This window comes from Barbus barbus, assembly GCF_936440315.1.
Source record: "Barbus barbus genome assembly, chromosome: 34".
Classification (NCBI taxonomy): domain Eukaryota; kingdom Metazoa; phylum Chordata; class Actinopteri; order Cypriniformes; family Cyprinidae; genus Barbus; species Barbus barbus.
Window position 1 is genome coordinate 24,107,688 of NC_136762.1, and position 60,220 is coordinate 24,167,907.

The 60,220-nt window shown below is 37.9% G+C and overlaps 3 protein-coding genes and 1 pseudogene across 8 annotated transcripts; 3 read left to right on the forward strand and 1 right to left on the reverse strand.

The window, feature by feature from the left end:
- The first annotated feature begins 353 nt into the window (after window positions 1-353).
- LOC306853791 (retinol-binding protein 2-like) lies at window positions 354-3,288 on the forward strand. Its single transcript, XM_079391445.1, has 4 exons — window positions 354-519; window positions 1,609-1,787; window positions 2,604-2,705; window positions 3,137-3,288. Exons 1-4 carry the CDS (start codon window positions 447-449, stop codon window positions 3,188-3,190), a joined length of 408 nt encoding a protein of 135 aa, XP_079247571.1. The 5' UTR covers window positions 354-446; the 3' UTR covers window positions 3,191-3,288.
- Window positions 3,289-5,097: 1,809 nt separating this feature from the next.
- On the forward strand, window positions 5,098-23,989 carry LOC306854373 (heterogeneous nuclear ribonucleoprotein L-like). Of its 4 annotated transcripts, XM_079392315.1 has the most exons (15): window positions 5,098-5,215; window positions 5,686-5,804; window positions 5,898-6,135; window positions 6,225-6,310; window positions 7,278-7,374; window positions 9,882-9,954; window positions 13,212-13,244; window positions 13,968-14,036; window positions 14,264-14,520; window positions 14,606-14,727; window positions 15,171-15,372; window positions 15,459-15,516; window positions 15,681-15,785; window positions 17,709-17,765; window positions 23,388-23,988. In XM_079392315.1, exons 1-15 carry the CDS (start codon window positions 5,129-5,131, stop codon window positions 23,444-23,446), a joined length of 1,662 nt encoding a protein of 553 aa, XP_079248441.1. In that variant the 5' UTR covers window positions 5,098-5,128; the 3' UTR covers window positions 23,447-23,988. The 4 variants fall into 4 exon arrangements, with proteins under 4 accessions (XP_079248441.1, XP_079248442.1, XP_079248443.1 ...); XM_079392316.1 differs by lacking the exon at window positions 17,709-17,765 and having other exon boundaries at window positions 23,388-23,989; XM_079392317.1 differs by lacking the exons at window positions 13,212-13,244; window positions 13,968-14,036 and having other exon boundaries at window positions 5,102-5,215.
- Window positions 23,990-24,675: 686 nt separating this feature from the next.
- Window positions 24,676-33,090, forward strand: LOC306854090 (coiled-coil-helix-coiled-coil-helix domain-containing protein 2-like). 2 transcript variants are annotated; one of them, XM_079391903.1, is made up of 4 exons: window positions 24,676-24,873; window positions 25,675-25,936; window positions 27,852-28,005; window positions 29,085-29,275. In XM_079391903.1, the coding sequence occupies exons 1-4, from the start codon at window positions 24,827-24,829 to the stop codon at window positions 29,093-29,095; spliced, it is 474 nt and encodes a 157-aa protein (XP_079248029.1). In that variant the 5' UTR covers window positions 24,676-24,826; the 3' UTR covers window positions 29,096-29,275. The 2 variants fall into 2 exon arrangements, with proteins under 2 accessions (XP_079248029.1, XP_079248028.1); XM_079391902.1 differs by lacking the exon at window positions 29,085-29,275 and adding an exon at window positions 32,405-33,090 and having other exon boundaries at window positions 24,690-24,873.
- A 23,503-nt stretch (window positions 33,091-56,593) lies between these two features.
- Window positions 56,594-57,188, reverse strand: LOC306854132 (melanocortin-2 receptor accessory protein-like; annotated as a pseudogene). Its single transcript has 3 exons — window positions 57,083-57,188; window positions 56,917-57,013; window positions 56,594-56,708 (listed from the first exon to the last, which is right to left on the reverse strand). The product of its transcript is annotated as a melanocortin-2 receptor accessory protein-like (transcript).
- Window positions 57,189-60,220: the final 3,032 nt, after the last annotated feature.

Here is a 60,220-nt window from a genome sequence, read left to right on the forward strand (position 1 = left end):
ATATATAAATTAATAATAAAAAAAAATCAGTATAAGTTGTTATTGAACTTTAAATTTGGGATTGTTCCAAAGAATGCTGTAATTGCTTTAAACATTAGAAATCTAATGCACAGTTATTCTACATGTTTACTTGAAAACTGCTGATTAAAATAGTTATGAGGAAGTATAGCATTACAAAGTGTGGGATACTGCTGTCACAGCTTTAAATTGACATGACGACTGCAATATCTGCACAAATGTCTGTATCTTTCTCTCAGACCATATTAAAAGCTGTCACAAGAACATCCCATTTCTAAAGCCCACCCCTTTTTCAATGAAGATAAAGAGTCTTATCAAAAGAACTCTGTACCTACGGTTCATTTAATCCCACACACAGCTATAGAAGGCCGTGGCTCACCTTAATCTATATTGTTCTCACACACATACACACAACCTCCAGCTTCACAATGCCGGCTGATTTCAATGGAACGTGGGAGATGGTCAGCAATGACAACTTTGAGGATTACATGAAAGCTTTGGGTATGTGATTTCTATTACTGAATGCCTACTGGAGTCCTATAGTTATCAGCAGGAGCATTTACTCTCCAGAGATGCAGATCGGGTTCTTGTATCTACATTATCTTGTTCTTAGTGGACAGAGTTCACTGTAACCCTGCATAAATGATAGTACAATTGTTGCAAAATCATGGGCTAAAGAAGACAATGTAGTGCAGTGGAATAGAGTTAGACATTTCATGTCACTTTTTTGTCATATTCTGTCAATATTCATTTGAATGCATGTCCTCGCTTAATATTTGAGACTTTATATGGGTTATTATAATTAACTACAACTAATATCATAACAAAACACGCATTACCTGAAATAAACATTAACAGTAATAAAATCAAGTATAAAAACCATAAACTTGAAAATGAAAATGCAGTTGCTGCAAAATCAAAAAAAGAGGATGTCGTGCAAGATATTAGTGTTTCATGCATCGTGCATGCACTGGGGTCTAACGTGAAAAATATTCATTTTGCCACAGATTTTTATCATTGCACTTAACAGACTATTATAGCAATATGAGGAAAATAGATAAATATGGATTCCTTATTTAATAAATTATTTTAAATGAAAAAAAAACATTGATTGTTTACTTGTGCAAGAAATTAATCAATAAATGGTTGCTTTTTCAGGATCAAAGTTCATGCAAGGTCATAGTATCTTATCAGTGGCTTTGATAAAGGTGGGAGATGAGCGCACTTGAACACTTCGGCCACCTTTGTCCCAGCGTATGAATATATGTGAGGGCATTTCTGTCCGTCTGTTGCATCACAGATGAAATATGGCCCTGTTTCTACAGCGTCCAAAGCTTCCTTTCACTACTTTCATGCATTCCCAGTGGAAACTGCTGTTGCAGAAAACTTACATATTAAACCAATTTGAATGTGGGATTAACTTCTTATTTTCACCCAATCATCACTGGAAGAAATTGCCATCCAAACAGCATCTTGATCAAGTCTTGACTAATATTGACGTCGAACTGATATCAGTGAGATACCACTGAGATGCTGTACTGATTTTTCCTTTTCAAGGCTTTACTATATCATTCTTTTCCTCCCCTACAGATATTGACTTTGCCACCCGTAAGATCGCAGTGCATCTCAAACAGACTAAAGTCATTGTGCAGAACGGAGACAAATTTGAGACCAAAACACTGAGCACCTTCAGAAACTATGAGGTCGATTTCATCATCGGGGAGGAGTTTGAGGAGCACACAAAAGCCCTGGACAACAGAATGGTTAAGGTAGCTGTCCAAAATGCAACAAAGTCCAAGGTCACATGACCCCTGTGCTGTTGTTGTTTTCCCTTCTTGTTCTGACTTATCAGAAAAATATACTATAGTGGCATAGTCTTGAATCAGATGGTAATACCATGCTTGCTATACACCATTGAAGAATATTTTAGATTGATGTATTTGAGTTGCATATAAAATAAACAGCGATTTACATTTTTAATATAAACTAATCAATTTGATGCATAAATGAAGGTATAAGGTAAGTATTTCTGTAATATTACTTAAATATAAATCCAATTTATTTTAATCTCATACATGAACTAATTATTGCTTTTTCTGCATACTATAACCATGTTCATCCTTTTTAACTGAATAAATGTCATTGTTTTTACACTGAACAGATTTCTGATGACTCTAAACGATCTGAATAAATGCATTTTGAAAACATGCATCAAATAGATGAAAGCAGTTAATAATGATTCTTTAGCAGAAATCTTACTCTTGCTGGTTTCACAAATTACATGAAGTTTATTAAGTCTGTTTATATTAAATGTGCGTTATCCAAACGAGTGGAAATTTTGATTCAAATAATAAATCTTACATTTAGGCCTAAATACTGTGTATTTCAATGCATTGAATTATAAATACAGTAAATATGCTGTTTTAATGCACTTTGGCACGTTCTATATAGTTCTAATTTAACTATAATATTTGACTCTTAATGTCATAAAGGTGCAGCTCAGGGTCCCGTACATGAGTGGGGGTGTCCCATATATGAGAGTACTCATCTTTTACACTGACAAAATCCTGAAATCTTTGTTTCAGACCTTGGTGAAGTGGGATGGTGATAAACTGGTGTGTGTGCAAAAGGGAGAAAAGGAGAACCGTGGCTGGAGGCAATGGATTGAAGGAGACCTGCTTCACTTGGTAAAGAACTGCACCTGTACAACTGATTAATCAGCAAAGGGAGAAATCAATGTTTACCCTGTTGAAAAATCCAGCATATGCTGGTTTGAGTTGGTTTAAACTGGTCAAGTGCTGGTCATGAGCCGGTCCTTAGCTGGTCATGTGCTGGACCAGCTTAAACCAGCTCAAACTAGCAGACATGCTTCAAAACATACCTAACCATATGCTTAAGGCGTACGATGGTACTTTATTATATAACATGGTACTGAATTATTATAATAAAATATACCATTCTGCTGGCATACATGACACCCCAAGTTCATTATACATACCCAAATAAACATGGTGATACTGTAACTTTTTGTCACAATTTCAATTTGGCACTTTTTAAGTGAATATTAATGAATATTTTAGTGTATCCAGTTATCATGCTAATCACTCTCTCGTTTTAGGAGATCCATTGTCAGGACAAAGTTTGCCATCAAGTCTTCAAGAAGAAAAACTAATGCTCAATAAATACCAGGATATTCACACCTCTGTTTGGTGTTATGCTGTGTATAATTATTAAATCAATTTTAATAAACAGCTTCAACTAAATACACTCATTTGGTGCTCCGTGTGGGAGAATTTCAATGCAGTTTCTGATAATCTCACTGTTAATTAATAATTAATAATAACTCCCATCAAAAGGTGAATAATGCAATTTAATGATAGGTGTGTTTTATTGAGACCAGTATATCAAAGTTCATATGATTCATATCATTTGATATGATTTAGCCAGAAATGGGTGTGGATGCATTGGACTATAAGCTTAACCTTTCTCAAGCCGGAATAGATATAAAAAATAGATATTTTTCAAAGAAATAGTGATGATATATTGCCATATATTTATAGTATAGTACTGTTTTTTATGATACATTATAGTACATTATACTTCTGCTGATTGTATTAAGGCTTATAAAAGTTGTTACGGATATCATGATGAACAAATATGTGTAAGAATCATAAATGCTTGTTGATCCCAGAGCTTAATTTCTGCAATAATCCGAAAGCCGATGGTAAAAAAGAAAAACACTTTTTGTTGAGGGAACCGGGACGTTGCTGCCTTTCAGGTTGGCCTACAAAAATAAGTTATCACTGCAGCACTAACGCACTTGAACAAGCTAATTAAGGTCTTTGGGATCACTAAAAACTTCAAAACAAAACTAGTGGAGGAAGTTGGAGCCAAACAGAAGAATGCAGGCCATCCAGGAGCAGGACCGGACAGGTTTAGCTCAGATTCGGAAACTTTGACTCTTTGCTGCCCTCGACTGTCAAAAAGTGTTTTGTTCTAGCTTCTCAAATATGAAAAGAGTTTTTACATTTTACAGCCTGTAGCTACTGTAAAAGGGTCTCTAATCTATGCAGTGCAGAGATAAATGGAATTAAAACAAATAGAAAGTGTGTGAAAACAACAATGCAGGCCCACCACTGCTCATAGTGTTTTGCTCAATAATAAAACGTGACGCTCTCTGCTAGCCTCCAACACATAACCTTATCATATTACACCCTACCTATAGCAAATACACCACATTTAACTGATGTGTCACCTGTTCAGCATATTGAACATCTCATAATAAAATAAAACAAGCCAATTTAAGGGAATATATTTGTTTATGCTTGCAAAATAACATTGAAGTCATTAATATAACCTAAATGTAAATACAAGTCATTAGGGCTTCCAAAATGAACCCTTTGACTGATGAGATTTATTTTATTCAGTTCTGCCTGCTTTTGGTACTGTGTAAGTCTGTATTTGACACATAAATTATGCTTTGTAGGCTAAATGATGTAAAAATACCTTGTATACTAGATGTGTTCTTAAGCTGAAGAATAGACTTGAAGGAACATAACTAGCCTATCTTTTGGAGAATTTGTGGCTATTGTTTGAGTTCAATAAATTGATGAACAGATCACAAGTTTATGTCACTGGCCCTATTCATTTATTTGTTTGTATATTCATTTAATTTATTATCCTCCTGATGATTGTTAATATATTAAATTAACACAATGAATATTCAGTCTTTTTTTACATCTCAATCTTTTTTAAGCTTGCACATTTGTAGTTAAACTGTGAGGAAATGTTCGTAATCAATTTATTGTAATGTTAGATCACAGGAAAGTTAAGTCGTGGTGGAGACAGCAGCACATTATTATTATTATTATAATACACTAGTGCTTCGCTTCCGTATCAACGCTCTGGTAGAAGCTGAACTACTGTAGCGTCCAATCATTGGCCTCGACGTACAGCCACGCTGTTTTCATTGGTCTACAGAGGTGATTGACAGTTCTCGTCCGCCAGTAATATTCGCGGTTCTCCTCCGGAAGGCGTCGCCCCCGCCTGTCCCATTTTCTGTAGTTTTCGTCCATTTCATTTTGAAGCGCGTGAATCGTAACGGGACAACATGGCGACGCAGACGGCCCGCTACTACAGTGAAGGCGGCAGAGCAACAAAACGTCAAAAAACGGAAAACGAGGGGGGAATGGCGACCGTAAGACAACTCTTTGCTTACTCACTATCCGTTATTTTATTACAGACTTTATCTGACTTCTCTTTAGTTAGCTAGCTGGCTAACACAGCACTAGTTAGCAAACAAGCTAACCAAACAATTGAGCAACAACACACTGATGTTTCTGCACCAAAAACACACTCATGAAACCATAAAATGATTATGTAGCAAATGTTGATGTAACATATTAGTAAGAAAAGCCAGTATTTTTCACGCCACACATATATTCTGATAGAATGCTGAATGAATGGATTATGTAAACGCAGATGAATTCGTGATTAATCTCAACGAGAGGGAAAATATAATTTATGACAATGAATGTATATTTATTTATAGAACGTACTCACGAAGGACAATATACACCGCATGCACAAAGTGTGTGTTTGTTTAGATGATTTTTCTTGTTAGACTTATGCCAGTTTACTGGACTGATGTGGTGATTTATTTCATAGGAGGACTATGTTGACCCGCACAAGACCCTCCCCTCTCTCGTGGTGCATGTCCGAGGCTTAGTGGACGGAGTTTTGGAGGCCGACATCGTTGAAGCCCTGCAAGAGTTTGGAACCATCAGGTAACTTGTGCTGCATCTTTGTCGGTTGTGCCATACCGTGACCCTGCTTGTAGTGAAATGCATTGAGGATCATCTCTCTCCATCTCTCTGCAGTTATGTCGTACTCATGCCTAAGAAGCGTCAAGCCCTTGTTGAATACGAGGATATGAATGGGTCTTGCAATGCTGTTACTTATGCCAACGACAACCAGATCTACATCGCCGGACATCCTGCGTTTGTAAACTACTCTACCAGTCAGAAGATATCCAGGCCGGGTGACCCTGATGATTCCCGCAGTGTTAATAATGTCTTGCTATTGACAATCATGAACCCCATTTATCCTATTACCACGGTAATGCACACATCCACTGTGTAATATTATTGATGCTTTTTATTATACAAATGAGATTTTTTAACACTAATGTTTTTGTTGTTCTACAGGATGTTCTCTATACTATTTGCAACAACTGTGGTCCTGTTCAAAGAATCGTCATCTTTAGGAAGAATGGTGTCCAGGCCATGGTGGAATATCCTTTACTGTTTCAGACTGCAGATCAAAGCTGTTTGATAGGTTCTTCTAGCTGTAATTTGTGTTCACGAGTCATTGCGCTTTCATACTGTATGTGGACTATGAATGTTTTACATGCTTTTTAGGAAGTTTCTGTCCAAACCATTTAACTTAAAGTGGTAGTTTACCCATAAATGAAAATATTATCATTAATTACTCACCCTCATGTCGCTCCAAACCCGTAAGACCTTTGTTCATCTTCGGAACACAAATTAAGATATTTCTGATGAAATCCGAGAGCTTTCAGATCCTGCATAGACGGCAAGGGTACTACCACGATCAAGGCACAGAAAGGTAGTGAAGACCTTCTTGAAATAGTCCATGTGACATCAGGGGTTCAACCGTACTTTTACGAAGCTACGAGAATGCTTTTTGTGTTAAATGAAAACTAAAATAACTTTATTCAACAATTCCTCTCCCCCGCATCACCCTAGGGCACCATTTTGGAGAGTATCATGATGCATGCGTGTGATTTTCTTATTTTTTTTCCTGCATGTACATGTCGAATGCGTGTGGTGCAGCTGACGTCGAACACTCCTTGTATGCACATGATATGGCGCCCTATAGGGAGAGAAAAAAGTATCCTCGTAGCTTCATAAAAGTACGGTTGAACCACTGATGTCACATGGACTATTTCAATAATGTCTTTACTACCTTTCTGTGCCTTGATTGTGGTACCCTTGCTGTCTATGGAGCGTCAGAGAGCGCTCGGATTTCATCAAAAATATCTTAATTTGTGTTTTGAAGATGAACAAAGGTCTTACGGGTTTGAGGGTGACGACATGATGGTGAGTAATTAATGATAATATTTTCATTTTTGGGTGAACTAACCCTTTAAAGCATGTTGCTTACCATGAATACTTAAATAGTAACCTCTGTAGTCAGGGAACACAAGATTACCTTTGTTTTTCTTTAATTCCTCACACATTCGATTCCGTTCAGAGTGCCCAAAGGGCCAAGGCCTCACTCAATGGGGCTGATATATACTCTGGCTGTTGCACACTAAAGATCGAGTATGCCAAGGTGAGGTTCATCTAAATTTACTGGGTGATAATGCTACAATAATTCACACATTATTTTTCAGACATTTCACAATACTCTGCATGTTCTGAATGGCTTAAAAATGTGGTTTTAGAGGAAACATTTATTTTGTAGCCAGTTAGAGTTAAAATCTTGAAGCAAGAAGTACAACTGTAAAAATGCACAAATACATAATAATCAGAATGAATGAATATCTTTGTCATTGTACAAGTACAACGAAATTGAATGCAATCCTTTGGGTGCATAGTGTAATGAAAAAAATCAATAATCTAATAGATAGTGCAGGATCTGTGACACAACATTACACACAGAAGACGTCTCACATTCAACAGTCGGTTACAAGACTTATCTGTGTTATGTCACCTGTAGCGTTTTTTCCCCCTGTTGGCAAAGGAATGGACCTACTCTGCCTCTATTTGGCTTACCTTAATGTTCTTTCCCTCATCCAACCAATCTCACTCCTGAAGCCTGACACCAGACACGAGCGGCGCGACAAAATATAATAGAACCTATTCTGCTGTCATACCACGCATAAAGCGGGATTTATACTTTCGCCTGGCTCCGCTTCATGAGCCTCCGCTGACTGCGCGTGCACCTTCCCAAACGGACGAGGCTTTTATACTTGTCGCATTCGCCTTTGTACTGTTCTTTGAAACGACAGGGTCGCCCCTGGAGTAATTGTCCTCGCGTGATGAATGAGTAGAATGAACAATTTCTTCATGAACTGATGAAAATAATCTTAAACTTTTGGGTTTATTTCGCATCAAGCACAAGACAACTTTAAGCAAATAGTGTATAAAAAAAAAAAAGAAGCACCTGATGGAATTTGAACTTCACATTAAACTGCTTCTGTTTAACACAAATGCTGGCACAGACGTGCATGTTCGGCTAGAATTGCCCAGAACTTGTGCATCTTCGGAAGTGGAGCTGCGCGGAAAGTTACAAAAAATGCCGTGCACACTGCCATGCGAAAAGACGTTGCGCGAACTTCCAACACCGCGATGACGTCATATTTGGCGTAAGTAATTGGACTATGTTGGTGGTTAGATTAGCCTGTTTGTAGCTAACTAAATTAAGTTTAAGTTAAATTAAGAACTGGACGGAATGCATTTGTATCTGCTGTAAATTATGGTGTTCCAGTTTAAATGGTTATTACCGCGACAAGGCTGCTTTTTTTGGGGGGGGGGGGGGGGTTGTTTTTTGCGTGAGTCTGCTGTTGCTATGAAGATTGTAAGTTACGTTGTCGCTACGTCAGTTCGCTACCCTTTGGTAAAATGCTCCTCAGTCTCGGCCTTAACATTTTAGTTTATCACCTTTTTCACCCCTGACAAGTTTGCACCCCTGATAATAAACACACTAATGCATAATAATCAAATACTGTATTTATTGACTTATTTTTTTACACACATTTTAAAGGGGTCATGTGATGCAATTTTAAAGATCATTATTTTGTGTATTTGGTGTAACAGAATATGTTGACATGCTTTAATGTAAAAAAAAAAAAAAAACATTATTTTTCAAATACTGTACATTATTGTAGGTCCTCTATGCCCCTCCTCTCTCAAACGTGTCGTTTTCTACAAAGCCCCTCCTTCCGACAAGTGCAGTCTGCTCTGATTGGCCAACTGACAGTGCATTGTGATTGGCCGAACACCACAAGCATGCGTCGGTAATGTAACGTCCCTTACCATAATCACGAGCTTCAGCTTTCAAATTAGTTTTACCATGAGTTCAAGCCCGAAAGGGCAACAGTCGCAGACAGAGTCGAGTATTTGCAGTACACAAGCCGCGGTTGAGATTATTTCTGACGTACTGTACACGCTGTGAAGTGACCCTGTTCCCCCCACACACGCAACGCGTTACGTGCAAAAGTCCGCATTTGAACAGTCAATAGCAAATATTTGAACTAATAACAAAACTTACTTGCAGTCGCTGATTCAGAAGCGAAGCAAAGTCGCCTTTGTGCATAGCCAACCTTGTACTCTACTAGGTTCACGAAACTGTTGTCCATAAAATTCGAACATTTGGGTTGTGCTGTAAACCAATTTTAAACAATGATTCCTAAATGCATCTACTTTCGGAAGGCCAAATAAAGTGCTTTTGCTTTCGCATAGAAACACAGCGTCTCCCTGTCATGGCTGCATCGACACTACTGCGGTTACGGAAACAACGCCGCCTTTCATTTGCGTGAACATTTGGGTGGCATTATGCAAATATTACCACATCGTGACGTAGACACGTGGGGGCGTGGACGAGTCCTAACTTTTATAAAGAATCTCTTTGGGTTTGACTTTAGTCTTTGCAACTTTAGGGATCTCATCTATGCACAAACAGCTTGTAACACTCCAAAGAGAAAGGAGAACTTGAAATCGCATCATATGACCTTTTAATATGACATTTAAGTTAACACTCAATATCACCCATCCCTACTCAACTAGTAGAAAGATAATTTTTATTGAATTTATTTTATTTACTTTTTTTACTCTTAGCCAACACGCCTTAATGTGTTCAAGAATGACCAGGACACATGGGACTACACCAATCCGAACCTGAGCAGCCAAGGTACCGTTTACTCTACATCTGCTCTGACATTTGTCTGCGCCCTTACTGCCACTGTGGGGAAAATAAGTGGGTGGGATTGGGACGCAATGAATCCGCTGCTTCACCTCCCCTGTGCTGAGTGTTAGGCATACCAACGTCTACACCACGTTTTCGTGACTCTCAGAGGGGAAGGTAAAGCTGTATCAATGTGGTCTTTCTAAGGCTTCCTCAGAATGTTGTCCTGCCGATATCTCACAAGCTTCCTTTTCCAGCAAAGCCTGTCACATGCCAGTAGTGTGAGGGGCAATTGGCTTACTGGGTTAGCACCATAAAGGGCAGATTATCAGACACCTTTTACGGTTAACATGAAACTATGTTCACAACCCATTTTACTTTTCCAGGTGAAGTAATATTTAAGAAGAAGAAAAATGGAGGGGGACTTGATTTTGTCTATTGGGAATTTATTAGACTCTGAAAAAAGTTTGAAAAATAATAGGGCTTGATGATGAAAGTCTTTTTCGAGCAGTGCTATGTTGTGATATGTTGTTCTTTGGAATAACATACTTTGATAAATTGTTCACAAAACAACGAATAACGTATTAAAAGTAAATGGGGACAATTATGATTTCGTGATTTTGGCCGTGGGTATTCTTGGCTGCCAATGGTGTGCCCAAAGAAATTCCTTTTGCAAACTAATTGCAGGTTAACGACCCAATGATCTTTTGAACAAGATGTTCTTTGGTGCTCACTCCGGCCATTTGCCCCACACAAGTGCAACAACAGAACACTTAATACATCTGGACACTGGGGGACATTTCCTAGATTTCACTGGATACACAAGTGCCTCAGACTTCCACCACTGTACCAGTCATCAAACCACAACTGCCTCCTATACCTGCGAGAATATTTCTCCAGAAGGACAAACACTCATTTTACTCTCGTGAAAAACTGCAAGGCATCCTGACAAACACCTGATCATACAACATTTAGCACTCATCACCTCCTACAGAAATGACACTGCCAGCGAAGACATTGAAGGATTTGGGGTTGTCGGTGCAAGTAGTTATGGCTCCCACACCCATTCAACTTTCTCCCGTTGTTTTTTACGGGTCAAGAGCAAGACACACTCCACCTTAACCTCACTGCTAACAAGGGATGATTTTGACACGCATCCTCAAGTGACACCACAACACAATGCAAACAGACCTCTTCTCTTCATTCATGTCAAACTGCTGACGTCCACAGACAAACAGCCTTTCTGAACCTGTCTGTCTTTTCTGGGGTACGTCGTCTTTCTCTCTCGCCGTGCCGATCGTTACAACACAAACCCCGACACCTACAAATCGACATGCCTGATTCTTCACTCGTCAACAGCTGATGACACTAAACCACTCGAGACACCGAAGACACTGCAGACAACATTTCGACAAGCAGACGCACTGACATGCAGACAGCCGACACGTCAAGTTTTTTTTTACTCAGTTAAGCCCTGACATTCTGCCCCGGAGGCTGGTGTTTCAGATACGCTCTTTTCCCCCAACATGTGTCGTCCTCCTCTAGTCCTTCCCTTTCACGATTCTTCCTCTCTCTTTCTGTCAATATGTGACATTTGTTCCCTTTTTTTCCAGTCGCTTGACTACTGTAACACCTTCCGTATGATGCAGGTTGGCTTTGTGTCTCTAGTGGAAGTACCAGTCAGTCTGAATTGGGCATAAATTGCTCCAGCTTTTCAACCACCATGGGAAGACAGGCATTGAAATGAGAATACGGCGTGCGTGCTGTGGCATCAGTGGAGCATTGAAACCCATCTGAAACAAGGAAGAGTACTTGGGAAATCAGTGGAATGGACTGGTGGGGGGAAGAAATGGAAAGTTCTTAAGTGCGATATGGAGGAGGATGTCATGAAGACGCTCAACGGTGGCTAATTTACAGCATTTACTACTTGCCCCATCCTTCAACCCCCAACCCTTGCGTTTGTACTGTAAGTAACCCCAAGCTTCTGTTGTCTTGGAGTGATACGCTTAATGTTTCATGGGGGTGTTTGACCAAATGTTTGAATAACTTGATCTTTTCCTCCCCAGTTGAGTGTTGTTGTGTTTTTTTGTCTTCCTCATTGGGCTACCAATTGATGTAGTTCAGCAAGGTGCATTAAAATGTATATTCCTGGGATGGGTTGGTTGGTCTTCTGTGAGCAACATTATTATACTTGTGATCCTCAGAGATATTTTGCATTATTAGTACCCCTTTTCCACCAACAGGGCGCTAGTTCCCAACCCTAGCACCATTTTGTGTGTTTACACTAATAATAAGATGGCCCACTATGCCCAAAATATACTTGAGTTTTATGCATTCGGTAGAGTGTGCTTAGTGTTCAGTGTAAATTTCTTCTTCATAATACTGTACGTGTGTATAGCTTTTCTAACAATGCATATATTAATTTCTCATATGCGGCAATATTTTTTGCATTAAAAAGTTGCTCCACAAGGTGGCAACACTGTTTTGTAATTGCAAAATTTTTTTTAAATAGAAATGGATGAGATGGGACAACAATCTATAGCAAATGCAAGCAACAGTATACAGCTGCGTTGACAAGTACAAAGACATTTTATCGGTCGTAAATTCTGGAGAGAAATTGCACAGACAATAGACAGTGATGAAACTTTCCTGTGCGCGTGTCAGTCGCCCGTGTTTGCGCATGCTGTCAAATGTAGTATACTTTGAAATGCTGTGTTCGGCTGTACGCATGCGCTGAGCTTTCGCTTCAAAGCTGAAGTATTCTTTGGGCTTAGAATCATTGGTTGAGGGATGAGATAGTCTTTGAACCAGTTTTCAAAACGGTTAATCAGTCTGCCTAATGTAAAACAGAACTAGATCGCAAAATTATCATGTTTCTAAATTTCCAGAGCTGCCCAACTACTTAAATTTTTTTAAATATAATTAAATAACCTTTTGGCAGTTACATCAATGCTAGCTTGTGATTACACAGTCACAGAATTGCTTTAAATATAAAAGTGTATTTTCAAAAGTAGTAAGTAGTAAAAATATGAGTCCATTTTGAGACCCAGCTGAGCACGATCACCAGCACCATTTTGGTGGTAAAGGGGGTGTAGGAGAAGAGAGGCCTGCCATCACTTTCAGTTGTGTCTTTCTTTAAAAGCAACGTTAATAAAGGCTTGGTGCCCTAAGCATTTAAGATCCTAAATGGAGTAAGAAACCTGTTATGTGATTGTTCATAAATGTCCGTGAGATTGATGTTTGCACTGTGTGTACCTGAACAGGTGCAGAGGCTGATGGCAATGGGGGCAATCAAGGTGTGTGTCTGCAGTAGGCATTCTGTTCTCCTCCACCCACACACTCCCAAACATAATATGACATAATTACATTGTCACAGCAGTTTGTTCGGGGCTGGTACACCCCAAAATAAATCCTGTATGTTTATTAGTCAGCTGGCTGTGATAAACAGGTTTGTAAGTAATAATTTCATTGGTCAGTCTCACGAAACCTGTCGTAACATGACATTTCACCCTGAAATCGAAAAAATGAAATTCATTTTAAATAAAGAAAATGAACCCTGTAATTATCATTAATATATAAAAAAACCCCACCTCAGTTACAAATCTCATTACTGTAATTCAAAAAGACTCCTACGGCTGTAAATGTATCAGTATTTTTAAGTCCCATTGCAGTATTTTTATACAAACGGAAAAAATGATGTTCAGACATTGATAATGACAGTTTAAGCAGAAAATAGGCTAGATTTGTCACGAAAGTGCTACCATACAAAATTCTGTGATTTAAAAGTAAATGCAAATGTTTTTTGGGGGGGGGTGAAATGTAACTCGCATTTTCGTGAGATTCACCCTAATATTATTTGCCCTTTTTTCTGGTATCTTATGTGTCCCCTTCAATCACATTAACAAAGTCAGTTTCCTGTCCTGTCGCCTCTCAGCGAACTCATTATTTTTTTCTCTCTCTCCTCTCTTTTTGACCCGTCCCCGTTTCCTTTCTTGGCCTTCTTCCTTCCCTCGCTTCAGATATGAATGCCAACCCCAACAAGCGCCAGAGGCAGCCGGCTCTGCTGGGAGACCACCCTCCAGAGTATGGTAAGGCTTGCGGGTGCACACGCGTTAACACATTTACTTGATTTGCTCGCAAACAGGGGACTGAATGTTAAAACGACAACAAATTGGGGTGCATTTATCACAGTGGCAGCAAGATGGTGCTGTGTTGACATTAAAACTTAAACTAAAGTGAAGGGTGTGTAAAATGTTTGTTTACTCCGATCCTGCCCACAACCCCAGCGTGGTCTTTGTCATTTGTGTATTCTCAGGAGGTTATCACGGATACCAAGACGAGAGCTACAGCGGACCCTATGAAGGCCGACGGATGGGGCCGCCCATGGGAGGTCCAAGGCGTGGTGGAACCAGTCAGCGTTACGGTGGACAGTACGGCCCCCCACCTCCGCCCCCGGGTGAATATGGCGCACATGCAGACTCACCGGTGATCATGGTGTATGGCCTGGATCCCTCAAAAATAAACGCAGACAGGGTCTTCAACATCTTCTGCCTGTATGGAAATGTGGAACGGGTATGTAGAACAGCTAAAAGTAAGTTAGATACTGTGAAAATGCAAACCACTTTATCTGAAATCCACTTTTCCCCTTAAAATGTAGGTGAAATTCATGAAGAGCAAGCCTGGAGCTGCTATGGTGGAGATGGGAGACTGCTATGCTGTGGATCGTGCCATCTCACATCTCAACAACAACTTCCTGTTCAATCAGAAGCTCAATGTTTGGTACGTTCCAATTGGATGTTTTTTTTCTTTTTATTTAATTTTGCAGTAATAGCAGTCTGATTGACAAGATTATCTATTTTCTATAAAAGAATTAGAATATTTTCAGGTTATTTGAATATTTTCTGACAGTTTTGCTACATATGTTTAATCATTAAAAACAAATCAATAAAATACCTCCATTGTGTTAAAATACTTCATTTTGTCTTGTTTTCATAGATATTATATATTTTTTTAGTTTATGGTCATATACGAATTTGAGTGAATCAAAGTGTTAAAATAGTTTTGTCTTTTTACCTTATAATATTGCAGTAATAAGACTTTGAAGGGAATCAAAGTAAAATGCAATTCTTTGTCAATTATGGAATAAAATATGAATTCATATATATACATGTTACTCTATACTACAACTATTTCAACTGTTTGTTTGTATGTTTTTGTGTCAGTGTGTCTAAGCAGCAGGCCATCATGCCCGGTCAGTCCTATGAGCTGGAAGACGGGAGCAGCAGCTTCAAAGACTTTCACGGGAGCAGAAATAACCGTTTCACTTCTCCAGAGCAGGCAGCAAAGAACCGCATTCAGCACCCCAGCAACGTCCTACACTTTTTCAACGCAGCACCTGAGTCTTCACCAGATGCCTTTACCAGGGTCAGTTCACATTACAGGAAGTCAGGACCTTTTTTGTCACATGATGTTATTTGATGTGTACATTTACAACCTTCATCTGTTTTCAGGTCTGTGAAGAACTTGGGGTAAAGTGCCCTTCCAACGTCAAACTTTTTGCAGCTAAAGGTATGTGAAAATGTGCTGTCTTTTAACTGATGTGTTGTAAATAACGGCATTGAAAGCCAAACTCAGCATGAAATTATTTGAAGTGTGCCCTATTAACTGGTAATGTCATCCATACCCCTTCATTATTGTAATGTGTCCAGTGCCTCTTTTTCTTTAATGAATAGGTTCCACATCAGAGAGGAGTTCGTCAGGGCTTCTGGAGTGGGAGTCTGTTAATGACGCCATGGAAGCTCTTGCTATGATGAACCATCACCAGATGAAAAACCCCAGTAAGTGACCATGTGTTTTAGATTGTTGGCATTAATTGGTTATGTCAGGGTGTCCTACAAAATTAAACCAAAATTTTATAAATGATCAAAAATGTATGCATGTATTTCAAGATATGAGAAATTGATATCACTGTAACTCGTGTATATATATATATATATATATATATATATATATATATATATATATATATATATATATATATATATATATATATACACTCACCTAAAGGATTATTAGGAACACCATACTAATACTGTGTTTGACCCCCTTTCGCCTTCAGAACTGCCTTAATTCTACGTGGCATTGATTCAACAAGGTACTGAAAGCATTCTTTAGAAATGTTGGCCCATATTGATAGGATAGCATCTTACAGTTGATGGAGATTTGTGGGATGCACATCCACGGCACCAAGCTCCCGTTCCACCACATCCCAAAGATGCTCTATTGGGTTGAGATCTGGTGACTGTGGGGGCCATTTTAGTACAGTGCAGGGCTCCAGACAAAAAAAATCGAGTAAGGAGCCATTGGCTCCTATAAAAGAAAAACTTAGGCGCCAAATTATTTTTTTAGGTGCCACAGAATAAAAGTGGTTTAATTATTATCATTTTATTTTTCCCCCCTATTTTAACATTTCAATCATTTTGTCATGCGTTTATGTCTTATCTTTTCTAGGATTTATCAGCATTTTAATCCATCTTGTAGATGATCAGGTCGACCGGGGGACTAAGGTTCACTTAAAGTGAATTAAATGTCTTTTACAACTTGAAATATACAGTCACAAAGAATTGTTCGTTACACAGAATCTGTACCAATATCATGGACCATAAGCATCACTTGGCAACTGAGTGCAGTGCATCCTATAAATGTTGTCACGTCTTTCACACATTCAGTCTGTTTTTCTTCATTAGTAAAATGCAATTTTATAGGAGAAGTTGAATCATGTACAACACAATAAGTAAAAATATTAATATGCAACAGCGCATGAATATAGCAAAACGCTCCTCTTTATAGTTATTTTTCTAGCTGACTGATGAGTTTATGGACACTGAGTGGTTATTCTGAGGTAAATGTATTACAATGCAATGTTTACAAGCTTTATACATTTCCTCAGTTTGAAACACTGAATGAGCTTTTCCATAAAACATTTCAGTAAGTTGTACTATAGGCTTTCTTATTGCCTACCTTTTGATCATGTTCATTTCATACTATAGTAGTAAATCGAAATATATAATGGGTTCACTTGCTGCTTTAACTGAGGTGCTAAAGATCCGGACGCATACACGGACCGTGTGGACGCGGGGTACTGGTGTTTATATTATCACCTTTCAGGTCTCTCTCACTGCGTTCAGCAGACTGTGTGCGGCAGAGACGTGGACTGTTTGAAACTCTTTTCCAGTAAAACTTTGATGCGCATCGTCTTATGTAAGTTTAATACGTGAACATAACAAAAGATGTGAGCGCAAAACAATCGGGAAAAAAGTCCTTTCATGCAAATTATATATAGTCGCCAGTGGCGACCTCAGCAAAAACTTCACTCGCAAATTAATATTTTTGGTCGCAAATGCGACCATTTTAGTCGCAGTTTGGAGCCCTGCAGTGAACTCATTGTCATGTTCAAGAAACCAATTTGAAATGATTCGAGCTTTGTGACATGGTGCATTATCCTGCTGGAAGTAGCCATCAGAGGATGGGTACATGGTGGTCATAAAGGGATGGACATGGTCAGAAACAATGCTCAGGTAGGCCGTGGCATTTAAACAATGCCCAATTGGCACTAAGGGGCCTAAAGTGTGCCAAGAAAACACCCCCCACACCATTACACCACCACCACCAGCCTGCACAGTGGTAACAAGGCATGATGGATCCATGTTCTCATTCTGTTTACGCCAAATTCTGACTCTACCATCTGAATGTCTCAACAGAAATCGAGACTCATCAGACCAGGCAACATTTTTCCAGTCTTCAACCGTCCAATTTTGGTGAGCTCGTGCAAATTGTAGCCTCTTTTTCCTATTTGTAGTGGAGATGAGTGGTACCCGGTGGGGTCTTCTGCTGTTGTAGCCCATCCGCCTCAAGGTTGTGCGTGTTGTGGCTTCACAAATGCTTTGCTGCATACCTCGGTTGTAACGAGTGGTTATTTCAGTCAAAGTTGCTCTTCTATCAGCTTGAATCAGTCGGCCCATTCTCCTCTGACCTCTAGCATCAACAAGGCATTTTCGCCCACAGGACTGCCGCATACTGGATGTTTTTCCCTTTTCACACCATTCTTTGTAAACCCTAGAAATGGTTGTGCGTGAAAATCCCAGTAACTGAGCAGATTGTGAAATACTCAGACCGGCCCGTCTGGCACCAACAACCATGCCACGCTCAAAATTGCTTAACACCTTTCTTTCCCATTCTGACATTCAGTTTGGAGTTCAGGAGATTGTCTTGACCAGGACCACACCCCTATATGCATTGAAGCAACTGCCATGTGATTGGTTGATTAGATAATTGCATTAATGAGAAATTGAACAGGTGTTCCTAATAATTCTTTAGCTGAGTGTGTGTGTGTATATGTATGTATGTGTGTATGTATATATATATATATATATATATATATATATATATATATATATATATATATATATATATATATATATATATATATATATATACATACACACACACACACACATCTCAATAAATTAGAATGTCATGGAAAAGTTCATTTATTTCAGTAATTCAACTCAAATTGTGAAACTCGTTTATTAAATAAATTCAGTGCACACAGACTGAAGTAGTCTTTGGTTCTTTTAATTGTGATGATTTAGGCTCACATTTAACAAAAACCCACCAATTGCTGTGTGACTCAACAAATTAGAATATTACATAAGATCAATAAAGGATATTTTAAACATAAATGTCAGGCTTCTCAGGGGTAGACAATAAGGGAAATTAGGGCTAGTGTCTTTTGAAGTTCACTGGCCCAGGTCAACGCGTCGGGTATTGATCCCAATAATCACGAAAAAGAACAGTTTGCTTGAACAACATGAATAACATTTATTTTTCTTAAGGTAGGTTTAGTGCAAAGTGCAGCAAAACTGTGCAAAAACATGAAACAAGTGCAAATAAACCTATTGCATAGGATTCATTCTCCGTAGTCACACAGCAATTCATTATATTATGTTCATACCATAGGTTTCATACACGTTAACTTTTCTCTAACTTGTCTGCATATGTGGGCATTGATCTGCAGAGCTCACAGTAAACCTCTTTTTCTCTTTCTTGATCGTAGCCCAGCTAGGGGTGGGCGATATGGGAAAAATATCATATCATAGAAATCATATCATAGAAATATCACGATTTTATCACGATTCTTTGTCATGTTGGTTTTACAAGTTGTCTGAGCATTACAGCCAAAATAGAAAGACAAAGCCTTTCAAGGTAACAAAAAAAAAGACATTTAGACATTTAAAAAAGGCAGATATTTAGGCCAAAGTGGGCAAAGATAAAAATCTTTGTCATCATTCTATCTTTCTTATTAAAAAATAAGAACAAAGATACACATTACAAATACACATAATATACAAATAAAACAAAGTTTATTTTTAGGTAAAATAGGTGTATTTAGCAGGAGCATTCAATGAAATTGAATGAACAAATATAAAAATAAAACACTACATAGACTGATTCCTAAAGCAACTGTATTAAAGTTTTTCAGTCAAGAATAGTGAGTGATTTTTCTCTTTGCGTTTTGTTGTTTTGTTGACGTTAAATGAATAGTTCCCCCAAAACTAAATAGTCATCTGTCTGTCAATTCTGTCATAATGTTTTATTTTTATACCATCATTTACTCAAAAGTTGTTTTAAACCTGAATGCGTTTCTTTCTTCTGCTGAACATAAATGCTATTTTGAAGAAGGTGGAAAACCAAACAGTTGCTGGTCCACAGTGACTTCCATAGGATTTTTCTTTCCTACGATCAAAGTCAATGTGGACCAGCAACTGTTTGGTTAACCTCATTCGTCAAAATATCTTCTTTTGGGTTCAGCACAAGAAATTAATAGTGGTTTGGGACAACGTGAGTGAGTAAATAATGACAGAAATTAAATTTTAGGGTGAACTATCCCTTTAATGACATTCGACAGCACGTTTAGTGTCCTGTCCCTTTAAGAGCTGCACGCATCTAATATACAGGCATGCATCTGTTTCTCTCTTAACTATTTACTTTTATTTTAGAGATAACCAACTGAGTCTGTATGTAAACCTTGTGTGTTTTGACAGTATTAGCGCAAAAAATAAGTTAGTTGAGTAATCAGGCGCTGTTAGACAGGCTTTTTAGCGCGCGTGCTTCAGGTGTATGAGAACAAGCGCACGTCAGACCAGCGCGCGAATTAAACATTTAACCAGCAAGGCTTGTGTGCAAATAATGTACTTTTGCGATCGTGAATCAGTGCAGTGTCCTGTCAGAGTAACTCTACTGCTGTATGTCATGTTGTACAGTAAATAGAGACGGAGTCACCAGAACTGTATTTGACATAATGTGTGCTGTAGCACGATACTACGATATTTCTTCAAAAGCAGATCGTGGAGACATTTTTATCATCCACGATCAAAAATCGTCATATCGCACAGACGCACACCCCTAAGCCCAGCCAATTCCAGCGGTCTCGCCACTGGGGCTGAAACTTTCTCTGCCTTTTCTTTTCGTATTCCCTTTCGCTTTCCCTCAATTCCTTTTTGATTTTCTCTTCCTTGCCTTCTCTTTTTTACCCGGCGTTTGGCCGGGTGATGGGGGTTTCAGAAACATGTAGCCTAGCTTAATAGTAGCTATAGGTAGGTGCTGAGCAGCAGTGTGCAGTTTGCGCACGTAACCATGGGAGCGAGCAAGGCGGTGCAGACGGAGCGCATAAACCCGCTGCATCTGTAAGGCTGTCGGATCACGTAACGTGTTAGCGGTGGTTACCGAGACGATTTAACAGAAATCAAAACACAGAACCACAGGTAATTAATGTGAAATTAGACTTTTTTTTAATCGGCATTATTTTTACTGGCCCCACCGGGCTAGTGGTTGGAGCGATCTGGTGGCCCTGACGGTTTTAAAAGTACGTCCGGGCCACCAGGCCATTTATATTGTCGACCCCAGCTTCTGAAAAGTTTGTTCATTTCTATGCACTCAATACTTGGTAGGGGCTCCTTTTGCATGAATTACTGTCTCAATTCGGCGTGGCATGGAGATGATCAGTTTGGGGCACTGCTGAGGTGGTATGGAAGCACAGGTTGCTTTGATAGCGGCCTTCAGGTCATCTGCATTGTTGGGTCTGGTGTCTCTCATCTTCCTCTTGACAATACCACATAGATTCATGGGGTGCACATGGGGTGCAGGTCAGACGAGTTTGCTGACCAATCAAGCACAGCAACACCATGGTCATTGAACCAGCTTTTGGTACCTTTGGCGGTGTGGGCAGGTGCCAAGTCCTGCTGGAAAATGAAATCAGCATCTCCATAAAGCTTGTCAGCAGAAGGAAGCATGAAGTGCAGAAGTGCCTTGGTAGTCCTTTTCCTGAAGACGTCTGAGCGTGGTGACTCTTGATGCACTGACTCCAGCTTCAGTCCACTCCTTGTGAAGCTCTCACAAGTGTTTGAATCAGCTTTGCTTGACAGTATTCTCAAGCTTGCAGTCATCCCTGTTGCTTGTGCACCTTTTCCTACCCAAATTCTTCCTTCCAGTCAACTTTGCATTTAATATGCTTTGATACAGCACTCTGTGAACAGCCACTCCTTTCAGTTATGACCCTCTGTGACTTACCCTCTTTGTGGAGGCATCAATGTTCGTCTTCTGGACCATTGCCAAGTCAGCAGTCTTCCCCATTATTGTGGTTTCAAAGAACAAGAGATACCGGAATTTATACTGTAGGGATGGTCATATATTGAAACTCAAATGTAAATATTCTAATATTTTGAGATACTGATTTTTGACTTTCATGAGCTGTAAGTGCTAATCAACAAAATTATTTTTGAAATGTTTCACTTTCATATATTTGAGATTCATTGCATGTAAAGTTTCACTTTTTGAAATAACTTGCAAGAAAAAAATGAACTTTCACGACATTCTAATTTATTTAGATGCACGTGTGTGTGTATATATATATATATATATATATATATATATATATATATATATATATATATATATATATATATATATATATATATATATATATATATATATATATATATATATACTGTATAAGTTATTTTAATTTTGTCATTTAAAAATAAGAACAAAGAAGCAATTTACATACAATAGAACAAAGATGTTATGATATGAATTTTTAAAATGCCACAATACCGTTATGACGCTTAAACAATGTTCGGAACGCGACACCGTTTCAGTGGAGTACTTTTTCCTCTGTTGCACTGTGGTGGACACAGCTGTTTGTGATTCCACAGAAAATCGTGCAGTGTATGATGGTCACAGACTATGATTATTTTAGCTTCAGACTTGTTTGATAACATGTTTGATATTTTCTGCCGATTTTAGATCATGCATGTTTTCATTTGTCATACGTCTCCTAGCAACAGGGCGCACGTTTCTGCGTGAGTTCGTTGTGATCAGAACAAATTTAAAGTCTGGTAGTGTATGATCCTCGGTCACGTAGTGTATGATGCCCAGTTTTCCTTTGTCACTATTTACCAAGTCGGTAAGTGTATGATGCCTAGTGTTTTTTCAAATCTGTTCAGATTTTAAAAGTCGCGTAGTGTATTCCAGCCTTTCAGACTCCTTAATGGCTTTTTTCCATAAAAGGTACTAGGGCTGCCACTAACGACTATTTTTATTTCGATTAATCTATCGACTAATTAATCGATTAATCTAAACGACCATGTAAAGTAGCTGCTACTTGCGTATTTCAGATGATAAGCCATATTTGATCCTTTGAATGTCCTGCCTGATGTACTATATTAGACCAGCCGTTAACGATCTGTCAGTCACAGACTGCATGACTTCGCCTGTGGGATTTTCATTTTTTTCTGCGACTAATAAAATTTTGGTTGACCAAGCGAGCCTCTTCTAGTCAACTAACGATTAGTCGACTATTGGGGGGGGCAGCCCTACCTAAAATGCTGCATAGTCTTCACTGTATGAATCAAATATTAATTGATTCTTATTAAAGATATAAGTTTAGTCGAGTAATTTTTCTCGTTTTTTGTTAGTATTCATGACACACACAGCAGCATTTAAATTAGGCTGCTGTCGCTTTAAGACCGAATGCACAGATCCATTATACAGATAAATGTGTTTTACCCAGCTGTTTACTTTTAAGACATAAACTACTGTGTTCACGTGAAGACTGCACATTTTGACAGCTATGTCTATTTGCCCGTTCAAACACAATAAGCTGCAAAAGAGAACTGAATTCATGATCACGTCTGATAGTCTGTTTTTGATTTTACAGGACAATTGTAATTTGCAACAGTAATGTGTATATCTCTGTTCTTGCTTCGTCGTGGTCTAATGGTTAGAGAGTCGGACTCGTAATCCAATCCTTTTCCCATCGCACACAGCTTTAATGTTAAAAAATGTGGACTTATCCTTTGTTTTTCTGTTTCTCTCTGCAGATGGCCCATACCCATATACACTCAAGCTGTGCTTCTCTACTGCACAGCATGCAAACTGAACAGCATCTTGCCACCATCATCGTCATCATGATGTCCCAGTGTCACCCCATCACTTCACCTTCCTTCTACTTTATTGTCCTTAATGGCTCATTTGTGTGAGTGGGTGTGCAGACGTGTTGAGTTAATGTTGATTGAGCCGCAACACAAGCTGAGTGTAAAACTGACTGAACTCATTGTTTTTAAAGGAAGAGGAGAGTTGAAACGCTTTTGTACCAGTATTTTGGTTTTGTTACCTTTTTGTTTTTTTTATTTGCTTACCATGATTGACTGTTAGCTGTGGGCTCAGCACCTCACTTTTAGAAATGTCACTCTGTAAAGAAGACTGCTTTTTTTGTTTTTTGACTGTAAAATAAAAATAGCGATAATGGGTCTCTGTTGTTGTTGCTTTTGCAAGGGAACGATTGTGACTCATGTTCTAAAATGTTTTACAGCAGTTTAAACTTTTTCTTTCAAGAGCTGCCTGGATGTTATTGCCCAGTGTTTATTTACAATCTGGAAAATAAAATGTAATCAGTTTAATAAAGAAATAATCTGCGTATTCAAAAATGGCTACTGCCGCTTGCTGATAATTTACACATGCATATTCCAAGAGTCAAGGAAATATGAGACGCTCTTAAAAACTGATTTCCAAGCAAACTGATATTTCTATAGTCAAGGTGAATTTCTCTGATAGTCCTGTGCAAGGCCTAGAAACCCAAATCATCCAATGAGATGCTTTCAAATGAAATGAATAAGAAGTTATACAGTAATAGAGTTAGTCATGATCAAGTAAATCAGACTCGATCTAAAATGACAGCAATAAAACCATGATGGACTGATGTGTAGCCAATTACAGGGGTCATAACACCATTATTATGCATTATTATAATGCACTATAAAGTCGGTATTTAATTTTTTCCTGTACTGTGTATATATATATAATTTACACTCGCAAAATACTAATAGTTAAAAAAGCTAAAGTCACAGTTAAGAATAAATGTTATTACTGAAGAAGTATTTATTATATTCATTGTACATATTGATTTTTCACATTTTAAAATTGAATAATTATGATCAAAATAAATAATCAACGCTAATACATTTTGTATTTCATTGTTGAAAATATCTTATACAAACTATAAAATTAGTATTTAATAAACATAATACTAATAATAAGCTTTTATTTAATTGAAGATGCACAATCGTTGCGGCATATTCCGGAAGTACAGCATGCGCGTGAGCGGAAGTCAAACGTTATGATGTAATACACTAGAAAGTTCCCCGGATTAAAAGTACAGCGCGAAGGTCAGTAGCGCACAGACAGAGTATAGAAATATTAATAATACACAACTTCCAGCGAGTTTTGGATCTTTTTCTGGAATTTGTCATAAAAAAGCAAGATGCCAAGAGGAAGCCGAAGCAGAAGTTCGAGGATGAGTCCTCGCAGGTGAGTTAAGAGCGGTTATCATGATTCAGTGCTAGTCATGCGCTACAGTTTCAATCCGCTTCAGAAGTCTCTCTGTTAGCTGTTATATATGAACACGAGTGTCTATGAACGAGCCAATCAAATCTAATACAAACTAAAACATTTGTAATTATTCTCTACTCTGAAATGTGTCTTTGGTGTAAAACAGACGCAACTGAAAGCTCGAGTTTTGTGTAGAAATGCACTTTTATGAAAATCCAGTGGTTTTATAATTCCAGAATTCTTTAAAAGTGTATTAAATCATTTTTGTTTTCATTTTGAGTTAATTTAGACAAAATATTCAGGTTTTTAAAGATTAATATTGAACTTTAGATGAGAAGAAAATTGTATCTAAAAAAAAAAAATTATATTTACTGATGATACTGATGAGTAATAAATGTACAATATGACTATATAATCATGCATAATAATGCAAGAAGGCCTACACACTTCCAAAGGACAACAAACTTTTCATTTTTAAGAATATTTAGATGATGGAAATTAAGCATCAAATTATTAGTACCTACACTGGCGCAAGTGGATGAATTTTTAAGTAAATATAATGGGCGATATATTGTGTCACTAAAAATGATTGAGGTAATGTACATATATTAAGTCGATATATTGATTATTGCGACAGGCCTACACTCTAGCAACCATATAGTAACCACAGTCATAAAAATCCATCAAATACTGATGATTGTCTTGGAAGTTCATTAGTGTGTGAACCTTGTATGAAGAGATCTTACTGTGCAGGTAGATGATGGTGTGTTTTCACTCTAGTTACTCCTCCCCATCACCTCCACCGATGGCTAGAGCAGCTCCTCCACGCTCATACGCTCCAGCGCCCGCTCCTGCTCCACCATCGGCGGTGGCGGCTCCTGCTGCTGCGCCCCGTCAGCCGGGGATGTTTGCTCAGATGGCGTCCACCGCGGCGGGTGTTGCGGTCGGCTCTGCTGTCGGACACACGATAGGTCACGCCATGACCGGTGGCTTCAGCGGAGGTGGACAGTCAGAGGCTGCCAGGCCTGATGTCACCTATCAGGTAAACACAAGCCAAACTACCTGTTTGAACCGTTACGCTCAGCTCTCCTTTGAGAAAAGGTAGTACGCTTTTGCAGCTTGTCACTGAAATAATGTACTTTAGAACTGCAAACTGATGCTTTTGGACACTTCATTGTTTTAATTCAGGGCTGTCCAAACTCGGTCCAGGAGGGCCGGTGTCCTGCAGAGTTTAGCTCCAACTTGCCTCAACACACCTGCATGGAAGCTTCTAGTATGCCTAGTAAGAGCTTGATTAGCTGCTTCAGGTGTGTTTAATTAGGATTGAAGCTCCAGGACCGAGTTTGGACAGCCCTGTTTTAATTAGTGTTAGGATTTAGTATGTCATTACACAATTTCTTCTGTATTCTATGGAGATATTGTATTGCTAAATGTCCTGACAAGCATTTAAGGTATATGGGTATATACGGTAAGTATACTTTAATGTAATTTCTATTGACCTACAGAAGGTTCAAACGCTCACTGATGCTCCAGAAGGAAAAACATGCATTAAGAGCCGGGGGGTGTAAACTTTTGAACATAATGAAGATGTGTACATTTTTCTGGTTTTGCCTAAATATATATTTTTTAATTTAGTCCAGTCCTTCAGAAGCTACAGAACATACTTGCATGCTTCCCAGAAGTACAATTTACCCTGATCTTCAAATTCAAAAAGTTTTCACGCCCCGGCTCGTAATGCATGGCTTTTCCTTCTGGAGCATCAGTGAGTGTTTGAACTTTCTGTAATAGTTGCATATGAGTCCCTCAGTTGTCCTCAGTGTGGAAAGATGGATCTCAAAATCATACAGTCATTGTTGGAAAGGGTTCAAATACACAAAAATGCTGGAAAACCAAAGAATTTGTGGGAGCTGAAGGGGTTTTCTGAAGAACAGCAGGCAGTTTAACTGTTCAGGACAAACAAGGGACTCATGAACAACTATCACTAAACAAAAAACAAAAACAGCTGTGGATCGTTCAGGGAACAACACAGTATTAAGAATCAAGGGGATGTAAACTTTTGAACGAGGTCATTTTTATAAATTCAACTATTTTTGTCTCTTGTAGACTACATGTAAACGTCTTTTATGTGAAATATGTTATTCAGGTCAGTATTAAATAAACAATAACATCAATTTTGATTGATCCCTCTTATTTTGGTAAAATAATCAACATTTTGCAGATTCTGAACTTTTGACTTCAATTGTATGTCATGTATCTAAATATTTTTTGTAGTTTAGTACATTTAAAATATGTTAACTGAAAAAGTAATAACGTTAGTTACAATTATAATCAAGTACTTAACATGTGGCTTAGTATGTTGGTCAACAAACCAAAATAAGCGTATGACATGAAATGTACTGTAAATTGTATGTTATTACAAAGTTTTAATATGTGCACTGTTTAAAGCTGTACTTAAGTGTGTTAGTCTCTCTTTAAGTACACTTAAGTGGCTTTTTATTTCATTAAGATTATTTCATTATCTGCAAGGAGAGTTTTATTTACTTTATTTTATGGTGTCTTTGTTACGGTGTAATTATACATTTAAGTACTGAGTAATATTAGTTCGCTACATGTACTTACTATATGCTTAGGGTTTGGTTTCGGGTTAATAATACTTAATTTGTTGTTATTACTAAAGTATGTACATGTAATTTGCAACAAGGACACTGTAAAATACCAAATATACTTCTAAGAAGGGAAGTACTCCACAAGTGCATTTAAGCACTTAGTAAAGTCTCTCAGAATATTTTTTTAAATCCTTAAATAGACGTTTTGTCTGACAAACATCACATATAGCCATGTATTAGTAATTACGTTCATCTTTTATATCTGGTTGATCATGCTAAATGATTTTAGGATTTCTGCTTGAAAATAACAATATAATCCTGAAGGCTTCTTTATCCTAACCGGCCCCACAGGAGCCCTACCAGGCTCAGCCCATGTACCAGCAGCAGCAGCAGAGTCCCTGTGGATATGAGCTGAAGCAGTTCATTGAATGCGCTCAGACACAGAGCGACCTCAAACTCTGCGAGGGCTTCAGCGAAGTACTGAAACAATGCAAATTCTCCAATGGTACGTACACAGAACTTGTTAGTGGCACCAGTTTGCAAAATTATATCATTAAATGCTAAGTTTATTTGTAGTTTTTGAGTCCAGTGCCGAAGTTATGATGAAATTTGCACCGATTTGTCTAATGTTAACTAGTTTTTAGTCAACTATATGTGAATAATTAAAGGTTAATCATTAATTTATTTGCTGTCAGACTGAAGGAATTGTTAGAAATCAACTGATACTCTTTTAACATTATTAATAGTTCTGGTAACATGGATTCTCATCTTGATGTTGTCACGCAGTATATTAAACCGTTTAACTGCTGAACAATAGCTTAACAAATGGTTAATACCGAAACCTTTTAAAATAAAGGAAGTTAAAGGGATATTTCACCCAAAAATCCTCATGTCATTGTAATCTTGTAGGACATTTGTTCATCTTTTCGTTAAACAAGCCTAAATTAAACCAGTTCATCATTTAAAGCGAATGAGTCTATTCAGAAAATATATGGGTTTGTATGTAATATGGATCTCTTTCTGAACTTTCTGAAGCATCAAAGTGGTAGTTGTGTAAACTGTCAATGGAGAGATGGAAATGTCTCTGATTTCATTCAAAATATCTTCATTTGTGTTCTGAACATGAATGAAAGTCTTACGGGTTGGGAACGACGTTAGGGTTAGTAAATGATGACATAATTGCCATTTCCGTTTAACGTGAACCATTACATTTATGCAAAGTTGTTCTCTTGTTGCAGTAAATGGTGTATGCGAGAGGATTTGCCTACATCAGTTTGCTTCAACATTCCTTTGCTGTATTTTCTCCATTATCATAGTTTTTCAGTGGATATGTAGGGAAGTCCGTTTCCGCCACTGAATAAAAAATAAAAAGTTATTGCGTTTTTTAACTTTTAGACTTTTTTTCACAGAATTGTGAGATATACAGTCTGATATTGTTCTTAGAATTGCGAGTTTTTAATCACACAATTATGAGATAAATAGTCGCAATTACCTTTTTTATTTTTTATTCAGCGGCAGAAATGGGCTAGATATGGGTTGTATTGTTCTAAAGTAATTAATAGGTTTTATTCCCCCCGCCTACAGGACTGTCATGAGGTTTGGATTGAAGACATGAACACAACTATTCCATAGCCATTCAACGTCTTTTCGCTTCTGGAAAATGATTCCTCTTAAAACTGCATCTCATTCTGATATTAGGGCCTATGTGAAAAATAAAAGAAGAAATGCTGTGTAATGTGATGAATAGTATTTATAAATCTGGTGTAGATAACTGCAGCTTTCTGATTTGTTTGCTTCTTCTTGTTCTGCTTGAGTTACTGTAGAAGAGATCACAATGTGATTTTCTCCAAGTAGGGCTTGCTGCAGCCCACAAAATACAGGGGGCGTGGTTGGATCCTCATCTGGGGGGTGGAGATTGGTAGGTTTAGGGGTGGAGATGGGTGGGTTTAGGGTTCAGGGGGTGGAGATTGGTAGGTTTAGGGGTGGAGATGGGTGGGTTTAGGGTTCAGGGGGTGGAGATTGGTAGGTTTAGGGGTGGAGATGGGTGGGTTTAGGGTTCAGGGGGTGGAGATTGGTAGGATTAGGGGTGGAGATGGGTGGGTTTAGGGTTCAGGGGGTGGAGATAGGTAGGTTTAGGGTTCAGGGGGTGGAGATTGGTAGGTTTAGGGGTGGAGATTGGTAGGTTTAGGGTTCAGGGGGTGGAGATTGGTAGGTTTAGGGGTGGAGATGGGTGGGTTTAGGGTTCAGGGGGTGGAGATTGGTAGGTTTAGGGGTGGAGATGGGTGGGTTTAGGGTTCAGGGGGTGGAGATTGGTAGGATTAGGGGTGGAGATGGGTGGGTTTAGGGTTCAGGGGGTGGAGATAGGTAGGTTTAGGGTTCAGGGGGTGGAGATTGGTAGGATTAGGGGTGGAGATGGGTGGGTTTAGGGTTCAGGGGGTGGAGATAGGTAGGTTTAGGGGTGGAGATGGGTGGGTTTAGGGTTCAGGGGGTGGAGATTGGTAGGTTTAGGGGTGGAGATGGGTGGGTTTAGGGTTCAGGGTGTGGAGATTGGTAGGTTTAAGGTTCAGGGGGTGGAGATTGGTAGGTTTAGGGTTCAGGGGGTGGAGATTGGTAGGATTAGGGGTGGAGATGGGTAGGTTTAGGGTTCAGGGGGTGGAGATTGGTAGGTTTAGGGTTCAGGGGGTGGAGATAGGTAGGTTTAGGGTTCAGGGGGTGGAGATAGGTAGGTTTAGATATAGGTGTGTTCGACTTCATGCAGCGCCTCACAGACCTATCGCTGAGAGTAGCCGCTTGCAGTCATGAAGTCGGACACTTTCTGCTCAGTGATGCTCTCGCGGTGTTTGCATACTCTTATCACAGATGAAGTGAATAACATGCAATATTTGTCAAATGCACAGACGTTTCAGAAATGCTTTCATGAGTAACTTGACACTTGAGCACTTTTTATATACTGCTTAATACAGGGCCATCTGTTCAAGAATAAAGTTCAACATAAACATATACTATTTAAATACCATTAAAGTGGGGTATATTTGCTTTTATCAGTGTTTTTTTGTTAAATGTGACTCAATATAACATTGCGACTATACAGTAAAAAAGCTTTTACTGTTCTAAAAACATTATACAAGGGTTTGTACAAGCATATGCAACTCACAACAAGTACAAAAACAAATAAATATTCATAAGAATATGTAAAGTGAAACAATTCATGCCAGGGGTAAAATTACAACAATTTAAAGTAACAAAAAGCTTCATAGCTCTTTCTTGCTTTTGTGTTCTTAATTTTATCTGATGTAGTATCCTATTGTTTAATCTCTTTTATAAAATGTTCAAAGTTTGGCTTAGCTTTAGTCCATTTTTTCACACGAATGTGATATTTTACAAGTAAAATCAGATTTGTGAGCAGTATTGGATTTGAAGATGTTAGAAACACACATCATTGTTGTCATGTGGTGAATCTGGCCAATCGTGAAACAGCTGTGTGGTCTGTGCCAGCTGCTCTCAAAACGCTCTCGCGGTACTTCGAACACACCTTATATGTAAAGTGGGAGGAGCTGGATCCAACCACACCTCCTGGATCTTGTGTTCTGCAGCGAGACGCTCCTCAATTTTTCTGCAAATGAGAATTTGTGATATTATTAAAAATGTTTAATTCAAATGATGTGGTCTTGAACAGTGAATAATAAAAAGATCAGAAACGTTAAAGTGCTCTATGCTGTCATTTTTACCCACAATGTCTATTCATATATAGCAGGGATCCTCAAATCTGTCCCACTCCTGCAGAGTTTAGCTCTAACCCTAATCAAACACACCTGAGCTGCTAATCAGAGTCTTCAAGATCATTAGAAAATCACAGGTGGGTGAGTTTGATCAGGGTTGGAGCTAAACTCTGCAACAGACTGGACCTCCAGAGAAAGATTTGAGGAACCCTGACATATAGCATGCATTTAGCAGACACTACAGTCATCTCAACTTCTGTAATAGGTTTAATAGATATTAAATTATCTCCCATATAGGCTACATTTAAATAAAAGAATCAGTTGTGAATGGATGATTGTTTTTGTAAGAATATAATTAATTGATACAGAAATGTAAGTGTGAACTGGTTTTCTTCTTATTAGAGTGGAAATATGATATGGGACTGTCCTGTCTTTAATACGGCTTATTTATTTTTGGATCTTGAAAGGCAGCAGAGGTGTCGATAGAAAGCTATGTAATGAATTAGGTTGAATAGCTGTCAGCTGTTGAATTTAAGTATTAGATAACAATTTAGGTCAACCAATTAGCAAGCAATGCTTAATTTTGTTCAGTCTGTGGTTTAAAAAGGTCACATTAGCAATTAAAGAAAAAACACTTCAGCAAAACATGGTCAAAGTGTCTGAATAAATTTTGGTCCCAAATTTTTATGAATTTTATTGGTACTGTATGAAGAATTTTTGGATATGTGTTTACTTTTTTTTGCTATCCTCACTTAAATGAACTATTGTCCTGCACCCACTAGTAAACAATAATAATATTTTTTCTCAAATTGATTATGGACGTGCCTGCAGTATGATGTAAATACAAGGTACTTGAATGTGGTAATTATTTAGTACCCTTGTATATTTCAAAGTATACCCTGGTATTCCTTTTGATATCTCTTATGTAAAGGCTTCTTTATTATTATTATTATATTGTTAAAGCTTTATTATTTTCAGTGTTTTGTGTGGTTGTTATTTGTATTATTAATAAATGTTATAGTTGGGTTATTTGATTATTTTATAACCAATACCAACATATTATTAGATGCTGTGATTATTTTATAATCAACTTCTAAAGATTTATTCTGAGAGTAACACATGTAAACATGTATGTCTAAGATATCTGATGTGCTGTAGGTTTGTAGTAACCCAGCTTTCTTCCAGGTGGGGCTATAATAATGACTGAAGAAGATGAAATTCCTGACTGGGCAGGAGCACAGGACTTTTATGAGAAGTATGACCCAAAGGATATCCTTGGAAGGTATTGTCATATTGTGCAGATATTTTAGTGAAGACCAAAAAGTGTTCAGGTCATATTTCACCCCAATTTATGTAATATTTTATTTTATCTTTCATTGTAATGACTTGTTAATTTGTTTTGTTAATTTCTAAATATTTCCAAAATGTTTCCAAATATTTATTTTGAATTTGGTTTGAAATATGAAAAAGATGGATTTTTCTTGAAAGTGTTTGTGGGATAATTGATCATAAAAAGTAATAATCTCAGCAATTTTCAGTAATTTATTAAACACAAAATACAACTAGAAGTGAATGAAATTTGTGGCACACAATTTTTTAAATATTGTGTGCCACAAAAAAAACAAGAAATAATTCTTGCAATTGACATTACATCAAAATAATTTTTGTAAAATGCATATTTATAATATTTATGAGTGATCTAAATTTATAATTTAAATGTAGAATTTAGAATGTTATAAACATTGTGAATTATTGATGAATTACCGTAGGGCTTGACAAAGAGAAATAGAATTTTGACTCATTTATGAACTAAACGCAAATGTACTTATAATTGCAAATGTTGAATAATTCCATTAAAGTAATTTAACAGGAAGGTGTTAGTACGTGTATAATTGTTACGGGTGTGGTGCGGAGCAAGGAGCACACGACGAGGATATACAATTGTCCTTCCTTTAATCAGGATTCCAGGAGCAGATACAAACAGGGGAGTGCACACACATCAATAATAGCAACAATAACCGACAATCAGACATACTAACACAGGAACTTATAAAGGGACAGATAACGAGGGTGGACAGGTGCACACAATGACTAATTAAACTGAACTAGGACACAGGGGAAAACAGAAAACCCGACATGGAACAGTCACAAAAAAACCCAACATGTAACAATAATCTGGTTAAGAGATTTAAAACACATTATTTTTTTGGTAACAAATGTTTATTGAATTTTATTCTGTGGAACAGTAGTACAAAACAAAAAGCAGCTGTACAAATTTAGAACCCACCCCAACCCAAAAGAGTGAAAGACGATATTAATGTCTTTAGGGTCTGTCATAATGAGCCCAGATTGGGATTTCACTGCTAAAATATTAGCAAACTTTTGATTGTTGCGTAATCTTAGGGCTAAAATGTGGCTTGGTCTACTCCCTTGAAAATAATAATTCTGCCTGGATCTTTGGATCAGGAATTCTGCCCTGGATCTCAGTAATGAATTGAGTTCGGACCTAACCTCCATGATTTTACTGAGTGTATTGTCTGAGAAACAACGCTGATTATCTCTAGTCAGATTCTGGAGCTGTGATTCCAGTTCAACTATCTTTTTGTGTCAGTTTTTCTGAAGGAAAGAGGCATATGAAATTGAGTTATTCCTTATAAATCCTTTAACTGCATTCCAAAGTGTTCGAGGATCATCCACTGAACCTTGCTTAATTTCAATAAACTCAGCAAATTTATTTCTGAATTGACTGCAAAAGTTTTCATCCTGTAACAATTTAGGGTTAAATCGGCATCTAGTGGCACGAGATGGCCGAGGGATCAGAGATAATCTGCACAAATTTCCATCATGATCTGACAGAGATATGGCACAGATATCGGCATCACGAACAGCTGAAGATAAAGAAGTAGAAATGAAAATATAGTCAATTCGCGAATAGGATTTATGAGTAGCAGAAAAGAAAGTGAAAGAAGGGTTTAATAAACGACAACTGTCCACCAACGAGGATGAAGTTACACATTGCCGAAGTTTGTCAGAACACAAAGCTTGAGAGTGATTACTTTGGTCCAGATCTATCTAAGATATGAGACATTACAGAATTCATATCTGCACCCAATACAATTTCAAAATCTGAAAACTTCAAGAGATAGGTTGACAAAACAGAAGAAAAAGTAGGGTCAGGAGTACAAGGGACATAAACTAAGAGAAATACAATATTCCTATTCTCCACTATTGTTTTTATATGTATTATTCTACCATTTGTATCACAACCTTTCTCTAAAATAGTAATATTTAAAGTGCTCCGCACCAATATTAGGACACCCTTGGTTTTAGTATCCGAAGATGAGTGAGATACCACTTCATAAAACTTATTACACCTGTGTATATCCTCCTCTTTCAAATGGGATTCTTGAACTAACACTATATCAATCTTTCTTCGCAAAAAATCCAGAAAGCCTGTACGTTTGTGAGGGGCATATAGCCATATACCCATATACCCCTCAGTCATAGGTATCAAACAGAATTACTGCATAATAAGACAAAATACAAGTTTGAGAATAAAACCAGTTGAGTCTACCATTACCCCCCCCCCCCCCCACCACCACCACCACCACCCTCCCCGTTACCATTCAAAAAAACATAAACACATTCCCATGAACTATGGCAGATCAAACCAAGAACAAACCTTGATCTGCCAGCACCCCTTAATATGGTCCGTGGCGTCAACAAAAACCTGCACATTACTGAAGCACCAACATTTGGCCCCATAATCACATATTGACTAGGTAGTATTTCTGTTTAAAAAAAAAGAGAAGAGAGATAAAAGAATACAACTAAAACAAATAAAATATCATAATCAGTAAGAGATACTGTAAGCACAATGAACTATGAATTAAGAAGTGAACAGTGAAAGACACCTAACCATTTAGAGCATCTCTTCTCCGATTAGACAGCAAATATCAAGCTGAAGTTCACTGAGAGTTGGTGGATGAATGGGATCTGAGAAAAACTCTTGCTTCTTCTGGGGAGTGTAGCATCTTAGGTTCACCTTGATTGAGAATGACCTTCAGCATTGCAGGATAAAGGAGAAAATTCTGGATGCCAGCGTCTCTCGTCTCCTTCCTAATTGGCGCAAATGCACTTCTTTTTGCGATGACCGGAAAAAAATCTGGAAAGAAAGACAGCATTGCTCCGTCGGAGGTTTTCACCGGGACATGAAGTCTGGCGGCCCGCAGAATGAGCTCCCTGTTCGTGTACCGCAGCAGTTTAAAGATGAAAACCCGTGGTTTAGCGTGATCTGAGGAGAGCCTTGTGTACACGCGATGCGCTCGCTCCTCTTCAATTTCTTTGCCCGCCAGAGACGGGAGCCACTTCGGTAACGATCTTTTCAAAAAGCCCATAGGGTCGTCCTTTTCGGAACCTTCAGGCAATCCAACCAGATGCAGATTGCTGCGCCTATTGCGATCCTGTAAGTCCAGAACCTGTTGCTCGAGCGCAGCTACTCGCCTGATCTGCAACAACTTTCTTTTGTTCTGTCATCTCCCCTGTAAGAAGATCCAGTTTAGAGCATAGCGACGGAACAACTGACATGTGAGAAGTGAACTCGCTCCGCATCGCCGTCAACTTGGTTCTTAGAGTGTGCAACAGTGTTCGCCATCTTGTCCATCATGTCGCTCGCGGTCGGTGACTTGGATTTCTTCTTAATCGGAGAAGCCGATGGAGACAACTCCTGCTGTTTACGACTGCATGCCATCAGTGAAAGCACCACCAATGAATACAACTTAAAACAAAATGAAAAAATCTGCAAAAAGAGGCCAAACGTACAGAGCTCTACTCGAGTTCAGGTTCATGAGCACGTCACGTGACTCCCTAAAACACATTATTCATTTAGGATTCATAACTGATTCTGTGTGTATTATATGCTATAGAATGAGTTAATTGGACAATGTTATATACTTTACAACAAATAATGTGATATTGAGAGTAGTAATTGATGGTGATTGTGTTGCAGAGGGGTGAGCAGTGTGGTTCGATGCTGCATCCATAAGCGCACCTCTCAGGAATATGCAGCCAAGGTCATAGACATCACGCCGTCAGATAAGATGAGTCCTGAGGAGATCAGAAATGCCACAATAAAAGACATGGACATCCTCAAGAAAGTGTGTGGGCAAGAAAATATCAGTAAGTATCCACAAAGTAGCAGCTTTATATGGTGAACAGTATCTTGAGAAAGTATACTTATTTCTTTAGAGTGTCTCAAATGGTTTGAACACATTGTTTCTTGCTTCTCCAGTTCAACTGAAGGATTCCTTTGAAACAAAAGCTTTCTTCTTCTTAGTGTTTGACTTGTAAGTAGAGTTCATTGATACCATATTCCAGTATAAACTCCTCTCTCACATTCAACTGCTTTTATTTCCAGCAAATTTCTTAACGTGTAAATATTTGTACTGTTTATAATTTTTTTTAATTAACGAGGTCATGATAACTACATTAACATTTAATTCTAATACCATTTGAAACATAGTTAAATGCAGTAAATATTGTTCTCACAGGATGAAGAAAGGAGAGTTTTTTGATTACCTAACCGAGAAGGTTACGCTCAGTAGTGATTCATCACAAAATCAAAAGTATAAAATAATATAAAATCAGCAGCTTTACATTCATTAATGGCTTTTTGTGACATCCTTTTCATGACAATTAAGTACATTCCCCTTTTAGTTCTCAGTACCGTAATGTAAGAAAATATCATTCTCAATATCATAATAAGAAAAAAATAAGTCCAAAGTTTTTGTACATCATTAAAGTGTTTGTTGTACTTCCTTTAATTTATGCAGATTTAAAGGGATATTCGGAGTTTAATACAAGTTACTGGATGTTATTAATAAAAATAAATAAAGTTTAGGTGAGGAACTTACAGTGAACGTGAATGTGGCCAATTGTCGAAAGGTTTAAATGCAGGAATGTGTGATAAAATCACTTGCATTCATTTTTCTGTTCAAATTTCGCTCTCATCTTTTTTTGTCATCGCACACACAAGTGCACCGTTTTGAGAAAACAAGATAAATAAAAACGCGACGTGAAATACAACATCTAGAAATGCCCAAAAATATCAGTGTGCTTTCTGAATACCTTCGGACCTGAACTCCAGTCGGAATGAACTCCTGCACTAATGTCTCGTCAACACCAAGTAATGTCTTGTTTTTTGTCTTGATTTTGGGATGAAATACGACCATAGCTCAATGTACAACAGTACAGTTTTGCATATGTATTTGCAGCACAATGTTTTCATTTTGCAGGAAGATTATGCGGTCGCTGTTAGAGGTGGTTCAGTTCCTTCACTCTCAAAACATCGTGCACAGAGACCTAAAGCCAGAAAACATCCTTCTAGATGACAATATGAACATCAAACTCACTGATTTTGGCTTTGCTGTGCAGATTGCACCAGGACAAAAACTTAATGGCGAGCAACCTGATGTTTTTTCTTAACGTGTGAGTCGAGATGTTTTTTCAGTATTTATTTTTTGATAATATTTTAAAAAAATTTAAGTATATTTTTTTGTTGTGCATGTAAAGTTGTAAAATAGTCACGATATTGACATCACAGGCCCCTGAATCTAATCACATTTTAATCATATCGTGGCATGTTTTGCAAATGTTGTATGAGGTCAGATCAGATCATGATGAAACATCCCTGCATTTTCTGACCAGTAGTTGTCAGGTTTGTGCAACTCCTGCATTTGGGTTTCATGCTATCCTTCTATGAGAGGTTATGTTAACTGGAGGAGCTATTTGCTATTTGGCGTGCCCTCTGACCTTTAACCAGGAACAGAGTAGCCGTCACTGTTGCAAGAATGACCAATGAATTATATATGTATGTTTCATGCATAACTGATGAGGGAGATTTTAATACACATTACCGTGAGACAAAAAATTAAATATTCTTATTAAGAATCATTATGTATCTTTTAATATGTATGATAATCTAATTAGTGCTGTCAAATGATTAATTGCAATTAATCGCATCCTAAATATTTTTTTTTGTTTAAATAATATATGTGTGTGTACGGTGTATATTTATTATGTATATATAAATACACACACTTGCATGTACAACCCAAATTTTGGAAATGTTTTTTAAATTTGAATAAAATGAAAACTAAAAGAATTTCAAATCACATGAGCCAATATTTTATTCACAATAGAACATAAATAACATAACAAATGTTTAAACTGAGAAATTTTAAAATTTTATGCACAAAATGAGCTAATTTCAAATTTGATGCCGGTGAAAGATCTGGACTGCAGGCAGGCCAATTCAGCACCCGGACTCTTCTACTACGAAGCCATGCTGCTGTAATAGCTGCAGTATGTGGTTTTGAATTGTCCTGCTGAAATACACAAGACCTTCCCTGAAATAGACGTCGTCTGGAGGGGAGCATATGTTGCTCTAAAACCTTTATATACCTTTCAGCATTCATAGTGCCTTCCAAAACATGCAAGGTGCCCATACCGTATGCACATATGCACCCCCATACCATCAGAGATGCTGGCTTTTGAACTGAACACTGATGACACACTGGAAGGTCTCCCTCCTCTTTAGCCCGGAGGACACGGCATCCGTGATTTCCAATAAGAATGTCAAATTTGGACTCGTCTGACCATAGAACACTTTTCCATTTTGAAACAATCCATTTTAAATGAGCCTTGGCCCACAGGACATGACGGCGATTCTGGACCATGTTCACACATGGCTTCCTTTTTGCATGATAGAGCTTTAGTTGGCATCTGCAGATGGCACGGTGGATTGTGTTTACCGACAGTGGCTTCTGGAAGTATTCCTGGGCCCATTTAGTAATGTCAGTGACAGAATCACACCGATGAGTGATGCAGTGTCGTCTGAGGGCCTGAAGACCACAGACATCCAACAAAGGTCTTCGGCCTTGTCCCTTACACACAGAGATTTTTCCAGGTTCTCTGAATCTTTTGATGATGTTATGCACTGTAGATGATGAGATTTGCAAAGCCTTTGCAATTTGACGTTGAGGAGCGTTGTTTCTTACGCACTCTTTCACAGATTAAAGAGCCTCTGCCCATCTTTACTTCTGAGAGACTCTGCCGCTCTCAGACATCCCTTTTGTTACAGACCTGATGTCAATTAACTTAATTAGTTGCTAGATGTTCTCTAAGCTGAATCTTTTTCAAAATGTCTTGCTTTTTCAGCCCTTTGTTGCCCCCGTGCCAACTTTTTTGAGACCTCTAGCAGGCATCAAATTTGAAATGAGCTCATTCAGTGGATAAAAGTGTGAAATTTCTCAGTTTAAACATTTGTTATGTTCTCTATGTTCTATTGTGAATAAAATAATGGCTCATGTGATTTGAAAGTCTTTTAGTTTTAATTTTATTCAAATTTAAAAAACGTCCCAGCATTTCCGGAATTCGGGTTGTATAAATTTAAGAAAAAATCTTACATTTATATATTAAATATATTTATATATGATATAAATCATATTAATATAAATATATACATGTAAGAACATGTAAATATTTTCAAAATATATGCTGTATGTGTGTGTGTATTTATGTATACATAATAAATATACACAGTACACACATTATGTAAACAAACTTTTATTTTGGATGCGATTAATCACGATTAATTTAATTACTTAAATAACAGCACTAATTCTAATATATATATTATTCTAATATAAATGTATATTTTATATGAATTTATACATAAAAAATCGTTATCCAATATATTATGTATGTTTTAATGTAACCAGTATTCTAATATAGTCCTATAAAATATCTAAACATTTATAATATAACCTTATCATATTTATTATATTAAATTATAAGATATAATAATATAAGATTTTTAGTCTAAATGTTCCTCTTCTTTTATAGTAACTAAAACTAAAAGTTACAACTCTATAAATACTATATACATATATATATTGTAGATATATATATATATATATATTGTAGTTGATCTGCGAGTACACCCTCATATATTACAGAAAGACTTTTCATAGCATATATGTAAAAGCTCGGTCTTGACGACCAAAGACAAGCTTATGATACCAATTTTTTTTTTTTTGAGAAATGGCACCGTTTCTTGTGTTTTTCAGCTGGAGCACAGGGGTGATCATGTACACCCTTCTTGCAAGTTCTCCTCCTTTCTGGCACAGGAAGCAGATGCTAATGCTGCGCATGATCCTGTCGGGAAGCTACCAGTTCACCTCTCTGGAGTGGGATGACCGTTCAGACACTGTCAAAGACCTGAAGCAGATCTGGGAATATCAAAATAGTGGAATACACTTGTTTAGCTTTAACAGCCAATGAATACAAGCCTACACTAGATCCGCTAACCTGCACTCTGTGGGGCGTGTAAACTTTCTCAGATCTCCAGGATGTTGGTGGTGAATCCTGAGGCACGTTACACTGCCAGAGATGCCTTGCTTAAACCACCCTTTCTTCCAGCAGTATGTGGTTGCAGAGGTGCGACATTTCAGCCCGTACAGGAAGTTCAAGGTAGGGTCTATATAATTGAGAATACGATGTAGTTATTGAATTACTTAGCAATAAACAAATCAGAGGAAATCTGCATTTTTGAATGAATCGGCTGAGTGAATTATTCAATGGTCCATTGATAAAACCAGTTACTTGGATTGTTCCTAGAACAATGAATTAGCCGTTTTGAATGAATGATTCAATGACTCCCTTATTAAGACAACCTAATTGTAGTTGTAGTTTTTAAAAGTGAGCTTTTGTTTTTTTTCTGCAACATTTTGCTGATGCTGATTTAATTTGGTTGGTAACAGCCTTAGTGTATATTCAATTGATTTGAATTGTGTTGATTTATCACATTTAAGAATTTGACAGAAAAGATGACAAATACAGAAAAATATTGCCTTTATAAAGGTGGAAATCCATTTAGGTTTATTGCAAACACTTGTGTTTTTCAGGTTATCTGCATGACAGTTTTGGCAACAGTGCGCATTTACTGCAATTATCGACGTACCAAGCCAGTTACCAAAGACGTGATCAAGAGCGACCCCTATGCAGTAAAGCCTTATTCGCAAGCTCATCGATGCCTGTGCATTCAAGATTTATGGACACTGGGTAAAGAAGGGCCAGACACAGAACAGAGCTGCCTTGTTTGAGAATAGTCCAAAAGCTATCTTGCTTTCTCTAGCAGCGGAAACAGATGATTCATCACTCAGAATGATGTGATATAATAGATGTAAAGCACACTACTGAAAACTATACAGGATAGTATGTTCAAGAGATAGTTATGACATCAATACATCATGCTGCATGACATCGTGAGATGTTTCAGTATGAGAGTAAATGTACACTTTCATTTCAGTTGTTCCAATCGGGCCCAAATGAGTCATCAGATCAAAAGATGACTCAGTAGTTGGATTTCCAAATCAACTGATTCATTAAAAAGAACCAATCAATTTAAAACAAGGTGACCACATTTCCTAAATAGAAACCAGGGACATTTTCTATTATTGTGAGTACTATAATTAATAATAATGATGTTTCCAGGTCAAACTGATCCTAAATGTTTTTAATATAATTTAAAAAAATCACACAATAAAATAATAAACCGTTACCATTTCAAATAGCAAACAGATCAAAACCATATAGTATATAGTAATGAAATTATAACTTATAAGAACACATTACAAAAAAGACTAAAATAAATATGAAAAGATATGTTGAATAAAACATGTATATGTAATATACACTACAATGTAATAATGGAAGTGTACTAATAAACTTATTTGCCCGCACTGCACTGTTGTCAGTGAGATGGTCCAGGTTGGTCATCATCTCTGGAGAGAGGATAAAACCCCGTGGTGAAGGAGTCACTTTACGAATCTGAATCATACTGGTGGTCTGATCTCCCTCTGTTCTATTCTTCTGACCCAGCCTCAACTCATCCTGGCTGCTCTGGTCAGTAGGTGCTCTTGATCCTCTAGCGCTGGCCTCTCTTGTCTTGGTGAGAAAGTCCTGGTGGTCTGATCTCCATCTTTTCCATTCTCTGCTGTTTGATCTGCCAGAAGTCTTTTTTTTTTTTTTTTACGCCATATTGTCATATCTCAACCTGACTGCCTGAGTTTGCCTGAGTTGGGTCCAGGGTTGTGGCTAGAAGTGATACAGCTAAAACCGGAAGCTAACAATACATTCAATTCCTATTAGTTTATTAATGTCTACACCTAAGCCATACCTAAAGACTTCAGACTTGACTCAGACTCCAAGTTAAAGACTTGTGAACATCTCTGGTATGGGGGTACATAAGTGCATACGGTATGGGCAGCTTGCATGTTTTGGAAGGCACTATGAATGCTGAAAGTTATATAAAGGTTTTAGAGCAACATATGCTCCCCTCCAGACAATGTGTATTTCAGCAGGACAATGCAAAACCACATACTGCAGGTATTACAACAGCATGGCTTTGTATTAGAAGAGTCCGGGTGCTGAATTGGCCTGCTGTCCAGATCTTTCACCTATAGAGAACATTTGGCGCATCATTAAACGAAAAATATGTCAAAGATGACCACAAACTCTTCAGTGGCTGAAACCTACATCAGGCAAGAATGGGACCAAATTCCAACACCGAAACTCATAACCTTGATGCCCATACGTCTTTAAACTGTTTTGAAAAGAAGAGCAGATGCTACACATGCCCCTGTCCCAACTATTTTGAGACCTGTAGCAGGCATCAAATTTGAAATGACCTAATTTTGTGCATAAAATTGTAAGATTTCTCAGTTTAAACATTTGTTTTGTTATCTATGTTCTATTGTGAATAAAATATTGGCTCATGTGATTTGAAATTCTTTTAGTTTTCATTTTATTCAAATTTAAAAAAACGTACATTTTCTTGATTTGCTGGTGCTTTTTCTATTTACATGTGTTTTCTGAAGTTGCAGCGTGTTGAGCTTGCTCGGCCACCGTATATCCTTATTATAACAAATGCTACAGTTTTTCATAAGAGCATGTCAGAATCGAGAGCCAATGGGTTCTAATGATGAGTGATGGAAAAACCTAGCCTACAGCTATTCCAGTGATGGCACAGATTAAATCATTAAGAGCCTGATGAACTGTTAAGGAGTAAGAAATAAACAATATTAATCTTAGAAAATGTTAAGTTAGATTGACTTCCCATGGCATGTTGAATTAGAACATTCTGTCAAACTATAGCCTAAGTTTCTAAATAATATAAAATACATTATATATTGTATGTAAACAAGTAATTGTTAACACGCCTATTACTTTATTGTAGTTACGCAATAAACCAACTTTGCATGTGTGGTGGATAGCACAAAAGACCATTTTACAAAAATAAACATTTAAGCAAACAAATAAACTTTAAGAGGGAGCATGACCTGGGGTCCACTTCAACTCCCCCAATGTTCAAACCAAAACTACGCCCTTGACCACAGCTGTGATAGAAGATGATCTTCAAGAGTATTTGACATGTTCAGAAACACTTGTTCACGCAGTCAGTGTTTTTAAAACAAGACTGAATAAAAAAACAGAGTGTCTATTTACACTAAGTGCAAATAGCCCATCTTGTTGGCAAAGGCTATTTACACTAACTCAGCCCACTAACGTGTGATTGAGTTAGTCAACAATAAAAAAAGAAATTAGCTCAACATCAGTTTCAGTGGCGTAGATGGTAAGGTGCATGCTTTTTGATGCGATCGACCCGAGTTCGAGCCCACCTTTTGCCAAACATTTTTTTCTCCCTTTTCAAATCTCACATTGCATCAGAAAGGCATTTATTTTCAATAAAAATTAAAGAAATAATCAAAAAGTTGAAAATAAAATATCGGGTAGGTGTAGGGAGGGCTTTATTGTCCCAATAAAGTGGCATCCATTTAATAAATTTTAATTAAAATTATAATTTACACTGTACGTTATTATTGTGTACTGTTTTATAATGTACTACAATACTGAGGTGCAGATAATTGCCACTATTTGCAATAAGTAGTATAAATAACAGAAAATCTTGCTATTTTAACAGTGTAAATATAATCTATAGCAATTTGCACTTAGTGTAAATAGCATCTGTCACTAAAAAAATATGCTATTTGCACTTGGTGTCACGGAAGCAGACGGACACAAGGGTAAGTGCAAACACAGTGACTTATATTCAAAGGCTTTGGTGCTGGTTATTGTGTTACGAGGGGAGTAGACTTCTTGAAGTAGTCTTTGAGGGAGTCGGGTAGTAGATCTGAATGTGTCCCTTTGCTTCGTATGCGTGAGGAGTGTGGCCGGAGATGAGAGTCGGAGCCCAGGAATGTCGACCACAACACAGGCGAGTCTGAGGACAGAGGAGACAGCGGGATGGCGAACAAGAGGTAAGTACAAGAGGTAGATAGTCAGAAGGTATACTCATCGACTTGATGATAACTGGAGTAGAGTCCATGTAGTAGCAACGAGATCGGACAGTTTCTTGTGACTGGGGTGAGTGCTTATGTAGTGTCCATGATGAGGGTGATGACGAGGTGCAGGTGCGCGTGATTAATGACTGAGGGAGACCAGGTGAGGGCGTGCATCCGGATTGGAGAGAGGGAAGGACAGGCAGACTCGTCACATTACCTCCCCCTCCCGGAAGGTGCGTCCCGCACCGTAACAGTGACATCGGGGAGGGGGGACGGGCGCCCTGGAGGCCGGAACGGCCAGGACAAGGAGGAGACTCGGGAAGCCTCCAGGGTGGATCAGGAGACTCAGGGAGCCATGGCGGGACTGGAGACTCGGGAGGCCATGGCGGGTCAGGAGACTCAGGGAGCCATGGCGTGACTGGAGACTTGGAAGGCCACAGCGGATCAGGGAGCTTGGACGGCCACGGCGGATCAGGGAGCTTGGACGACCACGGCGGATCAGGGAGCTTGGACGGCCACGGCGGATCAGGAGATAGGGGAGGCCATGTCGGATCGGGGTCCTTGGGCGGCCTTGGCGGATCGGGGTCCTTGGGTGGCCTTGGCCAAATTTATTTGGGAAAGTTCCCCTCTGGGGGCCACATTGGAGGAGAGGGCTCTTGGGGGCGCTCGGGAGGAGCGGGCACATGAGGGCGCTCTGGAGGAGCGGGCACTTGAGGGCGCTCTGGAGGGCGCTTAAATTATTAACTTCTTTATATGCTTACATGCTATGTAATCTTGTTGTATAATATTGATTTACAAGTTTTGTGTTTCTGCAGTAAATTGAAGTTCATAAATTTATTAAAAAAAAAACATTTCCAGTGTTTCAGTTTTTAAGGGTGGTGCACCAATATAATATTTAATCTTGGGCACCAACAGAGTCTGGGCCCTAAACTGGGTCACCGTAGCCACCCGATCCGGTCCGTATCCAGCCCAGATGGTCACTGCAGTCACCAGATCCAGTCCGTATCCAGATCAGATGGTGGATCAGCACCCAGAGACTACCTCTACAGCTCTGAACGTCAGCGGAGACCAGGACACCTAGATGAACGCCAGAGACAGATCCCCAGTGAGGACCCCGCCACTTAGACAGCCATCGGGAAAGACCACTGGAACCAGTTGAGCCCATTCAACCTGACTTGCTGCAGTTGGAATTGAACTGCTGGTTCGTTTGGCCAGAGGAGAACTGGCCCCCCGACTGAGCCTGGTTTCTCCCAAGGTTTTTTCTCCATTCTGTCACGATGGAGTTTTGGTTCCTTGCTGCTGTCACCTCTGGCTTGCTTAGTTGGGGACTCTTCATTTCCAGCGATATCGTCGACTTGATTGCACAGATACTATTTAAACTGAACTGAGCTGGACAATGACATCACTGAATTCAATAATGAAATGCCTTTAACTGAAAATTGAGTGTTTAATCTAGTCATTTTACATTATTGACACACTATTTTCCTATATTGATATTGTGCAGTTGCTTTGACACAATTTGTATTGTTAAAAGTGCTATATAAATAAAGGTGACTTGACTTAAACTGCATGATACTCAGAGAGAGTCAGAGGTCACAGCAGCTCCATCACTGAGATCAGGGGGAATATCATTCATGGTTCTGCTGCTCGAAACTTACACGTTTTGTCCAAGATAATCTTCACAAAATAATATAATTTTTATGAATGTTCAAGCCTAAAAACAAGCGCCAGAACTTAAAAGTTAAACTTAGGCTATAAACTAACTTTTCTTACTTATTTTTAGAAACATGATCAGTGAAAAGGATATCTATATATGAATTTTAATCCACGCTACATGAAAATTTTCATATAAACTGGAATAAATACAAAATTAGAGCCAAACTAAAACTTACATTAGTAATAAATAGTAAGTAGTGAATAAATGAAATCTTAACTAAAGAACACATGAAAGCACATATTTCTCCACATTTCGAAATAAGGTTTATTAAGTCAATAAATCCTTCAATAATATGAATATTTTATATAGTATTCAATAAAATTCTAGTGCATCTATTAAATAACAGCAGAGAGTGAGTTTTTGGATATATTTTATTTTAGTGAATAAAATACCACATTTCAGCTATTTTTAGGGTGGTCACACAAAATGTTATTTATCCTTGCTTCCAGAAAATCCTCAATCTGCTTTCTAACAGTTTCGTGTGGCCGTAAACATTTAATTTAATGTACTAAGAGTAAATGTGGTGATTACATGGATCGTAGTTGGGTTTGCTAAATAGGCCAATTAGAACAATTAACTTAAAACTGAAACTAAATTAAATTGTGTTCAGAAGACGAACGACATGGTGATTAATGACAACATTTTCATTTTGGGGTGGAGTAAATTAAAACTAGCCCAAAATTATTAGCAACTACTTGACAAGTCGTCGACCAATCATTTTATCGCATTGTCCTACCATAGGCCACGCCCACTTGTTGACTTATTAATAATAATACAAAAGCAGGGCGTCCTATAAGAAGCCAGCATCAGTAGTCTTTGATAGTCTTTGATTTACAGCAGCTCCTCTGTGTTCAGTTTCCCGCAGGATCGCTGTCTTGGGTGGTGATGTTGAGTGGTGTCCCTCCACACCATATCTATGGGAAGGATCAGGGCATCCGGTGGTGGGACGCTCTCACTCACCCTTGCTCAGCTGAGTCACTCTTACCATAGCGAATACCTGCTTTATATCTCTCACTGACAGTGAAGATCAATAGTGACGTTTCGCTCGGTGGGTGATGGTTGGGGTCCAGTTCAGCTTCTCGTGGGAGGCGGACTTTGTTGTATTTGTTTAATGTCTCTTTCTTTGACTGGTGTCTTAACACATTGCTTTGTCTTTGTTTGTATCTGCCATGTTTTTTTGTTTGTTTTTTGGTCCCACCGCCTTTCCTCCCTCGGCCACTCTCTCTTGTTTAATCTTTGTCTTATGCTGCGTACGTATTTACAAGTTGACAAGTCATAATTACAACGTCAGGTGTATTCAAGTCACTTTGGTCTGAATAAGATGGCGATTTAAGAAGATCGCTGGAGACTTGAAAGTGAGTATAGAAGATTGCTGGAGACTTGAGGAAAAGTATAGAAGATCGCTGGAGACTTGAAGGAGAGTATAGAAGATCGCTGGAGACTTGAATGAGAGTTGAGGAGATCGCTGGAGGCTTGAGGAAGAGTTGAGGAGATCGCTGGAGACTTCAAGGAGAGTATAGGAGATCGCTGGAGACTTCAAGGAGAGTATAGGAGATCGCTGGAGACTTGAAGGAGAGTATAGAAGATCGCTGGAGACTTGAATGAGAGTTGAGGAGATCGCTGGAGGCTTGAGGAAGAGTAGAGGAGATCGCTGGAGACTTCAAGGAGAGTATAGGAGATCGCTGGAGACTTCAAGGAGAGTATAGGAGATCGCTGGAGACTTGAAGGAGGGTATTATAAGATCACTGGAGACTTGAAAGTGAGTATAGAAGATCGCTGGAGAGTATATAAGATCACTGGAGACTTGAAAGTGAGTATAGAAGATCGCTGAATACTTGAGGAGAGTAGAGGAGATCGTTGGAGACTTGAAGGTGAGTATAGAAGATTGCTGGAGACTCGAGGAAAAGTATAGAAGATCGCTGCAGACTTGAAAGAGAGTATAGAAGATCGCTGGAGACTTGAGGAAAAGTAAAGGAGATCACTGGAGACTTGATGGAGAGTAGAGGAGATCGCTGGAGACTTGAAAGCGAGTATAGAAGATCGCTGGAGACTTGAAAGTGAGTATAGAAGATCGCTGGAGAGTATATAAGATCGCTGGAGACTTGAAAGCGAGTATAGAAGATCGCTGGAGACTTGAAAGCGAGTATAGAAGATCGCTGGAGACTTGAAAGCGAGTATAGAAGATCGCTGGAGACTTGAAAGTGAGTATAGAAGGTCGCTGGAGACTTGAAGGAGAGTATAGAAGATCGCTGCAGACTTGAAAGAGAGTATAGAAGATCGCTGGAGACTTGAGGAAAAGTAAAGGAGATCACTGGAGACTTGATGGAGAGTAGAGGAGATCGCTGGAGACTTGATGGAGAGTAGAGGAGATCGCTGGAGACTTGAAAGCGAGTATAGAAGATCGCTGGAGACTTGAAAGCGAGTATAGAAGGTCGCTGGAGACTTGAAGGAGAGTATAGAAGATCGCTGCAGACTTGAAAGAGAGTATAGAAGATCGCTGGAGACTTGAGGAAAAGTAAAGGAGATCACTGGAGACTTGATGGAGAGTAGAGGAGATCGCTGGAGACTTGAGGAAAAGTAAAGGAGATCACTGGAGACTTGATGGAGAGTAGAGGAGATCGCTGGAGACTTGAAAGCGAGTATAGAAGATCGCTGGAGACTTGAGGAAAAGTAAAGGAGATCACTGGAGACTTGAAAGAGAGTATAGAAGATCGCTGGAGACTTGAGGAAAAGTAAAGGAGATCACTGGAGACTTGATGGAGAGTATAGAAGGTCGCTGGAGACTTGAAGGAGAGTATAGAAGATCGCTGGAGACTTGAAAGAGAGTATAGAAGATCGCTGCAGACTTGAAAGAGAGTATAGAAGATCGCTGGAGACTTGAGGAAAAGTAAAGGAGATCACTGGAGACTTGATGGAGAGTAGAGGAGATCGCTGGAGACTTGAGGAAAAGTAAAGGAGATCACTGGAGACTTGATGGAGAGTAGAGGAGATCGCTGGAGACTTGAAAGCGAGTATAGAAGATCGCTGGAGACTTGAAGGAGAGTATAGAAGGTCGCTGGAGACTTGAAGGAGAGTATAGAAGATCGCTGGAGACTTGAAGGAGAGTATTATAAGATCACTGGAGACTTGAAGGAGAGTATTATAAGATCGCTGGAGACTTGAAAGTGAGTATAGAAGGTCGCTGGAGGCTTGAAGGAGAGTATTATAAGATCACTGGAGACTTGAAGGACAGTATTATAAGATCGCTGGAGACTTGAAAGTGAGTATAGAAGATCACTGGAGACTTGAAGGACAGTATTATAAGATCGCTGGAGACTTGAAAGACAGTATTATAAGATCACTGGAACTTGAAGGACAGTATTATAAGATCGCTGAAGACTTGAAGGACAGTATTATAAGATCACTGGAACTTGAAGGACAGTATTATAAGATCGCTGGAGACTTGAAGGAGAGTATAGAAGATCACTGGAGACTTGAAGGACAGTATTATAAGATCGCTGGAGACTTGAAAGTGAGTATGGTCCAAACCATACTTAGTCCAAATGGCATGAGACTTTGTACACCTGTCAACACTTTCTAGGTCTACAAACAAAAAAAAATATTGGAATGATATCTGTTTTTATGTCAGTATGAAAAAAAAGGCACACTCATGTTGTCCAGAGACCCCGCCTAGAAAACGGATAAAATTCATCCTCAAAATCAGAAAAAAACTGAGAATAGACATAGAGAGAAATTAAGTGGCATACTTCAAAACATCCACAATGCAAAATGATCATGCTCGCACACACACACACACACACACACACACAGAAGCAAACCCCAGGAAGAAGATGAGATGCTACCTCTGTTCCGTTGTACAAGATTGGAAATCATAATGTAACTATTGAAAAAAATATTTTTTTTTACTACAAAACATGTTAAACTTTGACAAAAAATTATTTGTATTGTTATAATTGTGATTTTATAATATTTAAATTAATTGTATAAATTTAAAAAAATATCATCAATCCTCCAAAAACTGCACAGATGTGGAGTAAAAAGATGAATAAACTGACTAAAAATATATTTGTTAAAAAAAAACAACAACATTATTTTGTTACAAAATTACATTTTGTTGCCTGGGGTCTCTGGAGACTCCAAACCATATGAGTGTAATTCCAAATGAACCGTGCACAAGGGTTAAAGACATGAAGCTTAATTTCAAGATGATGCGTGGTTAAGCTTTTCATTTCAGTACAACATAGAGCAACAGAGGCTATTTATTGTATTATTCATTGTATATTCAAATCAATTTCTGTTACTAATTTTGTTTAATACGTTCTGTTACTAATACATGTTTAATAATTCCTGAATAATTATGTATCTTACATAAAGAATTTGGCTATATTTTGTGTTGGATGAGTTAATGTTACATTACCTGTGTCGGCAGTGCGCAGCAGACCCCCCCCAAACGATTTAAATATATTGCTTATCCTGCCCAAAAAGACCATAAACATTTTCGAACACTTTTGGTCTTTTTCATGTGGCGTGTCTTTTCTTGGCTTAAATTGAGCAGCTGCTTAATTGATATTAATTTGTTGTGCATGCTTGTGTGATATGTCTTAAAATAAGATGACCTTAGGATGGGAGTAATTAATTTATGACCATAGATGCGAGAGAAAATATTAATGCATGCTTTAAATGTATTACACAACCTTTCCCTCCAAAATTAAAAACAGAGTAGCAGATTAATGGTGCCTCTCCAGAATATGATTTAATAAATAGTACTTTTGCCACAAGTTACACTTCATGCTATTCAACAGCATGACTGTGCAAGGAGTTTCATCTTTGTGTGTTCAGTTTAATCCAAAGTGTTGTGTATTTACTGTTAACATTTATTGTTACACCTTGTGAGATTATTTTCTAAATGTACAGATTATGTATCATATATATATATATGCGCGTCTGAAAAGTCTCCCATTTGATGTGGTCGTAAAGACTTTCTGCGTCTAAATAAACACAATTATTATCAAGAAAAAAAAGAGACAGAAGCAGCAGTTGTGAGTGGGGTGGCCACCCCTAACTCCGCCCCAGCGTTAAATATTTTTTAACACCATTAACTGGAAAAATGAATCGCCAGCAAAAAATTCAAGTGCTAATTTTGACCGCACTAGTTGCTTTATGTTGCTTTATTGCTCCTGGACATTTTCCTTACCCCCACTGACCATCGACAGCTCGACTGTGGAGAGAGTCAGCAGCACTAAATTCCTGGGGGTGCACATCACAGAGGATCTCACCTGGACCACCAACACCATGTCACTCTCCAAAAAGGCACAACAGCGCCTACATTTTCTCCGCCGGCTGAAAAGAGCAAGTCACCCTCCACCCATCCTCACCACATTCTACAGAGGCACCATTGAGAGTGTGTTGACCAGCTGCATCACTGTCTGGTATGGGAACTGTAGTGCTGCTGACCGCAAGACCCTCCAGCGAACAGTGAACACAGCTGCAAAGATCATCGGTGCCCCTCTCCCCTCCATCCTGGACATTTTCCTTACATGATGCTCCAGCAAAACCAACAGCATCGTGAAGGACTCCACCCATCCCTCCCACAGTCTCTTCCAGCTCCTACCATCAGGAAGACAGTACCGGAGCATCAGAGCTCGCTCCGCCAGACTGCTCAACAGCTTCTTCCCCCAGGCTGTGAGAGCCCTGAACTCAAATCACCCCGCCCAGGTCTCAAGATTTGCTGAGCAACTTTGGTTATAAAGGACACGTGCACATCTGGCATCCGCAGATTTTGCTTTTGGATCCCGTTCTTCACAGAACTCAGTTTCTGGACCTCAAGAGAGTTCCTGACTTCTTCAAATTTACAGTTTTGATCTGGAGGTAATGAAACATCATTTATAAAATATGACATGGCGAGGTCATGTGACCCGCTAAATGCTACTATTAGACACTTTTGGTTGCATAGTAAATTACTCCTAGGTAAAAAAAAAAAATTGCTAATATAGTATAGATTATATGTTCAGAAATTTACTTTAATGTAACTACTAAGAAGTGTCTGCAACCAACTGATGCTTTGATTGCTAAAGTCTCAAAAATGATACGGTTTGTTTCTCTGTCCAGCGCAAACTGGAGCGCGAGTGGGTGTTGAGCGTGTTGGAGGAAGGGTCCGGGACAAGCACTGCTATGAGATCTGTGATCAGACCCTGCTGGGTTTCGCGAGCACACCACTCTGTGATCAGGCCTCTCAGGTGCACTCGGAGCATTTGACCCAAAATCTGTCTCTGTTTTTGTTTAAATGTGGTGTTAGTGAGCAAAGCAACATAATGTAGGTTAAATTAAACTCTAATGTGCTTCCATTATCTTCAGATGTCCGTGTAAGCGTGCCCTTTCCTGGTCTAAATAGGATGCACATGAGAATTTTAACTACATGCACAATACAATGAGATCTAACAATGTAAAAAGTAATTGGTAAAACTTTAGTATAGGGACCAATTCTCACTATTAACTAGTTGCTTATTAGCGTGCCTATTATTAACATATTGGCTGTTTATTAGTGCTTGTAAAGCACATATTCTGCATGACCATATTCTACATCCTTAATCTACATCCGTCCCAGTACCTATTAATAAGCAGTAAATTACAAGTTTATTGAGGCAAAAGTCATAGTTAATGGTTTGATAATTGTGAGAATTGGACCTTAAATTAAAGGTGGGACCAAATAATTTTATATCAACTTTTTTTTCTTGACGATTTGAAAACCCTTATCCTTTGTATTGTAATAAATGTAATGCTTTTTTGATTTTTAAATGTTTAATATCCTAAATTTTATTTCCAGATTTGTTTGATTTTTAGTCCAGACAAATAAACAAGTAAATAAATTAACAAAGAGAAATTTTAAAATGAAGTTCTTAAAAGTGTAACCTTTACTAGTCTAAATAGACTAATTTAGAGAATTTTAAGTAGTTGCAGAATACAATGAGCTCTAAAAATGTAAAAATTATTTACATAAATATTTTTTTCTTGATTAGGGCACAATTCAAATTTTTTTTTGTTCCAATATCTTAAAATGCATTTGAATGAGGAAGAACTTGTAAAAATGTAAAAGTGTAACCTTTACTGGTCTAAATAGGTTGCACCTGAGAATTTTGAGAACTTGCAGAATACAGTGAGCTCTACAAATCCTTAATATTTTTGTGTTTTAAAATGTTTAATATCCTAAACTTTTTTCCCCCAGACATAGATTAAAACCCTAAAATTCCAAATTCTTTAAAAGATTCCCTAAAGAAAGTAGGGTACACGTTTCCTAATTGTCACAGATAGTATTATACCTATATATTAGGGGTTAATATGGCTTGAAATCCATCGAAAGCTGTTGATTTGACAGAATTGTCTGCTCTGCTGTTCCAGATTCAGATTGTGAATGTTCTGCAGCAGACCGCTCATGTTAACAAAGCAGCTTACAACCTCACGAAAGAACATGGAGTCTTAACATGGATAATACAGCTAATAGACAAGAGGTGAGGTGTGGATGTTGCTTAACAGGATGCCTTACCTTAATCTAAGCACTGGCGTGTGCCATTCTTCATTGGGCCCCTGCAGCAACTGATTGTATTTGTTTCCTGTAGGTTTTTTGACAGCAAGTTGTTGAGTTCAGTCATTGAGCTGCTTCATGCTCTGTGGTTCACTAATTTGGGTAATAAAGAAAGTAAACCAGAAGCAAACAGCACTGCATTAGAGCGGCCACAGACTTCAGGCAAATGTCTTCCTCTGCCAGCCATCAATGAGTTTCTGTGCACGCTGCTACTAGGACAATATTTGGTTGAGATACAACTATTTGAAAATCTGGAATCTGAGGGTGCAAAAAACTCAAAATATTGAGAAAATCTCCTTTAAAGTTGTCCAAATGAAGTTCTTAGCAATGCATATTACTAATCAAAAAATCTGTTTTAATATATTTATGGTAGGAAATTTACAAAATATATTCATGGAACATGATCTTTACTTAATATCCTAATGATTTTTGGCATAAAAGAAAAATGAATAATTTTGACCCACACAATGTGTTTTTGGCTATTGCTACAAATATACCCCAGCGACTCAAGACTGCTTTTGTGCTCCAGGGTCACATATTAGTTTTTCACAACCATTTTCCACTTTCTCTTTGAACCTTAGAACAGGGGTTAGATGTGAAATATATACTTGAAGTACTGACATTACCTTGAAGTACCTGACTTTTTTTTTTTAGTAATTTAGCAACACGTTCATGTTCACGGTTCTATGATTCACGGTTCCCAGTCTTTGTTTAGTGAGTGTTAATTTGATTTTAATATGAAGATTGTAAGTTCATGTTTGTTTTGATTCATTGCGCAGCCCCTTTTGTTTATTTTAACGTTACATTTGATTGAATTAATTACTAAATGCCCATTCACACCAAGGACGAAACTATAAAGGTTACGATAAAGATATAGTTAAATAAATCGTTCACACCACAGACACACCACAGCTATAACGATAAAGGCACAGAGAAACAAAGTTGGAATCACTTTCAGAACAATATTAACAATAAAAACATTGACAGCCAATCAGAATCCATCCTGCTATAAGGAGCTTGAGAATTTAAAGTGGCAGACAAGTGTGCGCTGAGAATAAACAGACGTTATCGTTCTTGGTGTGAACGGGGCTTAACTCATGTCATAAATCCCCTTCAACATCATCTCTTGCGAAGCCTAAATTACATTATGATAGATTCGTAAAGCAATCAATGCTGAAATGTCCAGCGCTCTCTCTCCACCCTCAATACCACGACTGAGGTGCCCTTGAGCAAGGCACCGAACCCCCAACTGCTCCCCGGGCGCTGCAGCATAAATGGCTGCCCACTGCTCCGGGTGTGTGTTCACTGCTGTGTGTGTGTGTGCACGTTGGATGGGTTAAATGCAGAGCACGAATTCCGAGTATGGGTCACCATACTTGGCTGAATGTCACTTCACTCACTTAATGTGGGATGTTAGACAGGACATGCAGAGCCGTAGGTGCTACACACAGTGAGCAACAGTGCAACTCAAACTGATATTCCAGCTTCAGTACAGCTTAAAGGCATGGTTTACCAATAACAATTCTGTCATGATCTATTCACCGTCACGTCATTCCAGAACTATATGACTTTATTTCCTGACAAATATTCAAGTGTCCATGTTTTGTACGTGTGTGGCATAATGTTGATTACCTTAAAAATTAATTTTAATTTTCTTTAAGAAAAAAGTTGCAATGAAGCACTTACAATGAAAGTGAATGGGGTAAAATTTTAAATATTGAAATGCTCAATAGTATAAACACAGAACTTCAACAATATGTGTTAACCTGATTTAGTGTGAAACTCTTCATTTTCTGTGTGAAGTTACTTCTAAATTTAGAAACTGTCGCCGTGACAGTTGTATAAATGCTAAAATGACAGTAAAATAAAGCAATAAGTCCCAAGAAGCTGTGGTTTACAGTGAATTTATAACAGGGGCGTTGTTTTAGACCGCCTTAGCTGTTATAAATTCACTGTAAACCACGGCTGGGGCTTATTGTTTTTATAAAACGGTTATTCCATATACGTAGTAAGGTTTCACAAAATAAATCGGAGCAAATAAATCTATCCATCTGTCTGTCTGTGTGTTTATACACACACACACACACACACACACACACACACACATATAGTTATTTATTTTTATTGAAGAACTGACTGCCAGAAAATATTTATTCTTTTAGCATTCCTGTTTCTTTTTGTTTAGTTCATCCCTATGCACTGGATAAAATTGACAGTAAAGACATTTATATTGTTACATAAGATTTCTTTGAAATAAATGCTGTTATTTTGAACTTTCTGTTCATCAAAAAGCATAATCTGACACTGAAGACTGGAGTAATGCCTGCTGGGAATTCAGCTTTGGAATTACAAAATAAATAAAACATTAAAATATATTAACATAAGCATGTGTTATTTTAACTTGTAGTTATATTTCACAATATACCGTTTTTTTCTGTAGTTTTAATCAAAAACAATGCAGCCTTGGTGAAATGATCAGATGAAAACCATGCCAAAATCTAGAATATATTCTCATTACATATATATGTAGTTAATATTCAGTGATTTTGGTATGAAATAAGTTTTAATTTCAGAAATGTTAATAATTTTTCATGAATAAACCCACACATTCATCATGATATTGTGGTTTAATGGCAGATACTCAGCAGTCACAGATTCTACGGTCTCTGTTGAAATTAAATATGAAATAGATCATCAGGGTTTAGTTTCTTGAAGTTGCTTCTTATTTCTATCTGAGGAGATCCGTAGCTTTTCATCAATGGCAACCCAGATGTTTCGACACGAGGCCTCCTACATGAACAAACGAAAATTAATATCCACTGCATAAAATATTTGTTCTTTTCTTAATCATTAATGTCCCAATGACTATCTAGAAGCCTTTTTAATCAATTAGCTGAGTTTTATGATCTCTATAGATTAAACAAGGATAGTTGGTTATATAAAAATAACACATTTTTTACACCGTGACAGGAAAAAATAAACACATTTTCATGCTTACCTCGGAAGTTGCCTTGAGTGTGATATAAACGACAAAATCAAGAAGAAAAAACCTATAAATGCTGCTAGAATGATCCAGAATATTATGACAATTGAATCTAAGACAAAGAAGACAATTAGACATTAGATTATCTGAACTGTGATCAAAAAGAGGATGTTGTACTCACATCTGTTGTACTTCAGTGTACGGGCATTCACGAGGACTGGCTCTATGTAATCTTAGTAGTACTCGTAATCCCACACGTATTCTGATGACTTGCCGGAATTTTTCATTGTCGTTTGATTCTGTGATTCAGTGTGAATCTGAAACCGCAGCAAGAGCCGGACTGATTTTAAGCCCATGAGAAACACAGTGAAGCCACATCCTCTTTTCTGATGAAAACTGCTCACTCATCTTATACAGGTATCTTTCTCTTTAGTTTTAGGTTCAGGCCATCCAAAATTATAAATATTATGTAGGTAATAGGTTGCTTTGAGCCAATCATCTGAGTAGTAAATACCATGTGAGTGATTAATCACTAAAGGCAGCAGATATGGAAATAATTTTAGCAGATATGGAAACAATTACATAAGCAAGTGTAAATAAATAGGCTAAATAAAAGTAAAAAAATAAATATATATATATATATATATATATATTTATTTATTTAGTCATTTAGCAGACGCTTTTATCCAAAGCGACTTACAAATGAGGACATTATATATTATATTAATATATATATATATATATATATATATATATACAAATGTTCTTATTTGTTATTTTTCTTTATTATTATTATCATTTCCTGAGAAAGCTGTTTTTGCTGCTATATATAGGCTATATATATATATATATATATATATACAATCATGGCCAAAAATATCGGCACCCTTGGTAAATATGATCAAAGAAGGCTGTGAAAATTAATCTGCATTGTTAATCCTTTTGATCTTTTATTTAAAAAAAATCACAAAAATCTAAACTTTTCATTGGATAATAAAAATTTAAAATGGGGGAAATATCATTGTGAAATAAATGTTTTTCTCAAATACACGATGGACACAATTATTGGCACCCCTAAACATATAATTGAGCTTCACAAATTAGTGAAGTGGCTTTAAGAAAAGCAGTGAAAGAAATTCCCATTTCCACCATCAGGGCAATAATTAAGAATTTCCAATCAACAGAAAATGTTAGAATCTGCCTGGAAGAGGACGTGTGTCTATATCGTTCTAATGCACGGTGAGAAGGAGAGTTTGAGTGACCAAAGACTCTCCAAGGACCACAGCTGGAGAATTGTAGAAAATATTTGAGTCTCGGAGGCAGAAAACCTAAAAAAAATAGTCAAACAGCTCCTACATCACCACATTTTGTTTGGAAATGTTTCAAGAAAAATTCTCCTAGCTCATCCAAAAACAATCTCCAGCATATTCAGTTATCAGACACGACTGGAACTTCAAATGGGACCGGCTTCTATGGTCAGATGAAACTAAAAAATTTGCTTTTTAGCAGCAAACACTCAAGATGGGTTTGGTGAACACAGGGATAAAAAGTACCCCATGTGTACAATGAAATATACTGCTGTATTTGTGATGTTGTGGGCCTATATTTCTGCTGGAGGTCCTGGACATCTTGTTTAGACACATGGCATCATGGATTCTATCAAATACCAACAGATACAAAATCAACAAGTGACTGACTCCGTTAGAAATCTTATAATGGACCATGTTTGGATCTTCCAACCGGACAATAATCCAAACACAAACCTCAAAAACAACACAAATGGGTCACTGAGCACAAAACCAAGCTTCTGCTGGCCATTCCAGTCCTCTGACCTGAACCCTGTAGAAAATGAGTGAGGTGAACAGAAGAGAAGAAGCATCTGAAGGATCTGGAGTGATTCTGGATGAAGGAATGGTCTCTGATCTCGTGTCAGGTGTTCTCTAACCTCATCAGGCATTATAGGAGAACATTTAGAGCTGTTAAACTGGCAAATGGAGGTTTCAAAAAGTATTGAATAAAAGGGTGCCGTTAATTGTGGCCAATGTGCATTAGAGAAAAACATTTATTTCATAATGATATCTCCTCCCATTTTAAATTTTTATAATCAAATGAAAGTTTAGATTTTTTTATTAATTTTTTTAAATAAAAGATCTAAAGGATTAACAATGCAGATTAATTTTCACAGCCTTCTTTGATCATATTTACCAAGGGTGCCTATTTTTGGCCATGACTGTATATATATATATATATATATATATATATATATATATATATATATATATAGTGACGAGTCGGCTGCCTCCCCCCTTATCATCATCACCACCCCGTCCAGTATTCGCCGTCCTTCACCAGGCTCCTGACGGGAGTGGGTGTGTGAGAGAGGAGGGGCGCTGAAACAGCCAGGGCTGGCGGCATGTGATGAGGCGCACCTGATGTGAATAGAGCCTCATCACCGCCGCTGTTTAAATGCCGAGCGCGCCTCTCCTCGGGAGACCGGTCTCTTCCTCGTGCATGCACGCTGGTGCCCTCGTGGGTCCCGGAAGGGAGCGTTGAGAGCGGATTAGGGGCCGTTGAATCCCCCGGAAGTGCCGCGGACAGAGGATGAGAGGGGAGCGCGTGTATTGATAAAGACCATTCTCCCGGTTCAGTGTCTTTAGATGTTACTAAAATTTATGTTGGTAAAATTAGTTTTTCATCATACCTCAAGAGTAATAAGAGCTATTCGTACTCTTTTCCAAAGAGAAATTGTTACTGTACCTTATATTTTGTCTCACTGGGTCTCCTTATTAAATGGAAAATTGATTTGCTGGAGGAAAGTAAAAATATAATCTTAGAAATAAGGTTAAAGAAGTTTCTTATAAACTTATTCACAGATTTTATCCAGCAATTCATTATTTACAAAAAATTAAAAAAGGAAAAATGTAAATTGTACTTTTTGTAATGAATACGAGGACATACTTAGTTACACTATGGTGTAAGGTCCAAGTTTATTAGGGAGAATATTCAATGTTTAAAACCTTTTTCACTCTTATGGGAAAATGTACTTTTTGGCTTTACTGACTATCCTGACCAAGAGGAACAGTACTTTTACTTAATTAATTTACTTATTCTGTTGACCAAATTTTACATTCATAAGTGTAAATTTACCAATAAAAAACCCAATTTTATGGTTTTGTTAACTGAAATATGTATTTATATTGACAGTATCAGAGACTCTGTGAATAAGAAAGCTGTAAGAACTTTGAAAGTTTGTGAATTGTACAATTTATTTATTTGATTTTATATATACGTGTATGTATTTCTTGTTTTAAGTTTAATA

Coding starts and splice junctions, on each gene's coding strand:
- LOC306853791 (XM_079391445.1), top strand. CDS start 447: ATGCCGGCTGATTTCAATGGAACGTGGGAGATGGTCAGCAATGACAAC. Junction 520..1,608: donor GGATTACATGAAAGCTTTGG/GTATGTGATTTC, acceptor CCTCCCCTACAG/ATATTGACTTTGCCACCCGT. Junction 2,706..3,136: donor AAGGAGACCTGCTTCACTTG/GTAAAGAACTGC, acceptor CTCTCGTTTTAG/GAGATCCATTGTCAGGACAA.
- LOC306854373 (XM_079392315.1), top strand. CDS start 5,129: ATGGCGACGCAGACGGCCCGCTACTACAGTGAAGGCGGCAGAGCAACA. Junction 14,521..14,605: donor TGTATGGAAATGTGGAACGG/GTATGTAGAACA, acceptor CTTAAAATGTAG/GTGAAATTCATGAAGAGCAA. Junction 15,373..15,458: donor CACCAGATGCCTTTACCAGG/GTCAGTTCACAT, acceptor ATCTGTTTTCAG/GTCTGTGAAGAACTTGGGGT.
- LOC306854090 (XM_079391902.1), top strand. CDS start 24,827: ATGCCAAGAGGAAGCCGAAGCAGAAGTTCGAGGATGAGTCCTCGCAG. Junction 24,874..25,674: donor TCGAGGATGAGTCCTCGCAG/GTGAGTTAAGAG, acceptor TTTTCACTCTAG/TTACTCCTCCCCATCACCTC. Junction 28,006..32,404: donor ACAATGCAAATTCTCCAATG/GTACGTACACAG, acceptor GCTTTCTTCCAG/GTGGGGCTATAATAATGACT.